We start from the raw sequence: 72089 nt of genomic DNA on the forward strand, positions 1-72089 counted from the left end.
TGATGATTGATATTAACATGAAAAGGATTCCGTACACAGGGAAAGAACCGTGTTGGGTTCGTATCTCTGTCACAGAACTTCACACCATGCACTTCATCATTAAATGCACGCACATTTTGTTACTTCAGAATAGAGGTATATCAGACATATTTCGTGGTTAAGTAACAGGGACGAAAGGGTCTTGACAGAAATCCCGGTTTATTACAAAAATTGTCGTCTTTTACTTTCAAGTTTAGATTTGGTTACTGGTATTGGCAAAAACTACGGTAATTGATGACTCTTCATGGCTAGTCATCAATATGATATGATTAGATTAGATTACATTAGATTAGTTCTTGTTTCATAGATCATGAATACGATACTTCGTAATGATGTGGAACGTTTCATTTTAATGAAAGATTTCTTTACATACCATGATTTAATTTTTTTACAGTTTTTTACTCTCTCTCATTCTTTTTGATTTCTCTCTCTCTCTCTCTCTCTCTCTCTCTCTCTCTCTCTCTCTGTCACTCACACACACACACACACACACACACATTGTTTTTTTTTTTTTTTGGTAGTTGTGCTCGACTATCGGCGAGGCACGAACACGTCTGTGAATGAGTTTCTTAGTTTTGAGTACACTTACGAAAGAAATATAAAAACAACTATGAGAGTTACTAATTTATGACGCTTAGTTTGCAGTCAGTTCTGAGTATTGTTAGTAACTACGCTCCCGTCCCTAAACCTAGTTACAGAAATGCGAATCAGACGCATTACGTATTCCAGGCCGTAGCAGCCGCGACTGGGAGACACCAGCTATGGTCACTTCCCAGCCCGCTGTGAGATCACATCGGTTCGTCTTCTTCCTGCTGGTATTGTAACTGAGGTTTGGCAACAAGACAACGCATGTTTGGCAATTCTGTGATCGACGAGTTACATCCTGGTGTACACGGAAATAAGCCTCAAAGTTCACTTGATTTTACCTGTCATTTCCATCGACTAATCTGAGTTATTATCGCTTGAGGTGTAACAAAAGATTGTAAATTTACGGTTTTCAGCCCAGGAAAGTCGTTGCACGTGCAAATCGCAACTAATCTCGTCTTTTAAGTAGTGGTTGACGAGTTCTAGCCACTAATGGTTCGCCAGCTCTGTGGTAACATGTTGACCTGTGGAAAAGCGTCTGTTATGGTTCGCAGTTCCAGTCTCACTGAGTGTAGCGTTTTTATCCCTTCTGTGAAAGAGCTACAAGCAGTCAGATCAAACATCGCTAAGGAAATCTCAAGAAAATACTTTCGGCTCATGGTGAAAAACTTACAATGCTGCACAACAGGTAACACCTCTTTCCGCTGCAGACAACCAAATTTTGGGCTTCTAGGAATACATAACTTTATTTATGAAATGCCACATTTTCATACCTCTTGAGTATGACACAGCATACCAATTAAACACAGACTCAATCAAAATCTAAGTGAGCAGTATTTTACCAATTCGTGACGATAGAGGAACGCTTGTGTACAGGTACTCAGTTTTATTAAAACAGACTTTCGTCGTAAGGTTATCGTTGGTAGTCTTATTTAATTTTTTATAATACAGTTCACAATTTTCGTAAGGTTTCCTTTAATGTTGTTAAAACAATAGTAAAGATGCGAGAGATATTAATCATCAACGATATATGCGAATTCTCTTATGTTATCTATAACAGTCTGAAAATGCACATGCAGTTTATTGATTACATGCATGTAGAAAACTTGTTCTGAGTTAAAGCTCTCAAACAAGGGTTGAAGAAGTATGAAATGCTACTACCAGACGACAGCTAATGCAGAAAATACTTTTCCGAAGTATTTTGGCACGATGCGCTCTACCCATACATAATACAAAAGTTTCGAGATGCATCTACTGTCTGGCTGTCTGTTAAACCTGAAACGATCAAAATGTCGCAGAAGTTAGCCCTTTTTCCACATACGACTATTTTGGGTGGAGACGTGAAGGGAATTATGTTACAAGTTCCATTAGATTGATAACTTAAGCAGACAGCAGAATTGCGTTTTGAAAAACATAACAGTGAACGTACGCGAACTCGCGACACCTTATCCACCGGGCGCGATACTTACCATCACGCTACTAGCTGACACGTAGCTATAACAGCTCCAGATGTGAACAACAATTCCTCCAGAACTTCTGCATTCCACAGCGCTGTGGGATAATGCATATGGCCAGGTCAATACTTATGACAGACAAACAGTTATACCTTTTCTTCTGCACTGCACGACGTTTTCAATAAGCAGATAGCGGAACAGAGTAGCTCAAGTGGAAAGGAACACTTCCTATTTAAATTTCTGCATCCTACACTGTTGGCAGTTTTGTGCTAGTGGCAGTTAGGTAATTTTATTTTGCTGATTACAAAATAAAGATGAATGTATGCACTGGGTAGCCGAGGCAGCTAGTTCATGGGGATTCGGTCAACCAAGTAAATGAATTTACTGAACATGCTGCAAATTGATACAGGGAGCCTGTGTGTCAGAATTCTCAGCCAGTGTGGCACACCGGCTTTATGATAGAAAAATGAGCCACTGTGAAGAGGATTTGGTGGTTTGTTGGGTTCATATATCTATGGTCTGGATTCGATTCCAATTCGGTCAATGATTTTAGATAGGGAGAGACAGATTCCATTCTCTTCTGGCTACACCAAGTGAAGAAGATATAATGGCATTGTGGTCTGAAATTCACATAAAAAATGATAGTCCTTCTCTACCAAACAGACGTTAGGTTGAGCCACAATAAAGTCTGGAGTGGCGACATGATGAAACTCTATCACCAGTAACCTTTCTTATACTACTTATTTACTTCTAGTGACGAAACAAACGCTATGTAGGCTCTCAGGACACTTATTCCATCTTTTATCTGAGCTTCTGTATGTCGATAAAATTGCTTCAGAACTGGGAATGCAACTCAGACCGCCCTTAACGCGGAATTTGTTCCCTTCGTGACAACACAGCTCGCCTACAATTTGATGTTTGTTCAAAACTGCAGGTTCCTCAACATCTCCACATATTGCGCGTGAATGGGTTCGAATACTGGCCAGGCACTAAAGATTTCATTATGTATTGTCAGGCTCTACCATGAGAACACCTATCTGCTGGTGGATAATAATTTCGATGTTTAATGTATTTTCATTCGTTGTCAACAGTAACGATATTTGACGTTATTGACTCCCAGTGAGACACAGAACTATTTGCGAGATCACTGTAAGTTCAAGATTTTATTCCGAGCTGATGGTAGAGAAAAATTCGGTAGCTGACGTCTCTTTGTGTGTAGTCAACAACGATATGTGTGGAGCTCTATTCCCAGTCAGCACTGAACTCTTCGTCATATTATTTCTAGTTCAAACATGCTCACATGTCGTTGCTGGTGCAACAAACCCATATTTAACGTTCGTTTTCTCTAGAATAAAACAGCGATAGGTACCCGGTTGGAGTCCTGGGAAGGAAATAATTAATGCTTCGTCTCGTCATTTCAGTTAAAACATCTAGCTACTGCCGAGAAAATGCGATATGTCACAGTTGATTGTGCTTCGATATCTATCTTATTAGGTTCTGGGTTCGTATCCCTGTGCAACACAAAGCTTTACCTCACGGCATTTCAAATAAGGTACTCGTTAAGAAGCAATATTTAACATCTCTCGTAGTTCGTTAACAGGGACAATAGGTGCTGGGTAGAATTCGCGTCCGTTAAAAATGTTTGCGTCATGTAATTTAAAGTTGGTATTTGCTAATTGATACTGTCTAAAATCGAGGTATATCACTCTCTGTATGCCTAATCAGGAATGACTGTTAGTTTCCGTCAGTCTCGAAATCTTTGCTTAGTCTGCATGACCTGTGTTTGAATCCATATGCAGAACGAGACGGTTCGTCGTGTCATTTGAAATTCATACATATTCTCAACTAGCTGCTCGTGAAAAACATAAATTTTTAATGTCATTTTGTGTTGAATAATTAGTACGGTAAGTTACTTTGAAGAGGAAATCATGAATACGACGATCTTACTACGTGCATTACCTATCTGACGTAATAATGAGAGTGGTAACATTTCACGTATGTCATTTATTGTAATAAATGTGAGTTTACAAGTCTGAAGGACAGTCCTACCTGTGATAAGGTGTTCCCTGGTATTTGTAGTATCGTAATATTACTTAACATCTTGAGTTATTGCGATACAGAGCAGTGTTTTCTAGTGGTGACTTGTTGGGACCATTTTCAATAGTCAAACGACTGTACCAAGGGGCGATTAGAGGACCTGCTAGACAGATGCGTTATGTGGGTTGCATGCGAATCAGGCGAAATGCAATTCTGGTCGTTCGGATACTTTTGAGCACCACTGTACATCACATGTACGGATTTTGGTCCCATTCGGATAATTCCTTCGTGGTGTGTCACTTTTTTTCTGGGAGTATATATCAAATGCGAATGAACTGAAACAGTCGTTCTCACAAATTTCAGTGTGAGCACTGCTCGTCACACACCAACTTGCGAGGTGAGTTATTGCCAAACCTCGATGAGTTCTTTTAACAACTGTTTAAATCCTATTTCTTAAGGTGGGTAGATGAGCTAGTAGCGGAGGTACATATACATGTTTTTTTATGAACCCCAAATTTAAAAATACGAGTAGGATGGCATCAGATCGGGTGAATGTGGACATCATGCGAAGCAAGCTTTGACGTCTTGACCTTTGCGGCCAGTCCATTGGTTGGGTACAACCAATTGTGTACTAAGTTATGCCAGTGAGGCGGTGGACCATCTTGCTGCCAAACAAAGTTCTATGGTCTTCGTTTTGCAATTGAAGAATGAAATGGTTCAAATGGCTCTGAGCACTATGGGACTTAACATCTGAGGTCATCAGTCCCCTAGAACTTAGAACTACTTAAACATAACTAACCTACGAAGATCACACAAATCCATTCCCGAGGCAGGATTCGAACCTGCGACCGTAGCGGTCGTGCGGTTCCAGTCTGAAGCGCCTAGAACCGCTTGGCCACTCTGGCCGGCTAATTGAAGAATGAGCCATAGCTCTAGCGCATTGAGGTAAGAAACACCCATTACAGTTGCTACACCGATAAGGAAAGGTGCGGAAACTTTCCGCCGGGATATGACACAAAGAATATTCAGTTTAGCGGAGTCTCATTGCAACTGTACCATCTCGTGGGGATTTTCTGACTCCTGGACGAGTACATTATGTGTGTTCATATTTGGTGAAATGTCGATTCATCACTGAAGACGACACAATCCAGAAAAATCTTCATTGTCATACAGCAACATTTCATTTGCAGAGCTGGCATGTAAACCGTAATTTGTAGGCTATAGAGCTCGTAAGAATTGTAGGTGATAAGGACGGAGTCGTATGTGCCTCCTCAAAAGTCTCCGCACGAAGTCACTGGAGCTGCCAATTCACTTCTAACCTTCGGAACTGGTTTCCTGGGGCTGCGCGTGAAAGACTCTCATTCGTCCCTCCCGTTCTTCAGTCATCCTCGGTCGTTCCATACTCTTCCCTTTGCGCACACTGAGATGCACACTGTCTGAGCTGCTCTTCCATTGGCTTATTATTTATAATTGTAAGCTGAATGTAACAAATTCTAAAAAGCCTTAAAACTCGTATATTCATTTTGAACCACCTTGTGTATCGAAAGTAGTGAGGAAAACAACACTGGTACTTTTAGGACATTTGTTTCGAATGCAAGACAGTAAATTAACCAAAAAAGATCTGCAGATATTTGTAGGAAAAGAATACAATAACAAGTTGGATCCATGAAATAAAAAAGGGTGCAGACTGAACACAGGAAGAACGTACATACAGGAACGATTGGTACAACAGTTGTAAATTGTCGTAGCTGTTTTGGGAAAGCACCAAAGCTCCCAGCGCTAATAGAAAGCACTGCTGTTCAAATCGTTATAGGCATGTTGTGGGGAAGGCTAACCAAAGACTGCGTTTTTTTGGCAGGACACTTAGAAAATGCAATAGACCTACTAAACAGACTGCCTACACCACGCTTGTCCGTCCTCTTTTAGAACACTGCTGCGCGGTGTGGAATCCTTACCAGATAGGACTGTCAGAGTAGATCGAAAACGTTCAAAGAAAGGCAGCACGTTTTGTATTATCGCGAAATATTGGAGAGAGTGACACAGAAATGATACAGGATTTGGGCTGTAAATCATTAAAAGAAAGGCGTTTTTCGTTGCGACGGAATCTTCTCAAGAAATTCCAATCACCAACTTTCTCCTCCGAATGCGGAAATATTTTTTTGACACTGACCTACATTTGAAGGAACGATCACCACGATAAAAAAGGGAAGTCAGAGCTCGTACGGAAAGATATAGGTGTTCATTATTTCCGCGCGGTATACGAGGTTGGAATAATAGGGAATTGTGAAGGTGGTTCGATGAACCCTCTGCCAGGCACTTAAATGTGATTTTCATAGTATCCATGTAGATGTAGATGTAGAAAAAGGATCGAGCGAGGTAGCGCAATGGTTAAAACACTGGACTCGCATTCGGGAGGATGGCTGTTCAAACCTCCGTCCGGCCATCCAGGTTTAGGTTTTCCGTGATTTCTCCAAATCGCTTAAGGCAAATGCCCTGAGAAAGGGCACTTCCGGTTTCCTTCCCGATCCTTCCCTGGTTCGAGTTCCTGCTCCATTTCTAATGACCTCGCTGTCGACGGGACGTTAAATACTAACTTCCGTCAAAAAAAGTATAGCAAAAAACTGTTGAACATGGGTGGATTGCATCATAGAAAAATGAAAAAAATGGTACTAAATGGTCAGAATTCAGGGACAAAAATACATAGTGAAAGTACTGTAGTATAGTTAAGGGATCAACGAATAAGGAGTTGAAATTGCCTCGTGGTTCTTTATTGGCCAACCAGAGAAAATCATAATAATTTTACTAAACGGAAGCGTTGTTGTCGTTGTTGTGGTCTTCAGCCCAAAGACTGGTTTGATGCAGCTCTCCATGCTACTCTATCCTGTGCAAGCTTCTTCATCTCCCAGTACCTACTGCAACCTACATCCTTCTGAATCTGCTTAGTGTATTCATCTCTTGGTCTCCCTCTACGATTTTTACCCTCCACGCTGCCCTCCAGTACTAAATTGGTGATCCCTTGATGCCTCAGAACGTGTCCTACCAACCGATCCCTTCTTCTAGTTAAGTTGTGCCACAGACTTCTGCCCAATCCTATTCAATACCTCCTCATTAGTTACATAATCTTCAGCATTCTTCTGCAACACCACATTTCAAAAGATTCTACTTTCTTCTCGTCTACACTGTTTCAAATGTTCAAATGTTTGTGAATACCTAAGGGACCAAACTGCTGAGGTCATCGGTCCCGAGACTTACACACTACTTAAACTAACTTACGCTAAGAACAACACACACACCCGTGCCCGAGGGAGGACTCGAATCTCCGGCGGGAGCGGCCGCGCAATCCGTGACACTGTTCCTCAAACCGCACGGCCACTCCACGCGGCCTACACTGTTTATCGCCGATGTTTCACTTCCACACATGGCTACACTCCATACAAATACATTCAGAAAAGACTGCCTGACACTTAAACCTATACTCGATATTAACAAATTTCTGTTCTTCAGAAACCCTTTTCTAGCCATCGCCAGTCTACATTTTGTATCCTTTCTACTTCGACCATCAATCAGTTATTTTGCTGCCCAAATAGCAAAGCTCATTTACTACTTTAAGTGTCTCATTTGCTAATGGAATTCTCTCAGCATCACCTTGAGCTGGTACGTTTCTAGCGCCAGTTTCCATCGATCGTCATTTTGATCTTGGAGTCGACTTCTGTGCTTATTTGTCTTCAGTTCATCTTTGGCGGCGCGGATCTAACGGCAGCGCGTGCGCTCTGCTGGCGAGGTGTGTCGGGATCGGCGGTGAGCGAGAGTCACGCGGGACTGTGTACGTAGGCAGGGCGGCAAGAGGACGAGTCAGACAACGAAGGAGCGGGGCCAGCGGCTACGGCGTGCTGAGTCGTGAGGGGAGATCCACCGCCCATGGTGATTTGGTTTTCCTAGAGGTCGGAAGGACAAGCTCCTTCGAATCTGTTATAAGCTACGCCCGCCGATTGAATTGGAGTCGCCGAGTTGCTTCTGTGGGTTGCGTGTGGCTTAATTGAATATGCCAGTGTACTAAAAATCCTTTGGAATTGTTTTAGTTGTTTATCACTTACCTCGGTGTCGTGACTAACTATCTTGACGGCAGCTGAGGAAGCGTGGCTACACCCAGCCGACCGACATGAAACTTGGTTAAAGACGTAGCTAGAAGTGCAACGAGTAGCAAGTCCGACTCTGGCGTTTCAAGACACGCCGAGATACGTCCTCTATTCTACCTTGTAGTTAATTTGGTAGTTTGGCGTGTAAATGTGCGCCGAGATAATTCTTGTCATCTTAATTTTAGGGCATGACTTTTAGCGAACTTATTAATCAAAGTTTAAGGGCTGGCACTGGCCAAGTAACTCAAGGAGGCTAATTTGTTTCTATTCAGTTGCATTGATCGCCTGTACTCTAGATAAAATTGTGTAGTTTATGTCTCAGAATACTGCCTGCCGTTCATGTGTGTCGTGTTACAGATAACTGGCAGGGGTCGAAGCGAGCATACTGGGAGCAGAGCACCACGGGGACAGAGAAAGATATTTAAGACCCGGTCCTCTTCCTTACATCTTGGGTTATGTTGTCACTGTTGCGTGATTCCGTCTTTCCGGTGGAGAATTATAGCATCTGAAGTTCAAATAGTTCAAAATGGCTCTGAGCACTATGCGACTTAACTCCTGAGGTCATCAGTCGCCTAGAACTGAAAATTAATTAAACCTAACTAGCCTAAGGACATCACACACATCCATGCCCGAGGCAGGATTCGAACCTGCGACCGTAGCGGTAGCCCGGTTCCAGACTGTAGCGCCTAGAACCGCACCTCCACTCTGGCCGGCATCTGAAGTTCAACTGCAGTGCAAAGTTGAGTACATTTCTATGTCATTTCCTGTCTCGTGGATCTCTCGTGTTGATTAGAACCTTTGGTCTGCTCCCGTGTATCGCTAATTCACACGCAATATTGAAGCAACGTCACTTTAGGGGTATTGTCATATGGTCATGTTCTAGTTGTAATCATTCTAAGAATATTGTTGATTAATCAACTGAGTAAGTAAATTTGAAGATTGGTTTAGTTAAAATTAAAGCACCTCCTTAATTGTTTTAGTCATTTGTATATAGTTTTGATTAGGAAAGTTGGCTAGCCAAACCTTAAAAGATGTGTGTTCTTACCCTTAATCTGTTCTTCAGCTGATTGGAAGTAATGAGAGTTCTGATGGGAATTGTATGGGCTTTTGTACTATTTAAGTAAAGCTTTACCTGAGTATATTTACCTAGTCATATTCAAATTTTAAGTTGTATGGGTCTTGTTCCGGTTAAAGAAATTTTTATTTGTTATTTGTCCAAGTGATCTGGCCTTGTAAGGCAGCCTCCTGTATTATTGTGATTATGATTTTACAATTCTTTTGTTTGTAATAAAATATGTAGCAACTACAATGGCTTACTATTGTGATTTTGATGTGTCACTACCATTACACATAGCAACCTGATTTAATTCGACTGCATTCATTATTCTCGTTTTGCTTTTGTTGATGTTCATCTTATACCCTCTTTCAAGACACTGTCCTTTCCGTTCAACTGCTATTCCAAGCCTTTTGGTGTCTTTCACAGAATTACCTGAAGGTTTTTATTTCTTCTCCCTGGACTTTTATTTCTGCTCCAGTTTTCTCTTTTGTTTCCTTTACTGCTTGCTCAATATATGCAGGGTGGCGCACGAAATGTGTCACTATTTTGTTTTTGAATATAAACTTTATTGTCAATACGATCTGAAAGGAACATATACTACAATGAAGAGCCGTCCATGGAGATTTGTTCAAACTCAGCACATGCTCAATATGTCCACCATTTCGTTTCCTAACTTCCTTCAAACGAACACTGAAGTTAGTGATTACCCTACGGCACATGTCTTCCCTAATTTCACTGCAAGCTTGAAGAATAAGTCTTCTGAGAACGTGGACATTTCGGGAAAATTTTTTCCTTTAGGTACCCCCAAAGAAAAAAGTCACATGCATTGAGGTTTGGACTATTGGAGGGGACCAATTTTGTCCGTCATTGAAGCGACCTGGAAACCTGAGTGAAATGATCCGCATGTCGAAATGCTCGTGTAAAAACTCCAATACAGTGTTTGCAGTATGTGGCCTTGCTCCATCTTGCATGAACCACTGCGTGTTGAAGGGCAAGGCAGTAGCAAGAAGCTGTGGAATGAAGCTATTGCGAAGCATGCTCAACTAACGCTCGCTGTTCACAGTTTCTTCAAAGAAAAAGGGCGCAGTAAGTCCGTGACTGGAAATTTCTGCCCACGCTGTAATCCTCGGAGCATAATGTTATCGTTCATGAAGCACTTGTGGGTTTTCAGTGACCCAAAAGCGTACATTTTGTTTGTTACACACCGTCTAAATGAAAATGCGCCTCGTCTGAAAACCAAACGTTGTTGAAAGTTTCTTCCCTATGCTTCGCCCACTGAGCAAACAGTAGTCTCTGCTGCTTGTGTTCTTCAGTGAGCTTCTATGCACAGGTCATCTTGTATGGGTACATATGGAGGTCACTTTTAAGAATGCGTTGAACGGAGCGGCTGGATATTCCCAGTTGCACTGCTGCCTTTCTACACGATTTCCCGGGACTTCTCTGTACAGCAACTCGTACTTCTTCAGTATTCTCCGGCGAACAAACAGGCTTAGGACGAGGTCGCTTCGCTTCCAATACTGTTTCTTCCTGCAAAAAATTATCGTACAACCAGTGGATGGTCTTCTTGCAAGAGATCCATCGTGTGTTAAACTGTTGTCGAAAACGCCTCTGAGTCACAACAAGGCCTTTCGTTTCATGAAAAAGTAACACAATTGCCGATCATTGCTGTGTCGTCAGTCTTCCATTGTCACCCATTGCTGCTTACTAGTCTCCTAGCGGCAGTATAGTGAATTAAACGTCATTTCGTAACTCATTTGTTTTTCCAAGCTCTGCTGGTACTGCTTTAGAGATCGCAGCGGGATATCTAATGTGCATCGTAAATTGTGAAAGAAACAATTGGTAACACATTTCGTACGCCACCCTGTAGATTTAATAACATTGTGGGTAGGCTACAACCCTGTCTCACTCCCTTCTCATCCATTGCTGCCCTTTCGTGCCCTCGACTCTTGTAACTGCCATCTGGTTTCTGTACAAATTGTAAATAGCTTTTCGCTTCTTGTCTTTTGCCCTGTCGCCTTTAGAATTTGAAAGAGAGTATTTCAACACTGAGAGAGACGGTAGGCAACACTGAGAGAGAGAGTAGGGAACACTGTACGGAATCTTTGCGTGTGATTTTTTCCGCTTGCTCCCTGGGCACTGGCAGGAGCGTACGTGACTTGGGAGGCGCTGCTGCCGGCGCGACGGAATTTTCGAGGCGTTACGCAGCCGCCTCTTCCGGCCGAACGCGCGCCGCTCTGCCCGCGCAGCAGTTCCAGCGCGGCGGCCCGTCCTCTGAAGGCACGTGGGACTCCAGATACGGGGGCCGCTGCGGAGGCAAGGCGAGCCGATGTGAGGCGTAGCGTGCAGTCGCCCGGCCTGCTCACCCCCGTCTTTTGTCTCTGTGACGGCCGCTGCCGCCGCCGCCTCCTCGCTTTCCGAACCTGCGCCCGCACCGTTCGTGAGACCGTATCGCTTCTTGGAAATTCGTTCGGAGGTGCCGCTCGCACAACCGTTTCGTACCGACTGCGATAAAAGAAAGAGGCGTGCAGGAGAGAAATGTGTTCTTCTGCAGAGGGCTGTGTGTCCCACGCATCACTTCTGGGATTTCCATTGCAAGCAGCTGGCCCCACGAGATCGATCGGTGCTGCGATCATACTGTGGGAAAAAGCATAGGGTGTGGACCGGCAGTCTGCTGTCTGGAGGAACAGCCGCCACCTTTTGCCCTCCACTTACCTAAGCTCTGCCCACAACAGGAACCTACCTGCCACTAGCTTCCTATCATGGCTGCGGCTCATCCAGAGTTGAGACTGCTACACCTATATTCAGAACTTTACAGCAGGGGTGGAGCCTACAGCACTAATCAAATAATAGTCGTTTTACACAAAAGAGACACAGTGGGTGGAGGAAAAGGGGAAACACCAAAAACATAACATACTGTAAGGTGGCGTGGTCTCCTGACCTTCATTTCTTACATCTTCCGACCTCACCATCGTATTTTACGTATCAAGACGTTTCATTAGAGCCTAAACTCGATAGGGTAGAGTCAGTTTTACATATTTCCGTTTAATCGATATGCAGATCGAATAAATAAATCGCAATTGCGCATTGAGAGGCTGGCGTACACAAACATTGAAGACACGACGGCCACAGGAATTTTTATTCATTGGAGGCAACCAGCACGCTGGAAAGTCCATAGGACGGTGAGTTAGGACACAGTTGCGCCGGCCGGCCGACCGCCCACGGACAAAACAGTTTTTGCCAGAAAAGAGGGATGATGGCCTGCGTGTTCACCTTAAAAGCAAAACTGGCTGTATTGTTTGGGAGAGCCCCAGCATACGCATTTTTTTGACACACCTAGTGCGCAGTTTCAGAGTTCTCAAAAAAATGGCTCTGAGCACTATGGGACTTAACTACTGAGGTCATCAGTCCCCTAGAACTTAGAACTACTTAAACCTAACTAACCCAAGGACATCACACACGTCCATGCCCGAGGCAGGATTCGAACCTGCGACCGTAGCGGTCACGCGGTTCCAAACTGACGCGCTTAGAACCGCACGGCCACACCGGCCGGCTCAGAGTTCTCACAAGTGGACAGTAAACGCCTAACGCAGATGCTATATATTTCCAGATTGGTCAGCTTAGTCATTCTCCCGTTTGTAAGAGTAACGCTGATTGGTGGACTATTTCAGATGCAATGAGCTGGAGCAGTGAGGGAAAGACAGTGGATGATGTACCCTTTCGCTTTTTGCGTGGAGGGAAGTCGTTCCAGTGACGCTCTTGTAGCGGGAACGAGTGGGAGCGAGTGCGTTCGTGTGTGTACAGAGAAAGCGAGGAACAAAGTCTCTACTCAGTACTGCACTGACAGAGCACCTCTGAAGCTAGCGAATCGGAATGGTACTCTATACTGAGTCGCTTGCGATTAAGTGTTTGTTCACTGTTTGTCTGCGACACTTAATGTGCAGTGTGAACACAGAGTATTAGTTAGCACCTGTGAGCAAACATTGAGTGGCATCGTGGTGGACTGGTTATGCGACCGGTGTACCACGCCAATCGTTAGACAAGGGGAGATAGGAGTCCTTGACTTCATCAAGGCATAGTGAGAGTTCGATTGGCGAAGGTCAATCCAGATAGAAAGAGATAGCCTTGTTATTTTTCAGCGGCGTGCGATGCAGACAGCAGTCGTCGCAGCTCACGGTATTGTGTGCTACAGCGTAGGCGAGCCCCATCTTTCCTCCATTAGAAATAACATACTTCATTCACGTCACTCCGTTACATTTCTGATGCGACAGCCTCGACCGTAATTAGAAAAATTCAATCGGATAATTATTGAAGTTGAGTAGGCGCAGCTCTCAGTCATTCTGCCGAGTAAATAACATTTTTAAAGAAAAGGGACAAAAGAGCTTCCCCACACTTTGTGTATAAATGTCATTATCATGATTCCTATCCATAAGAGGTAACTTCCTATTCCGAAAAGAACCCGGAAATTTGTGTATCAGTGTATAAATAAGTTTCATTTGATTTTTCTTAAATTTTGCAATAAATAATACTTTCCGTTCGTTTAATGTTTTTCTTACACCAACTAGCAGTACTCCAATACCCAAGTCTCCCACTAGTTACGTAAGAAAATAGAATATTTTTGTGTCTTTTCCTTACAGCAGACGACTCCAGAAGATATTTATCGCTGAAAGTTTTTCAGGCATTTCTTTTTGGTGCGTTAGGAGCGTTTGTCTGACTTCTGTAGTAGTGTGGAGTGGAAATTGCTTCTTGCAGGAGGCAAAGGGTACTTGTCAGATCAATCTGTTGTGCAACTCGTCAACATAACACCCACATACTGACAATATTAACGTGTCTAATACGCCATAGGGAAACAGTTGGTATTCAAAAGAGCTTCCAGTCGTATCGGAATTGATAAATACACGTCCCTGTATGTTTTTAAGGGAATCTTATACCGTTCGTCCTGCAAAATAGTGGCAAGTTGAGGTAGCGATGTGGAGGTGGATAGCAATTGTAAACTCATTTCTTCAAAGTAGACCACAAAGGCTCAATAATAATGAGGTCTGGTGACTGTGGTGACCAGGGGAGACGCTACAGTTTATCCCCGCTCTCTCACAAGCGCTGCTGGACGTGTGTGAACGGGCGCCCTGCCGTCCCGAGACGCAGCAAACACTGTACCACAGGATGGACCTCATCAACCAAAATGGTCACATAATCCTTGGCAGTAATATGACCTTGCAGCGTAACCAGGCGACCTGTGGAGTACCACTATATGGCTTCGCGAATCACCACCGAACCCCGGCTATGTTACATTCTTGGGACGTGAACTGAGCCACAAGTTAAAAAGAGTGTGCAACAAGATACAACCGAACAAAGGACTTTCTTCCAGTGCTCCACAGTGCGGGTTTCACGGTTTCGGTACCACGTTTCACCGTTACAGGCATTTGGAATACCAACTCTGCCTGCAATTCCCATGTTAAGGAGCCCACTTCGTGTTATTTTGGTGCTGACGGAGTACGCGACTACGACATTCAGTTAAGCAGCAACTTTTGCTGCAGTCGTCCTTTTGTTTTTCGTCACCGTCCTCTTCAACGTCTGTCCATCACGATGACTAACCCCTCAAATTTCTAAAATTGTCTGGGGCTTCCTTATTAAATTAATAGACATACGTTCTGTAATATTCAATGTTATGTACATATAAGACTGCTCTCTCTCTCTCTCTCTCTCTCTCTCTCTCTCTCTCTCTCTCTCTCTCTCCTCTCTCTCTCCCTCTCTCTCTCCCTCCCTCCCTCCCCCCCCCCTCTCTCTCTCTCTCTCTCTCTCAGGAGTCAGCTGTTTCTGTCAATAACTTACAAATCGACCACGAAACACACCAATGCGAATAAATACTCAAAACTCGTTGACCACCTGGTAAAACAAACTACAAGGCAGAATAAAAGGCGTAGAAAAGTCCGACACATTTGCACAAGAATTAATAGCTAACTTAATCTCAGCCATCTATAAAGCATGAAATAAAATTTGCGAGCTAGTTCTTTCAGCACATTTCTTTTCCAAAAAAGAAAGTATTCAATTAAAATACTTTAACTAGCAATAAGACGTTTTTCGTCACTTTATTATAACCAAATTTACCAATACAAACTCAGTTTTGAAACATTCTCAGTGCGCTGATGTTTTGAAACACAGTTCATCCGTAGGACGTAAGATGAATCAGCTGCTGCTTTAATTCGTCTGCTGCAATGGCTGCCCACCCTTTCCGACTACAGATCATCTCCTAAAACCAGCTTTCAGAGTTTCTAAAAATAAACTTACGTTTTTGAGGCACTTTGGAATATACAGGGTGGTCCACTGATAGTGACAAGGCCAAATATCTCACGAAACAAGCGTCAAACCAAAAAACTACAAAGAACGAAACTTGTCTAGCTTGAAGGGGGAAACAAGATGGCGCTATGGTTGGCCCTCTAGATGGCGCTGCCATAGGTCAAACGGATATCAACCGCGTTTTTTTAAAAATAGGAACCCCAATTTTTATTATATATTCGTGTAGTACGTAAAGAAATATGAATGTTTTAGTTGGTCCACTTTTTTCGCTTTGTTATAGATGGCGCTGTATTAGTCACAAACGTATAAGTACATGGTATCACGTAACATTCCGCCAGTGCGGACGGTATTTGCTTCGTGATACATAACCTGTGTTAAAAAGGACCGTTTACCAATTACGGAAAAGGTCGATATCGTATTGATGTATGGCTATTGTGATCAAAATGCCCAACGGGCGTGTGCTATGTATGCTGCTCAGTATCCTGGACGACATCATCCAAGTGTCCGGACCGTTCGCCGGATAGTTACGTTATTTAAGGAAACAGGAAGTGTTCAGCCACACTTGAAACGTCAACCACGGCCTGCAACAAATGATGATGTCCAAGTAGGTGTTTTAGCTGCTGTCGAGGGTAACCCGCACACCAGTAGCAGACAAATTGCGCGAGAATCGGGAATCTCAAAAACGTCGGTGTTGAGAATGCAACATCGACTGCAACCGTACCATATTTCTATGCACCAGGAATTGCATGGCGATGACTTTGAACGTCGTGTACAGTTCTGCCACTGGGCACAAGAGAAATTACGGGACGATGACAGATTTTTTGAACTCGCTCTATTTAGCGACGAAGCGTCATTCACCAACAGCGGTAAAGGAAACCGGCATAATATGCACTATTGGGCAACGGAAAGTCCACGATGGATGCGACGAGTGGAACATCAACGACCTTTGCGGGTTAATGTATGGTGCGGCATTATGGGAGGAAGGATAATTGGCCTCCATTTTATCGATGGTAATCGAAATGGTGCAAAGTATGCTGATATCCTACGTAATGTTCTACCGATGTTACTACAACATGGTGGATGTCCGGCACATAGCTCGCGTGCGGTTGAAGCGGTATTGAATAGCATATTTCATGACAGGTGGATTGGTTGTCGAAGCACCATATCATGGCCCGCACGTTCACCGGATGTGACGTCCCCGGATTTCTTTCTGTGGGGAAAGTTGAAGGATATTTGCTATCGTGATCCACCGACAACCCCTGACGACATGCGTCAGCGCATTGTCAATGCATGTGCGGACATTACGGAAGGCGAACTACTCACTGTTGACAGGAATGTCGTCACACGTACTGCCAAACGCATTGAGATTGACGGACATCATTTTGAGCATTTATTGCATTAATGTGGTATTTACGGGTAATCACGCTGTAACAGCATGCGTTCTCAGAAATGATAAGTTCACGAAGGTACATGTATCACATTGGAACAACCGAAATAAAATGTTCAAACGTACCTAGTTCTGTATTTTAATTTAAAAAACCTACCTGTTACCAGCTGTCCGTCTAAAATTGTGAGCCATATGTTTGTGACTATTACAGCGCCATCTATCACAAAGCGTAAAAAGTGGTCCAACTAAAACATTCATATTTCTTTACGTACTACACGAATATGTAATAAAAATGGGGGTTCCTATTTCTTAAAAAGCAGTTGATATCCGTTTTACCCATGGCAGCGCGATCTAGTGGGCCAACCATAGCGCCATCTTGTTTCCCCCTTCAAGCTAGACAAGTTCCGTTCTTTGTAGTTTTTTCGTTTGACGCTTATTTCGTGAGATATTTGGCCAGGTCACGAGCAATGGACCACCCTGTATACCTCATGGTATTCAATTCTGATTGGCTATAGCTTGGTTTTTACGCGTAAATCCCCAAGTTTTCTCTTTCGGGGTTGAGGAAGGCGTGTGAAGTAAAATAATTTGTACAAATTTTTCAGTAAGCTTCGGAACGACTCTCTAGTCCAGATGAATGCAGTAATTTACACGTTTGCAAACAGCGTAACTTCGAGGTTAATGTACACTGCAGTAAAGAAAAGCGCAACCTCCAGTTTACCCTATTTTAGCTGAGGTTAATGTTTTTGTTTTGTACGTCATTTTCACCTCACGAACGAGCTACTGAACACTTCGTAACATCAACATCCATTTGTATCTACACACATACTCTGTAAGCCAGCGTACAGCGTGCAGCAGTTTTAGTCATTTTCCTTCCTGTTCCACTTGCACATAGAGCGATCGAAAAACGACTGTCTATATGCCGCCGTATAAGTCTTAATTTTTCGTATCTTATCTTCGTGGTCCTTACGCGAAATGTATGTTTGCGGCTGTATGATCATTCCACATCCAGTTTCAATCTCTAAATTTTCCGCGCGCTGTTCGAGATTGGAACAATACACAATTATTGTGAAGGTGATTCGATGAACCCTCTGCCAGGCACTTAAAATGTTATTTGCAGAGTATCCATGTAGATGTAGATGTAGATCCGTCGCCGAGAGGACATGTGTGGATACATCTCTGACGTCAACACCGTCCCAGCGCTAGTACCCGGGATATCAAGGACCAGTTACGGGAGTTGTGAGACAACTTGCTTCATACTTTGTTGCGACGCCCTTCACAACTAAATCAGTGCGTGCATCCAGACCAGAGGGAGCGCAACCTCATACTGATCAGCGGGCTCATACTGCCGAGTACTTTCAAAATATGACTCGAAATTGTAACAACTGATATTACATTGCGTACCTCTCAAACCATGGAGTTGCATTTCGACTGCCGCTCCCACTCCAGAGTGCTTCGCTTTTCTTGCTGGGCAGTATACAGGGTGTCCCAGCTATCTTGTCCACCCAAAATATCTCTGGAACAATAACAGCTATTGGAAAACGACTTTCACCGGTATCAATGTAGGGCTGGGGCCCATGAATGTACATATTTGGGAAAATTCTAAAACGAAAGCATATGTGTTTTTTAACACAAACTTATGTTTTTTTAAATGGACCTCCTATATTTTTTCTTCAGCAATCCATAGCATGACAAAGCACATACACAATGGCGTTAATTGCACCGCAATATTCCCATTACATCCCGAGATATTGAGACACGAAGTTGTCGCTTGAAACACCCGACATGCGCTCCTAGCGCACGTCCTGAGGCTCAGGCGTGAACCCCATGCTGCCCGTAATCGCGATGTGATTGACATGTGTAATCACACCTCCATACTTATTAAGAGGGACACTTACTTGTCAATCACATCGCGATTACGGGCAGCATGGGGTTCACGCCTGAGCCTCAGGACGTAAGCTAGCAGCGCATGTCGGGTGTTTCAAGCGTCAACTTCGCGTCTTAGTATCTCGGGATGTAATGGGAATATTGCGATGCAATCAACGCCATTGTGTATGTGCTTTGTCATGCTATGAATTGCTGAAGAAAAAATACAGGAGGTTCATTTAAAAAAACATAAGTTTGTGTTAAAAAACACATATGCTTTCGTTTTAGAATGTTTCCAAATATGTACATTCATGGGCCCCAGCCCTACATTCATACCGGTGAAAGTCGTTTTCCAATAGCTGTTATTGTTCCAGAGATATTTTGGGTGGACAAGATAGCTGGGACACCCTGTATATAGAAAACACGAGTCTGAGAATGTGATGGAACGTATCCGATTAAAGCCTTATATTATCGTAATGTGACTAAGCCAATGTGGTATCGTCATAAGACATAAACAAAGGTAGCTCAGTGTCGTCCAACAGGTACACTGGAAACCAGGTCATAGTCCCAGGAGGATCACCGACTCTGCTGTGAACAGCAAAATGGGCTGCCGTTGCGACATAAGAAGACGTTTGTGGCGTAATTCTTAGGCTGTTGCTACACTACACATATTTAACAAATATGTGTAAAATTAAGTAAAAACGTACAATTAGGTACAAAAACTGTTCTGGAAGTAAAATGTGCTGTAAGTCGTTATAGTAATGAAATGAGGTACATCGCCGGCCGCGGTGGTCTCGCGGTTCTAGGCGCGCAGTCCGGAACCGAGTGACTGCTACGGTCGCAGGTTCGAATCCTGTCTCGGGCATGGATGTGTGTGATGTCCTTAGGTTAGTTAGGTTTAAGTAGTTCTAAGTTCTAGGGGACTAATGACCACAGCAGTTGTCCCATAGTGCTCAGAGCCATTTTTGAAATGAGGTACATCGAGGGAGTGAAACGAAAGTTTTTGTAAAGTTTTAGGTAAGAAGTGGGTGAGTGCTGTTATGTGATGCTGCTAACTATAGCGGTAACTTTACATAATAATACAACTACGTATCACATTAAAGCAGCTAACAAAGTTACTTAAAAATTATAAAATAAATGATAAAAAGAAGTAACTACCGTGAAAGAATGGTGACAAATGACGATCTCTCTCAAAGAAGATTGTATATCATGATAGTGGGTTTGATGGCTTCCATTACAAAATATACGCGTCTGAACTTCACAGAGCGAAATACAGTGAAGTGCACTAGAGGAATGTTCTGTGAAGAAGCGTGGCACTGCGTGGCACACTGAAGACGAAAATAACATGTCTTACAGTTTCTCGAACACATATGTTTTATATATTAAAATCTACCGAAAGACGTACGCTATAAATGAACATATTTGTGAAAAATCGACTTTTTTCAAAAAAAATGTTGACTTCCTGTCTCCTAGCGTGGGATGGGGGCAGGAGGGGAGGGGGAGGGGAAGGGGAAGGGCGGTAATACCGTAGACCCGGGGCTGTCAAGTACCAACAATATAGCCGGCCGGTGTGGCCGTGCGGTTCTAGGCGCTTCAGTCTGGAACCGCGTGACCGCTACGGTCGCAGGTTCGAATCCTGCCTCGGCCATGGATGTGTGTGATGTCCTTAGGTTAGTAAGGTTTAAGCAGTTCTAAGTTCTAGGGGACTGATGACCACAGATGTTAAGTCCCACAGTGCTCAGAGCCATTTGAACCATTTTTTGAACCAACAATATAATGAGGTTAGCTATGACAAGAAGCACGTGATGTTCGACTTCGTGTTAAGACAAAACCAGCACTCTTTTTCCCCTCTGTTGTTTACCGAGAATTCCGCTTCCTAGAAGCCTGTAGTCGTTCCTCCCAGAGCGACGCAACGCATTTCGGTCCTGTAACTCCCTCCTCCTCCTCCCCCCCCCCCCCCCGCTCCTCTTCCTCCTACACCTCGTTCCCCTCCTCGCCCTACCTGTACGGAAGCACGGACGTGAGCGTCGAAGCGTGAGCGTCGAGTTCTCGGAACTGATACGCAGTTTTCAGTCCCGCCCACAGGGAACGCGTTCCGCTTATCTACAGTCCTCTCTTCGAACGAATGTGGTTCGAAATGGAGGTGAGAGCGACGGCAAGAGACAGAGTTTCCCAGAACTGATATACGCCGTCAAGACCGCGATACTTGCTGCAGGTGGCTGCTTAAAGTAATGAGAAATGCGACACAAATCGAAAAATGGCGTATTTAATTTATGTCACTGAGAAATACGTGTGAAGTGTCGCAACGAATACGAAAAATGTAATGGAATTTACTGCCAACAATATTTACTTGAATTTCAAAGGAAGCCTATACTAATTTAGTGAAAGTTTTATAGAATTAATTCTGTAAGTCGAGTTTTGTCACGTATTGCATTTCTGTGTGGTGTCACTGTTCTCGCCGGGATGTGAACTGTCAAAGCGAAACCGAGGTGTAACAAAAAGAGTGTGATTGTTTGGTTAAAAGGCAAACACTTTAATTAAATACTGGTGTTGCCTGGTTACCTATTTCCCCGTCCCTTGTCTTTCGCTTTTTTCTAGCTACATTCAAAACCTGTATTTAAAGATGTCGGTAAATGTACGTCCGTACGCTGTCAGACGAATAATTTCTCAGAATATATAGACTTGGGAAAATAGTTTGCAAGTTTAGTTCGGTCAGTACTGTTCGTTGTATTCGACTAAACTGGAGCGTAAAAGGCACCCTCATTGTTAGTAATCGATCTGGCGACCACAAACACTATGAATGCATTTTCGACTGTTTAAACATGTCACCCCCCCCCCCCCCCCTTGTGGTACCCGTCTCTGCTCCTACGGTAGTTATCGGGGTCTTATGTTACCACTCCCAACTATCAATATTTCTTTTCCATTTGAGAACTGAAATCTCTTTGGTGACCGTCACTTTGACTCAAGAAAAGGTAAGAGCATAATAGAGGCAGTTCTAACTTGCGCTTGATAATGGAACCAAGACTTAAGAAAATCCAGTCATGTTCACAGCATTTATTGACAACGCAAGATGATCGAAAGCCTGAGAAAAATAGGAGTAAGCGAACAGGAAATACAAGTAATATACAGAGTATTTCAAAAATACTTTTACATACTTCGGGGACAGGTTTCTTACACCAAAACAAGAAAGAAGGTCTATTAAGCAAAGGCATACCTTAAGAGCTATTATGGTTCATCTTCGCTACTGTGAAACGCATCTCTTTTGTTGAACAAGTGCTCATAGCGTGTAAAGGACGCATTTTAGAACCCATGTTCACTGGTTTTTTTTTCTTGCTTTGGTCTGTGCTACCTCCTCGCAAAACACGGGAAGCAACAGCCTGCAGTAGAAGAGATGTATTTCACAGAATGTAAGGTGAACAAATGCACGAATCTCTTAAGGTATAGATTTTAGAGCCCATCTTTATCAGATATTTTTTTCTCATTTTGGTGTATGGAACCTGCCTCAAAAATTCACGGAAGTATCTTTGGGGCACACAGTATAATGCGTGTAAGAATCTAGAAGGCGTAGTAGGAGTGGAAGACAAAGAAGGAAGTGCTCGAAATCGGAAAGGTCTAAGACACGGATGTAGTCTGTCGCCCCTACCATTCAATTTGTACATCGAGGAAGTAATGGTGGAAATAAAACAGAGATTCAGGAGTGCTGTTAAAACACAGAATAAAAGAATATCAAAGAAAATTTTAGCTGAGGATGTCACTATCCTCTTTGGAAGCCGAATAGGCTGGCCTAACGAGTACAGAGTATGGACTGAGCGCAAGACGAAGAAACACGAAAGTAGTGAGCAGTAGCAGCAGGAATTATATTAGTAATAACGTCAAAATTAGGAAGCAAGAAGCAGAGGAAGAAATGAAATTCTGCTACTTTGGAAGCAAAATAACGTACTAGGCACGAAGCAAGCAGGACAAAAAAGCAGACCAGCTGAGACAAAAAGGGCATTCACGCTCAAAACAATTCCATTAGTATCAAATATACGTAGGCATTAATTTCAGGAAAAAATTTTGATAATGTACGTTCGAAGCACTGCGTTGTGTAGTAACTAATCACGGACTGTGAGGAAACCGGCAAAGAAGAGAATCTAAGCACTTCAGACTTGGTGTTGTTTAAGGATGTTGAAAACACTGACAACAAGAAGGAACAGGACGGTAGCATATGTGTTAGGACATCAATAAATGACCTAGATGATGATAGAGGGAGCTGCAGAGGGTGAAACTGTACGGCATGTACATCTAAAAATACATGAATACTCTGCAAATCACATTTAAGTGCCTGGCAGAGGGTTCACCGAACCACCTTTACAATTCTCTATTATTACAATCTCGTATAGCGCGCGGAAAGAACTAACCCCTACATATTTCCGTACGAGCTCTGATTTCCCTTATTTTATCATGGTGATCGTTTCTCCCTATGTACGTCGGTGTCAACAAAATGTTTTCGCATTCGGAGGAGAATGTTGATGACTGGAATTTCGTGAGAAGATTCCGCCCCAACGAAAAACGCCTTTGTTTTAATGATGTGCTCCCCAAATCCTGTGTCATTTCTGTGTTCGTAATTATAATTCCTAGGTATTTACTTGAATTTACTGCCTTTAGGTTTGACTGATTAATCGTGTAACCGAACTTTAACGGATTCCTTTTAGCACTCATGTGGATGACCTCACACTTTTCGTTATGTAGAGTCAACTGCCACCTTTCGCACTATTCAGATATTTTTTCCAAATCGTTTTGCAGTTTGTTTTGATTTTCTGTTGACTTTATTAGTCGACAGACGACAACATCGTCTGCAAACAACCTAAGAAGGCTGCTCAGATTGTCTCCCAAATCGTTTATATAGAAAAAGAACAGCAAAGGCTCTATAACACTACCTTGGGGAGCGCCAGAAATCACTTCTGTTTTACTCGATGACTTTCCGCCAGTTATTACGAACTGTGACCTCTCTGACAGGGAATCACGAATCCAGTCATATAACTAAGACGGTATTCCATAAGCACACAATTTGACTACAAGCCGCTTGTGTGCTACAGTGTCAAAAAGCTTTTCGGAAATCCAGAAATACGGAATCAAATTGAAATCCCTTGTCAATAGCACTTAACAAGACGGAGATTGTGAAATATCCACTAATAACCTAGAACACTCGGCGAATGTGCTATTCTGTGACGAAGAGGTTAGCCTAACTGAGAAACTCGAAAAAAAAAATCGTTCTATGTACCAAGTATCGCTGAAATTCCTTCAGGAGATCCAGAGCTCTCACGTTTGCCCAATATTCCTTGTGCACTAAATCTGACGGAAACTTTTCCTTCCATTACACTTAAAACTGTACTATTTTCACGTTACATTCTTCCCGCCCAGCTGGAATCTATACTTCGACACTCACCTATATTAAAAACTCGCAGTATTATTCCGATGTGGTTAGCAAGCATTTTTCCCATCGAAATGGTATGTCGTATGTGTATCACGTTTGGTTAAAATTTCTCCGCGCAGTATATACACTGCTGTCCAAAATTAAAGCAACAAACAGCTATTTCCGCCTCCTGTGTTTAATTCACGATATAATCCTACAAACTGTCAACAGATGTCCGTACGATTGTGTTCTGCACTGAAGATGGCTTTCCTGTCAACGGACAACCACACCAACGATGGCGTCAAACGGGGTAGTGTTTGCCGGGTAGTCAAATGGCTCAAATGGCTCTGAGCACTATGGGTTCAAAAAATGGCTTTGAGCACTATGGGACTCAACTGCTGTGGTCATAAGTCCCCTAGAACTTAGAACTACTTAAACCTAACTAACCTAAGGACAGCACACAACACCCAGCCATCACGAGGCAGAGAAAATCCCTGACCCCGCCGGGAATCGAACCCGGGAACCCGGGCGTGGGAAGCGAGAACGCTACCGCACAACCACGAGATGCGGGCTGAGCACTATGGGACTTAACTTCTGAGGTCATCAGTCCCCTAGAACTTAGAACCACTTAAACCTAACTAACCTAAGGACATCACACACACCCATGCCCGAGGCAGGATTCAAACCTGCAATCGTAGCGGTCGCGCGGTTCCAGACTGTAGCGCCTAGAACCGCTCGGCCACCACGGCCGGTGCCGGGTAGTCCTACATCCACAATATCCGTGTACACAGTCACAGACAGTGCAGTATGGCACAGAGAAGACGTATATCAGACTCTGAGACTGATGTGGCCCAGTGGCTTAATGTGAATCACTTTGTTGTTTCTAGGATGTGGTGACAGTTTATAGAGACCGAAACTGTATCTCAAAGACCAAAAGGGCCGACCAATTGCGACACCAGAGAGAGAGAGAGGACCGTTTATGGCAGTAAGGGCGAGAAGGTACCGGCATCTGACCTCCCAGCATCAACTGCATGGGCTGTATCGAAGTAAACGGTAGATGGTGGTGGTGGTGGTGGTTAGTGTTTAACGTCCCGTCGACAACGAGGTCATTAGAGACGGAGCGCAAGCTCGGGTTAGGGAAGGATTGGGAAGGAAATCGGCCGTGCCCTTTCATAGGAACCATCCCGGCATTTGCCTGAAACGATTTAGGGAAATCACGGAAAACCTAAATCAGGATGGCCGGAGACGGGATTGAACCGTCGTCCTCCCGAATGCGAGTCCAGTGTGCTAACCACTGCGCCATCTCGCTCGGTAAACGGTAGACAGAGGGCTTCGATAGAGTGGCCTTTATTGTCGGAGACCTGTTGTATGTGTACCTCTGACGTGTCTTCACATAAGGGAACGTCTAGAGTGGAGTCGTCAATAAGCCACCTGGATGGTTTCAATTTTAATTTATAAACGGTCACTGAACCAAGCAGCAATGTTCAAAACTTTGTAATTTATGAATGATATGATACGAGTTTTGGCAATTTGTCATCTGACTGTCTGCCCGATGGTCGTTTAAAACCCATAATTCTCAGAACGGGTACACGTATCAAGATGAATCTTACGTCACATACCAACGTCTATGGTCCCTTTGGCGGTGTCAAAAATCTGAAATTCTAATTCGGTGCAACTAATAGATACGGACATTTAAAGCACATATTTTGATACTTGCAAACTCACTCATCAAAATGCACAGGGTGCTTCCCGTGGAAATAGAATCACGAAACTAGGTAAGAATCGATGTTTCACTTTACAACGAAAGCAAAAAAATCCGAAAACTATTAATTAGTAATTATATCACACGAAAAATTTTTAGTCATGTGTCATTCGATTGTCTGTGCCGGTCTTTCAAGACCCCTTCCTCTAAGGAACGCGTAGACGTATCAAGTTGAAATTTGTGGCCCACACTAAGGTCTCTGGTCTCTTGGCGGTGTAATAAAAGATAACTTCCAAGTCACATCGAGAAAGTTCAAAGAAGAGCAGAACGTTTTGCATTATCGTGAAACAGGAGGGGGTATGTCGCGGACATGATACAGGATTTGGGATGAACATCATTAAAACAAAGGCGTTTTTCGTCGCGGCGGAATCTTCTTACAAAGTTTCGATCACCAACTTTCACCTCAGAATGCGAAAATATCTTGTTGACGCCGACCTAATTAGGGGGAAACGATCATCATAAGAAAATAAGGCAAATCAGGGCTCGCACGGAAGATATAGGTGTTCGTTTTTTTCCGCGCGTTGTTCTACAGTGGAATAATAGAGAATTATTGTGAATGTGGTTCGATGAACCTTCTGCCAGGCACTTATGTGCAGTTTCAGAGTATCTGTGTAGATGTAGATGTAGTAGTCAATCCACCAAAAGATATTGACGTTTATGTTGCAATTTTCGATATTTGCAAACTCAGTCATCAAAATGTATCGGGTACTTTCTGCTGGCCTAGATCCTGAAATTTTGCAAGAACCAACGTTTCACTTTACACCCAATGAAAAAAGTGCGGAAATTAATTTATAATTATATAACACCAAACAATTTCTTTGTTGTCCTGCCGGGGGTTCGAGTCCTCCCTCGGGCATTGGTGTGTGTGTTTGTCCTTAGGATAATTTCTGTTAAGTAGTGTGTAAGTTTAGGGCCTGATGACCTTAGCAGTTAAGTCCCATAAGATTTCACACACATTTGAACATTTTTTTTTCTTTGTTGTCTCTTGTTATGTGACTCTTTGTCTGTCCCTCGATCTAAGACACCTTCTTTTTTTAAGGAAAAGGTAGACGTATGATGTTGACATTTGTATCACATACTAAGGCAAGTGACGTCTTAGCAGTGCGATATGGGGTAATTTCCAAGACAATGCATTCAAAACATGCGTACATTTATGTCATACATTACGAAACTCGAAAACTCAGTCATCAAAATCCACAGAATGCTTCCCGTTGACCTAGAATCATGAAACTTACCAGAAACCGAAGTTTCGCACTACACCCAAGGAACAAAATTCGAAAACTGTTAATTTGTAAGCGTGTCACAGGAAAATTTGTCATTTTTGATCACAGTGTTGTCTGTCCGTTCGTATGTTAAGAGCACTTTTTCTCAGGACCGGACAGACGTATCGAAATTTATGTCACATACTAAGCTCTAGAGTCACTTGGCAGTGTAATAAATTTAAGTTTCTAAGTCAATGTAAACAAAATATACGGACATTACGGCACATGTTTGATACAAACTGTCATCAAAAGCTACAGGATACTTTCCGTTCACCTCGAATCGCGAAATTCACAAGAGACCAGGTTTGACAGTATGGGTAAAGGGAAAAAATATCTGAAAATCGTGAATCTGTAATTATATCACACGGAGAAAATATTTTTTTGTCTTTCGTTGTCTAACTGTAGGTGTCCGTCCATCTATTAAACTACCTTTTTGTCTGAGTAACGAGTAGAGTATCCAGTGGATATTTATCTCACATACTGAAGCCGTAGGTGCCTTGGCGGCGTAATATACGTTAGCTTCTAAGTCAATGTAATCAACAGATATGTCCATTTATGTCCCATTTTAATATTCGCAAGCTCATTTATTAAAACCTATAGGGTACTTCCGTTTGAGACTTGGCAAGAGAAAAGCATTCATAGAACAAGTAAAGGAGAAAATCAGAAAAATGTTAACTAAATCAGACGAAAAATTTTTTTTTCTCATTTGTTATCCGACTTCGAACTTGGAATCCTTGGGACCGATATCTTGCCAGTATTAACGTCTGTTAACAGGGAAAAAAATCGTCGAAATCCTAGATTCCAGGAACGGATGATCTGTCTATATACACAATTAAGTTTTTATCTAACCGTCTTTGCGCAAATTGTACTCGCAATTGGCCAGGTTTTTAATGTATACTTTTCTTCATGTGATCAGTCTCGATGAATTGCGAACGCATTCTCTTTTCTGTCAGTGTATGTTCACGATGTTATACTTTCTAACTGGGCAGTTTCGCTGTTCCATTCAGCTCGCCAACAGTCGCTTTTGCACTGGCCTCTCAGGGACTCGTTGAACAGATGGTGTAATTCAGTGGCCCCGCATCTCTTGGAAACTCTTCCGCTTGCAAAGTGCTTGTGCGAGAATCGACACGTGACGGTCTAAGTACCGACTGATCGGACGCCATCGTGCGGATGCGGATAGGCCCGCCTCAGCTCACCTCACCTGGCCGTAGCAGGTTTTCGTGTGTTCCCCCCCCCCCCCCCCTTCCCCGCTTCCCTCCTGCTACAGCGCATCCGTTCCCCCCCCCCCCCCCCCTCCTCCTGCGCGACTTCGGCGCTCACCTGTGGAGCTGGCATCGGGAATCCATCATCGCCGTACTTGCGAAGCTGTGGGTCGACCAACTTACTATTGGTTTCACACTTGTAGTTGCTTAATATCCCGCTTGGAATATTTTTATTTTGTGCCACGCATAGTTCAAAACTGCGGAAGACAAGACGAAAGCGGATGACATGATGATCTGGGGAAACAGGAAAGAGGAGATACAGGAACAGCTAGACGCTTGGGAAGAACCTCTGAGACAGTATGGAATGAAATTTAATGTAAACAAATATGAGACACTGGCTACAAATAGAAAGAAAAATAGACCAATCAGCGGAATACAGATTGGTGGTGAACGATGGAATAAGTGGAAAGTGTAATGTACTTGGGAAGTGAGCATGGTAGACAGGCAGAAGCATATATGTGAAGTATTAGGAGCCTGTTAGAAACAAAAACGTCGCACAAAAAAACCAAAAGGTAACATATAGTATTCTCAAAGACTGGGATAGGAGTAACAGGGAAAATAGGATGAGGAATGAAAGACTAAGAGAAATAGTGAAAGAAGAACCATAGCAGAGCAGGATACAAACATCAAGGCTAAGATGGTATGAGGCCTTAAAGAGAGTGGAAAACATATGGTTTCCCAAGAGGATACGTGACATGTAGGTGGGAAGCTAACGACCAAGAGGAAGACGAAACGAGAGATGTCTGAAAGATGTGGAGAAGTGTACCGAAAAATGGGGCTGGGACTGGAGGACAGTGAACGCAGAAAGATGGCGGGAAAACAGGACTAGGTGGCGATGCTTATGTTGTGAACAGAACAAAGATGTATGGTTCATGAGATGGACTGGATATACAGATAGTAGATGATGAAAATACTGACGTCCCGGAAGAAGGGGTAGCCGGCCGGTGTGGCCGTGCGGTTCTAGGCGCTTCAGTCTGGAACCGCGTGACCGCTACTGTCGCAGGTTCGAATCCTGCCTCGGGCATGGATGTGTGTGATGTCCTTAGGTTAGTTAGGTTTAAGTAGTTCTAAGTTCTAGGGGACTGATGACCACAGATGTTAAGTCCCATAGTGCTCAGAGCCATTTGAACCATTTGAAGAAGGGGTGGTTGAGTTTCACTTAAGGAATGAAAAATAGAAAAGCAGATGGTGGTGAGAGTGTTTAAGGAGAAATTATTGGCGATGAAGGCAAATGATTAGAAAAGGAATGTGAAAACTGATTTGCAGAAAATCTGTGCGGAACAGCAATTCCTCCAAGTCGTAACAAGGCCGTAATTAATGAAGGAGACGAAGAAACTGTAAAGTACTGTAGACCTTTCAGCTTTTTCTATGTAATGTACAAGGTACTCACTAAAACTGTCATCAGTCACAAAACGAAACATTGGATTTCAGTCGGGCAAAGGAATGACCTCGCTTTAAATGTGGCTGTTAAGCAACGGAACCGTGACAGTTCGAAAAAGAAATTATACGTCGGGGCAACGTGTAGCAAAAAAAAATGAAGATGGTATCTTTTCTTTCGGACACAGATACCGTCGGTGACCATGCAGCGCTCTAGAATGAAATGATAATTCAATCAAGACCCTATGCTGTCGACAGTGGGCAAAGGGTTCGCCATGGGTCCTGATAGCTTGTTCCATGCGTGTTGGCATCAAAGCGTATAAGGCGCGAATGGCGTCCTGTGGTATAGCCATCCATGCTGGTTCCAAAGTTCATCTGTGGTGTTTGGCATTGGATCACAGCCCTGCATCTGTCGTTTCACTATATCCCACCCATTTTCTATTGGAGACAAGTCTGGTGATCTGGCGGGCCACGTCCTGTCACATCCTGTGACATCAAGAGGGCACGTTTGAGTGCAATTTGTCGACGTGCATTGTCTCGCTGAAAAATGGCATCTGGAGTGTTGTGTAGAAAGTGTATGGCTACAGGCCGCAGGATATCATTCAGGTAGGTCACAATGGCCACAGTGCCCTAGACATGCACCAACTGCGATATGTGATTGTACCCAGTAGCACGCCACACTATAAGGCCTAAGTTGGCGCTGTATGTTTTGTGCGAATGCAGTCACTGTGATGCCGCTCCCCCTATCTGCAGCGAACCAAAATGCTGCCATCATTTTCAAACAGAACATAGATTCGTCCGAGAACACTAAATGATGCCATTCACGGCCCCTGTGACGTTGATCAATACACCATTGCTGTCTAGCATGTTTCTGCATATTCGACAAAGGTAGGCGGAGAAGTGGACGACGCGCACGTAACCCATGCCATAATAAACGGCAGTTGATTGTCACCTCTGATAGTATACGGTGTGTTACATTGTTCCACTTTTGCGCCAGAACGTAGGCGGGCGCAGATCTGACCTGCAGTGCCATTCGGATGAGGTATCGATCTTCTCAGGGGCTGGTCTGGGCAGCACAACCTGACCCGTCTCGTCGTGTTCTATGGCCTTCCGTGAACCATTCTGCTCACATCCGCTGCACTGCCGAAACACTTCGGCCGCACGAGCAGCAATTTCCCTGATGGATGCATCACATTCTCTCATGCCAGTAATGCGCTCTCTTACAAACTCACTGGTTTGACGGCATGGTTCGCGTATATGTCTGCGAGGCATCCTGCACATTTGCTCAGGTCTCTCTGATCCATTACATTCGATTTACAGCTCCAACGAGAGCCGCAGGCACTTTTTACCTGCAGGCGGTGCTACGCCGCTATAGCAGTGGTGACATTTCAAGGTCGGGCTGGCATGGTTCACATGCTAACCGTTCCTGTAGAAAATATTAATGTACATATCCTGCGAATGTGAACGTCCTATCCCTAGCCGTTCTAGGTGATGTGATTTTTCTGAACATGAGTGTATAAGAATCACCTTGTTATTCAAATGGTTCAAATGGCTCTAAGCACTATGAGAATTAACATCTGAGGTCATCAGTCACCTAGACTTAGAACAACTTAAACCTAACTAACCTACGGACATCACACACATCCATGCCCGGGGCAGGATTCGAACCTGCGACCGCAGCGGTCGTGCGGTTCCGGACTGAAGCGCCTAGAACCGCCCGGCCACAGTGGCCGGCTCACCTTGTTATTCCTGAGGACATTCTACTGTTGCATCAAGTGCAGATATCACACAACAACGAATGCAAGAAAGGAATATAAAAAGATTGAAAGTACGACTCGTAATGAATTATAACGAGATAAAAATAATGTGTCACCAACATATCGAAAATTTTAAAAAAATATGTAAATTAAACTGAAGTAATGGAAATAGTCCATGAGAAACTTGTTTAGAGCAGCCGAAAACAAACACTACACGAAAAGGAATAAACACGAGAGTAGCACGGTAGCTTCGGGTCATTTTGTTAAACGGAATAGAGTTCTGAGAAGTAAGCTCCGCGATCTATCTGGAAAGGTATCTGTGAAGGTTGTCGGGGAAGCCCGTTGTGAACGTTCGCAGTTCTATCTTAGTCTTTATATCTAGCACCTAAAGTGTATTTTTTTTTACTTCGAGCAACACTTAAATTCATGCACATCTACTTCCGGATTCTACTCTAAATTGAAGGTTCCTCCAACAGTAATTAAATAACACATCTATTACCATACAACGTGTATTTCATGATAAGTGCTTCAGTTAAGAAAGACTTTTCTTGATGCTGTCACGTAAAGTCTTTGATTGTGACAATGAAAAAGCTGGGAATGAAAGCATTTATAAAAAAAAAAAAAAAAATAGAAGCAAATATCTGGAACAGCGTTTTACATGTCTTGTCTTCGTATCTAAAACCGGTTACAATGTACACATCGTCTGTGCAGGGAATGTTACGAATCAGTTGTCCAAAACGTGCGATTTATTCAACACAACACTTTTCTGGACAGCAGAGTCCCATTATCAAGTTCAAGGAAACCAGATATCCTTGTTTCCCATTACTATGCATACCAACATGCATCTCATCTGTCTACACTGGCATTTAGTATTACGTACTTTAGACCTTAGGCCATTAGGCAGAGTCAACACTTACTGAAGTGTCATATCTGCGATACGCTCAACCATGTGTTATGGTTGTACCATAGGATGTCCGCCCCGATGCCGGCACGGTAGCTCAGAGTGTTCGGTCAGAAGGTTAGCTGCACTCTGTAATAAAAAAAACTGAGTTCACCGATCAACAACGAACTGAAACGGATGTCTTACGGCGTCCGCCCTGAGCCAATGCAACGAACGAAAACGAACAAAATGAGATTAAAAAAAAAAAAGGTCAGCGTGACGGATTGACGTCCTACGGGCCCGGGTTCGATTCTCGGTTGGGTCGGGGATTTTCTCCCGTCAGGGACTGGGTGTTGTGCTGTCTTCATCATCATTTCTTCCCCCATCCGGCGCGCAGGTCGCCCAATGTGGCGTTGAATGTAATAAGACCTGCACCGAGGCGGCCGGACCTGCCCCGCCAGGGGCCTCCCGGCCAATGACGCCAAACGCTCATTTTCATTTACCATAGGATGCCCTCCTGTAATCAGTTAAGCTCTACAGTGAAGGGGAAAAGGACAGACTTAGAGATAACTAGCACGAGACTGGTGGTCGGATATCGATACCATAAAAGCACACGTATTATGTGGGCTGAACTGTTCACAGCCTACAGCTATTCACACTGATGGGCAGTTCTGCACTAACGGTATATAAATATTTTTCTTCCTGATACGCACAGTACATAATATTTGCGTAACACAATGGTTGCGTAAAACCGCCGTGCCGGCCGGTGTGGCCGAGCGGTTCTAGGCGCTTCAGCCTGGAACCGCGCGACCGCTACGTTCGCAGGTTCGAATCCTGCCGCGGGCATGGATGTGTGTGATGTCCTTAGGTTAGTTAGGTTTAAGCAGTTCTAAGTCCTGGGGGACTGATGACCTTGGATGTTAAGTCCCGTAGTGCTCAGAGCCAAAACCGCCGTGACTGGGATGGATGTAGTCTCGACAATACGGTAACGAAGGGGGCATATTCAGCCACTCGTGGAATATTGTCATCTAACGTATACTTTTCCTGCTGCTCTGAACTTTCACACTAATGCGTCAAATCCAGGCGTGCTCACATATCTCGAAAACCGTATCAATATGAGTAATTATTAATTTCAAAGACGTGACACAGTATGTGAGGGTAAGTAATATTTATGAGCCTGTTGACACACTTATTCCAGACGGAGCACATATATCCGATATCTCAGTACGAGGATCTTTATCTTGAGTACGAGAGTTTGGGAGCGATTTTATTGTTCATGACGTACTGGCAGTCAACACGTCCAGTTGCTAGCACGTCTCAACACACGGTAATTTCTAAAGTCGTCATCACACGGGACGAGTCTGCTAACGTTGAGCTGGCGCCCTACGAGTTTTGTGATATCATTTTCTGTTGTTTCACGTTGAAGAGCCATTTCCTCACGTGAAACACTAAATAAGTGCCACGTAAAGTAGAACCAATAAGAAGCAAGAACGTTCTCTACGTCAGAAGCACAACTTTCATAAACGCCGTATTGTATTTGAAGAATGGAACATCCAGGATGGAATGGTGACAGTATTAGGAAAAGGACAGATTACTGCTCACCGTGTAGCGGAGATGCTGAGTAGCAGATAGGCACAACAAAAAGACTGTCAAACAAGTAACCTTTCGCCCAAAGATACCTTCATCGGATTTAGTCAACATATACCTGATCACGCAAACGCAAATCGTACATGCTCACACACAAACACACACACACACATTTGAGGTATTTAGCTTAAGGCCCTATTTGGGGGGTTTTGTGTTGTAACTTACACTCTACGAATATATGGTGTTCCTAAGCATCAACACGTCGAATCTCTTGAGAACGCGTCGTTATTGGTACGAACTGTTGTAATAAAATGACGGGAAACGTTATATTGGGGTTAAAGAATTTTCGAATTGAGTTATTTTCTTATTGTAACACTGCGTATCATGAAACACGCCACTTTAAGTTCAAATGGTTCAAATGACTCTGAGCACTGTGGGACTTAACATCTGAGGTCATCAGTCCCCTAGAACTTAGAACTACTTAAACCTAACTAACCTAAGGACATCACACACATCCATGCCTGAGGCAGGATTCGAACCTGCGACCGTAGCGTTATGCGCAGTTGCAGACTGAAGCGCCTAGAACCGCTCGGCCACAACGACCGGCCCATTGTAAGTCTACGGCACATTGAAGATTCATGAAAAACGTGTCGTCCTTGGCGGGATTTGTTAAAATTAAATGTGAGTTAATAACACATCGGCCTTTAAGGCCCTGATAAGACCGTAACATAAAATACAAGGCCATTCATTTCATAACTTCAGAGAAGCGTATTTGGCAGAGGTAAGATGTTACGGAACAGGTGGTAGCCATTTTGCGTCCCTCTGTGTCCAGATTTATTTATTTTTTTCATCGTTAAGTTTTCCAAAAGGTTGTGGGACTTTCTTATTAAATTAATAGTAATAAATCTCTCCATCAGGAGTGAGTTGGTCCGATTATATGAACTTCTATAAGCTGATGTCCTTCCTGAATGGACATGTGCCTTCCCTCTTTGTCCTATAACACGTTGATGGGGACTGGAGATTTTAATGATGCGTACTACATTTAGAAGGAAGGTATTTGTACATTTTCATAGGACTAACGCAGGAATTTTATGCGCGTCCGTTTTCGTAACCAAACGGTGTGGTGTGTGAGCGAAATAAGGCTGTCTCGTGGCGTTGGATTTTTCGTTCGCGTCTACGTCAACGTCTGCTGTGAAGTTCGGTATCGCTAATGGCGGCAAGCAACGATTTCGCTATATGATTACAACATTCGAAAGTGATGCAAATTTTTTTAGCTGCTCAGATACTGAATCAAACATTTTTTTGATACGACTGTGTGCTCTTCGCGCCATTCGAAAACTCTTGAAAATCAAAACGTAATAGTATGGAGTTTGTTAAAAACTAAACTACGATTTTCGCTTGAACAGGAGGACGATGTACTAAATATAAAAACAGGGCTACAGAGCCAGTACTGTGCACATCAATCGCTTATGCCACGTGAAGGTGGCGAAACGGTAAGAAGTTGTTCTGTGGTGTCTCACTAGCTCTTTTTTTTTCGGAACTGTTGCAGCTGGTAGTTACAAGCGTCATACTGCCGTGCTCCTCTTTTCTTCAGGCTCCTGTACGCTACACGCACACACACGAGAGTACTATACAGGGTGTTACAAAAAGGTACGGCCAAACTTTCAGGAAACATTCCTCACACACAAAGAAAGAAAATATGTTATGTGGACATGTGTCCGGAAACGCTTACTTTCCATGTTAGAGCTCATTTTATTACTTCTCTTCAAATCACATTAATCATGGAATGGAAACACACAGCAACAGAACGTACCAGAGTGACTTCAAACACTTTGTTACAGGAAATGTTCAAAATGTCCTCCGTTAGCGAGGATACATGCATCCACCCTGCGTCGCATGGAATCCCAGATGCGCTGATGCAGCCCTGGAGAACGGCGTATTGTATCACAGCCATCCACAATACGAGCACGAAGAGTCTCTACATTTGGTACCGGGGTTGCGTAGACAAGAGCTTTCAAATGCCCCCATAAATGAAAGTCAAGAGGGTTGAGGTCAGGAGAGCGTGGAGGCCATGGAATTGGTCCGCCTCTACCAATCCATCGGTCACCGAATCTGTTGTTGAGAAGCGTACGAACACTTCGACTGAAATGAGCAGGAGCTCCATCGTGCATGAACCACATGTTGTGTCGTACTTGTAAAGGCACATGTTCTAGCAGCACAGGTAGAGTATCCCGTATGAAATCATGTTAACGTGCTCCATTGAGCGTAGGTGGAAGAACATGGGGCCCAATCAAGACATCACCAACAATGCCTGCCCAAACGTTCACAGAAAATCTGTGTGGATGGCTTGATTGCACAATTGCGTGCGGAATCTCGTCAGCCCACACATGTTGATTGTGAATCGAGGAAGTACAGTACATACTGACGAAACTAAAATGAGCTCTAACATGGAAATTAAGCGTTTCCGGACACATGTCCACATAACATCTTTTCTTTATTTGTGTGTGAGGAATGTTTCCTGAAAGTTTGGCCGTACCTTTTTGTAACACCCTGTATAGCCGCCGCCACGACATTAGGCGTTCTCAAAAGATAGTGCCTCGGTTCCCTTCGCCTCGTCGCGCTTCCTCCTTCGCAAAGCTACAAAGCTGCGCCCTAAAAATGCAACAGCAGCAAGTGTAGGGAGTAATGCCAAGTAGAGTCCTGCATGACCGAGTAAGCGAGCACAAAATATGAGGTGGGGCGAGCACACCCTAACTGGATAGGCTACCCGCACTAGTTCTTGTGACCGAGCATAGAAGCCATGACCGAATACGTGGCACATAACTTCAAACACATTACACGTGTTATTATCCGTGTGAGACTGCAGCCAGTACGGGCTTCTTATTTGTGGTGTGTCTCTCTCTGTAATCATGCAGTGCGAGGAAGCCAGTGTAGTAAGACGTAAGATTGAAACCAATGTTTACACATTAAAGAAACGGGAAGGTCTAAGAAGCCAAGTATGGAGTACAAATGGCTCTGAGTACTATGGGACTCAACTGCTGAGGCCATTAGTCCCCTAGAACTTAGAACTAGTTAAACCTAACTAACCTAAGGACATCACAAACATCCGTGCCCGAGGCAGGATTCGAACCTGCGACCGTAGCGGTCTTGCGGTTCCAGACTGCAGCGCCTTTAACCGCACGGCCACTGCGGCCGGCTATGGAGTACATTTCTGTTTGTTGTAGATGAAAACATTGCGTCTACTGGGTACGTATCGTGCATAAACTGCTCCACTTTTTTGTTTTTCCAGTCGGGAACCACTCATTTAAAGAAACACAGTTGCAAGAAACCTCACAAAGATCGTTTCTTTGGCCGTCCTTCCGTTATCTTAATATGCTTGAAATAAGTGAAAAGCAGGAAATTCTTAACAATGTGCGACAAATGTGTACTACGTACGCAGGTACAACATTCAATCATTAACATAATCGTTTTTGCATAGTTAGTGGAATGTGTATTATAGAGAAACGGGAATGTTGTGACTCGTATAATATTTCATTAACGTAAAACATCTCGTTTTTATGGGAACGGGGGTCGGGTTGTTTGGGGGGGAGAGACCAAACAGCGAGGTCATCGGTCTCTTACGGGAATGTTTCGATGATTTCCGTATCAGTTCTGTATTACTTGTCTCTTTTGTTTCTTATCATAGATCCTTCAAGTACTGTGTCATCACCACCCAGAAAGAGAGCTCGTTTCAAGGAATGGAGGAACAACAGATCATCCGCAGCAGATGAAGTAGATCTGTACATTTCAATGCACCCCGGAGATGATGATGACATCTTAAAGTGGTGGAGCGGACATGAAACAGATCTGCCAGGTTTGGCTGCAGTTGCAAGACGTATTTTATGTATCCCAGCAACAAGCTCACCTAGTGAAAGGTGCTTTAGTAAAGCCGGCATGTTACTAACAAATTGCCGCAGCCAGTTAAATCCGGAACGCGTTAGTGATTTCCTGCTGATCAACAATAACTATAATTTTGTTTATGTTGCAAACGATTGAACGTATGACAAGTTAATGTTCTTTGTATGCTTTCTTTATGAAGATGGTTGTTTCCTAGATTACAGGGAAACCACTTATTTAATGTTTCCTATAAATGAAAGGAAAAATATCTTTTTTGTTTGGAAATGAGACTCGTCTTTTATCCGCGATTGTATTGAAATATCATTTTACTTTCCAGGTGCTTTATGAATTTAGCTGTGTCACGTACCCGTTCTTGGAAATGTTACTTTTGTATTAAAAGAGAGAGAGAGAGAGAGAGAGAGAGAGAGAGAGAGAGAGGCGTTGGATTTGTACAGTAAAGTACAGTGCAGCGAACCGGGGCGAAGCGAGGTGAGACGTCAGCGGTGACCGGTCATGCTCGGTTATCCGCGTGTCCGGAATCCGGACATCAGACATGGGGCGAGTACGTGACCGATCCGAGTTGTATGGGGCCGGACATGAGCGGCTCGGTCCCCCCGTCAACAGGCGAGCCGTGACCGGTCAAACACTGAACGTTGCAGCACTCTAATGCCAAGTTTACGCATTGTGCATATGCTATACAGTAGAAAGTATGCATGATCAAAGCTGCAGGTAATTTGGGAGTAAACGTGACACCGGTGTCTACGCTCGTCCCTAATGGGAGGTTTTGAGTGGGCGAGACCTCTGGAGCACGACTTGACCATACGTACAGCCAACACCCTCTACAGGTTGGTATCGTAAATCAGTTGTCACTAGCAGTCCTGAGACATTGTTTCGTCTTAGTGGTAGTCAGTGGTGAACTTGACTTTACAGCAGAACGTGACTAACCCGTTCCCGAGGGGGCTGAGGGCATGGTCGGAACACAAAAAAGGTCGGATTATCGGAGGAACTTTCATTGGCCCGTAACATCACAACACAATGCGATACAACTTTAACGTTCAACTAGAAACACTAAGATAATGTTCCATGTTACAATACTAACAAAACGAAAAGAAAAAACGTCGACACACTGAAAACGTGTACTGTACGGTACTGGTTATACTGTTAAATACATCTGTATAATACGGCAAGGGACTGGCAGTGTAAGTGAAAGTTTACTGTCTGATGGTACCTTATTACAGTACTGCGCTGACACGCAACTGATTTGCTCTTAACTGTTAGAAACATGAGAAATCACCTGTCTTAAGTAGGATGGAAATAGTCTATAACGTTCATTTGCTTATCAGAGGACAACCTTGATTTTGCCACGACTTTCCCCCGTTTTCTAATTCATAAAATATCTATTGGGGTAGTCATAGAGCTTCGTTCGAGTTATTTAAGGGCTATATCAAATGCATTTTTAGTATCTATATGTGATACTCGAGCCGTAGGTTCATTTTCTTCGTAGTCATCAATTTTCTCTCGTTCTCATCGGTTGTTCGAGTTACAACGTCCAAGACTCAGTCGTCCGTTAATGCTGATTCCGTCGTGCAGACAGCATCAGCTGTACTTATCCACTCATTTACGTCACTGTGCTCAGGGCCCGGTTTAGTTGGTGCCATAATATAATAAGATGGACGCAGTTACTGATTTATCAAACAAGTGCATGCACATTTTTGATCGAGGTAGAAAGTTATTTCACACTAAAAGTTACTGAACTAGCGCACCTAGCAAAGGTCAAGTTGCAACACTGAAAATACAGATAAAATACCTCCTTTACCATCCAAAGTTTTTCGCCGTTTAATATCCGTCGATAACTTCTACTGTACTCTTAATTCTGAATCTAGAGGCTTTGTTACGGTAGCTATATTTAGTATGTAATCGATGTAATAGCGTATTTATTTGTGAATGTATATAATTGATTGTATTTATAACGTAAATATTGTAAATTGCTCGATAATAGCCAAAGGATCTTTATTTTAATGTATCGACAGCAAAATGGTTCAAATGGCTCTGAGCACTATGGGACTTAACATCTGTGGTCATCAGTCCCCTAGAACTTAGAACTACCTAAACCTAACTAACCTAAGGACATCACACACATCCATGCCCGAGGCAGGATTCGAACCTGCGACCGTAGTAGTCGCGCGGTTCCGGACTGAGCGCCGGAAACGCTAGACCACCGCGGCCGGCTTATCGACAGCAACGACGAAATGGCAGCAGCTGTGCCGTTGTTTATCTTTGCAAATGGATAGTCTCTGTCGCGCTGCGAACAGAGAGGACGGAGAGCAACTTGAGTCATGAAAGGGTGCGGAAGTTTGTTGGGCGCTCCCGCAGAAGCGGTGTGCTAAGATCGTGCCAGTGTAGGCGCACCTACTTCGTTAACCCGCGAGTATTAAGAGCACAGTCAGAGTGGACAGGCCGAAGATACTGCAGTTCTAACTGTTGCCCGTCTCATTGCCTGTGGCTCTGAAAACGACTCGTGGTTCGCAAACAGCAGCAACAGTAGCAGTTCAGCATTGTCGTCAACTACATTCTCGGTCGTCCGCACAGCTACAACACCGAACGACTGTTAACTAATTTTGTACAGGCACTATACAGTGACATTTCTTTCACTAACTTTAATAATTTTCATCAATAATAACCTGCAATATTTAAAACTGTAGGGCACCTGTGCTCTCATTGTCCTGAGACATTATTACCAAGCAGGTTCCCTTTCCGTTCCATGCAGTCACTGAGTGTCATAAAAATATGAAAATTGATTTAGTAGTTACCGCCAGTTTTGTTTATTTGCTAATGACCAGTTTCAGTCTAAATTTTGCTGCCTCAGTAATTGTTCATTCCTGTACTGCATAACAAGGGCTTAACTTCTTCTTCTTCCTTAGTGTTTGTTCCTCGTGATGGCGGGGTCCGCTGTTTTGGCTCGTTGTCGCCACTTGTGATCTTGTGGCTGATCAGAGTAAAGGCGTGAGATCTTGAGGTCTTCATGCAGGGTGTCAAGCCATCCTGCTGGGCGTTTCCCATTTACATTTAGGTGGAAACTAGCCTTTGCCACTGTTGTCTCGTCTGCTCTAAGGAATGCCCGTACCAACGCAGGCGGCTTTCTCTCATTTTGTCCACTATTGGTGCAACACCGTATAGCCTGGGAACTTCATTATTTGTGACGTTGTCATGTAATGTTAATGGGCTTAACTAATTTGCAATTTTGAGTATTAGCTTCACCCACTTAAAGTAACGTAAAATTTCACTCGAAAAACTAAAAACTAAAGATACAGCACAAATTAAGACCGCGTCATTTCATTTGTTCTGTAATTAGCTTAGCGAGTGACTCCTGCTGGCTTGGTGCGTACCATATTGTTATGTTAGAGGCCAAACAGTTCCTCATTTGCTTAAAGCAAATTCAATTCAATCTTTCAATAATAATTAAATTTACAAATTTTGCATTAAGTTATGCTGTGGTTACTGAAAGTCGTTTTTTACGAAACAAAGTTTCAGTCACAGTCATTTATTTAACCAGCAACTTCATTTCATTTCACTTTCAAAATTTAGCATTTCAAATTAAGTAACTGCAAACTTGGTGCTTTCTGATTCATTTATTTTCTCGTGAACAGTTGTGTTGTGGAAAAGTGTGACAAACTTCTGTTGCCACGCCAGTGATTATTTGCTTGATTTTCTTTATCGTTATCTTTCTTAGGATTTTGGATATTCATTTCCCCAGTATGCTAGTAACCGTTTAATTTTTAATTTTTTGCTTATCAGTATTCACTTTGTATTAAATATTACGTGGTACCCTTCCGCCCTCCACCCCTCCTCCCATATGGTTCATGAGTGATTACACTGAAACGACCCCTTAGAAAAATTAATCAATTACTGTGCTGATAAACCTCTTACGTTATTTGATTTTCAAACAGCTGAGCAGAACTGAACGTACTCAGACGTTTCTCTCTTTACTTATTCTGATCAACACTAAACTGACACACAATATTTTTAGCGCAACACAATCTGACTTTCAAAAATCCCTACAAAAGAATGGCCCTGACTAACAATAACCTATACCTTTCATGAATCACTTACCTCACAGAAATCTTCGTTACTCGAACTACTGCAATACAGCGAGCGCCACTACTGCCAGCTAAATAAAGGATTCTAACTACTGAAGGCACTAACTACTGATAGGCATAGTTAGCAAATGAAAGATTTTGATAGAAAATAAACAATGTATTTACCTTACTAGCGTTCAAAAGTCATATCAGTTCATGATATCCAGTCTTACAAATTTACTCTCTCTGATGGACACACGTCCAGATCATCCGCTCTCAAAACTCCGCCATCTCACTCCCCACATCCATCACTGCTGGCGGCTCACCTCCAACTGCGCAACGCTACGTGCTGTTCACATCCAACTGCCCAACACTACAATAGCAAACAACAATGCAAACCAGCCACAGCCTGCACACAGCACAGCCAGTGATTTTCATACAGAGCGCTACGTGGCTTTACCAATATAAAAACCTAAACAGCCTACTTACAATACTAAATTTCCACCCATTTCGAATTATCTACTGTATTTAGACTAGGTTTGGAATAGATTCTTCCTTCAGAAGGTTGTGTTGTACGCTTTCCTCCTAGCAACCGGCATTATTTTCCTTCGGTAACGATAGCCTTGTTGTTGTTGTTGTGGTCTTCAGTCCTGAGACTGGTTTGATGCAGCTCTCCATGCTACTCTATCCTGTGCAAGCTTTTTCATCTCCCAGTACCTACTGCAACCTACATCCTTCTGAATCTGCTTAGTGTATTCATCTCTTGGTCTCCCTCTACGATTTTTACCCTCCACGCTGCCCTCCAATACTAAATTGGTGATCCCTTGATGCCTCAGAACATGTCCTACCAACCGATCCCTTCTTCTGGTCAAGTTGTGCCACAAACTTCTCTTCTCCCCAATCCTATTCAATACTTCCTCATTAGTTATGTGATCTACCCATCTAATCTTCAGCATTCTTCTGTAGCACCACATTTCGAAAGCTTCTATTCTCTTCTTGTCCAAACTATTTATCGTCCATGTTTCACTTCCATACATGGCTACACTCCATACGAATACTTTCAGAAATGACTTCCTGACACTTAAATCAATACTGGATGTTAACAAATTTCTCTTCTTCAGAAACGCTTTCCTTGCCATTGCCAGCCTACATTTTATATCCTCTCTACTTCGACCATCATCAGTTATTTTGCTCCCCAAATAGCAAAACTCCTTTACTACTTTAAGTGCCTCATTTCCTAATCTAATTCCCTCAGCATCACCCGACTTAATTAGACTACATTCCATTATCCTTGTTTTGCTTTTGTTGATGTTCATCTTATATCCTCCTTTCAAGACACTGTCCATTCCATTCAACTGCTCTTCCAAGTCCTTTGCTGTCTCTGACAGAATTACAATGTCATCGGCGAACCTCAAAGTTTTTATTTCTTCTCCATGAATTTTAATACCTACCCCGAATTTTTCTTTTGTTTCCTTTACTGCTTGCTCAATATACAGATTGAACAACATCGGGGAGAGGCTACAACCCTGTCTTACTCCCTTCCCAACCACTGCTTCCCTTTCATGTCCCTCGACTCTTATAACTGCCATCTGGTTTCTGTACAAATTGTAAATAGCCTTTCGCTCCCTGTATTTTACCCCTGCCACCTTTAGAATTTGAAAGAGAGTATTCCAGTCAACATTGTCAAAAGCTTTCTCTAAGTCTACAAATGCTAGAAACGTAGGTTTGCCTTTCCTTAATCTTTCTTCTAAGATAAGTCGTAAGGTCAGTATTGCCTCACGTGTTCCAGTGTGTCTACGGAATCCAAACTGATCTTCCCCGAGGTTGGCTTCTACTAGTTTTTCCATTCGTCTGTAAAGAATTCGTGTTAGTATTTTGCAGCTGTGACTTATTAAGCTGATAGTTCGGTAATTTTCACATCTGTCCACACCTGCTTTCTTCGGGATTGGAATTATTATATTCTTCTTGAAGTCTGAGGGTATTTCGCCTGTTTCATACATCTTGCTCACCAGATGGTAGAGTTTTGTCAGGACTGGCTCTCCCACGGCCGTCAGTAGTTCCAATGGAATATTGTCTACTCCGGGGGCCTTGTTTCGACTCAGGTCTTTCAGTGCTCTGTCAAACTCTTCACGCAGTATCGTATCTCCCATTTCATCTTCATCTACATCCTCTTCCATTTCCATAATATTGTCCTCAAGTACATCGCCCTTGTATAGACCCTCTATATACTCCTTCCACCTTTCTGCTTTCCCTTCTTTGCTTAGAACTGGGTTTCCATCTGAGCTCTTGATATTCATACAAGTCGTTCTCTGATCTCCAAAGGTCTCTTTAATTTTCCTGTAGGCGGTATCTATCTTACCCCTAGTGAGATAGGCCTCTACATCCTTACATTTGTCCTCTAGCCATCCCTGCTTAGCCATTTTGCACTTCCTGGCGATCTCATTTTTGAGACGTTTGTATTCCTTTTTGCCTGTTTCACTTACTGCATTTTTATATTTTCTCCTTTCATCAATTAAATTCAATATTTCTTCTGTTACCCAAGGATTTCTACTAGCCCTCGTCTTTTTACCTACTTGATCCTCTGCTGCCTTCACTACTTCATCCCTCAAAGCTACCCATTCTTCTTCTACTGTATTTATTTCCCCCACTCCTGTCAATTGCTCCCTTATGCTCTCCCTGAATCTCTGTACAACCTCTGGTTCTTTCAGTTTATCCAGGTCCCATCTCCTTAAATTCCCACCTTTTTGCAGTTTCTTCAGTTTTAATCTACAGGTCATAACCAATAGATTGTGGTCAGAGTCCACATCTGCCCCTGGAAATGTCTTACAATTTAAAACCTGGTTCCTAAATCTCTGTCTTACCATTATATAATCTATCTGATACCTTTTAGTATCTCCAGGGTTCTTCCATGTATACAACCTTCTTTCATGATTCTTAAACCAAGTGTTAGTTATGATTAAGTTATGCTCTGTGCAAAATTCTACCAGGCGGCTTCCTCTTTCATTTCTGTCCCCCAATCCATATTCACCTACTATGTTTCCTTCTCTCCCTTTTCCTACACTCGAATTCCAGTCACCCATGACTATTAAATTTTCGTCTCCCTTCACAATCTGAATAATTTCTTTTATTTCATCATACATTCCTTCAATTTCTTCGTCATCTGCAGAGCTAGTTGGCATATAAACTTGTACTACTGTAGTAGGTGTGGGCTTCGTATCTATCTTGGCCACAATAATGCGTTCACTATGCTGTTTGTAGTAGCTTACCCGCATTCCTATTTTCCTATTCATTATTAAACCTACTCCTGCATTACCCCTATTTGATTTTGTGTTTATAACCCTGTAGTCACCTGACCAGAAGTCTTGTTCCTCCTGCCACCGAACTTCACTAATTCCCACTATATCTAACTTCAACCTATCCATTTCCCTTTTTAAATTTTCTAACCTACCTGCCCGATTAAGGGATCTGACATTCCACGCTCCGATCCGTAGAACGCCAGTTTTCTTTCTCCTGATAACGACATCCTCTTGAGTAGTCCCCGCCCGGAGATCCGAATGGGGGACTATTTTACCTCCGGAATATTTTACCCAAGAGGACACCATCATCATGTAATCATACAGTAAAGCTGCATGCCCTCGGGAAAAATTACGGCTGTAGTTTCCCCTTGCTTTCAGCCGTTCGCAGTACCAGCACAGCAAGGCCGTTTTGGTTATTGTTACAAGGCCAGATCAGTCAATCATCCAGACTGTTGCCCTTGCAACTACTGAAAAGGCTGCTGCCCCTCTTCAGGAACCACACGTTTGTCTGGCCTCTCAACAGATACCCCTCCGTTGTGGTTGCACCTACGGTACGGCTATCTGTATCGCTGAGGCACGCAAGCCTCCCCACCAACGGCAAGGTCCATGGTTCATGGGGGGACGATAGCCTTACTCACTGTAAAATTTCATTAGACATGCGCGATCACGCTCAATTACATCGCAATCCAGTAGGCCGATTAGGAAGGAGGTTACAAACTGTCTACTGATCCATGTCGCAGACAATGAGTCATAAAGTGTCTAGACCTGAATGTAGCAGCGGTCCGTGTATGCTTATAAACACTGGTATAGCAGTACTTTAGCGAGTTTCTACTGGAGTCCGACTAAAATTACTTGACATTTGATGTCTGTCGCTTGGGGCTACAGTTTGCCACATCTGCTACTGCTCAAATTAAGGCGACAGGTATTCATTGCAGGTCGCTCCACAAGACAGTACTGAAGTGCTATTCATACGAAATGGAGCAATGTTGGAAGCTGGTCCCATCTGGTCTGATGGAAATGGGAGATGCTCTGTCCACATCCGATTTTAAGTGACCAGTTACTGAACTGCGACAGACGACAAGTTTTGTAGCCCTGAAATTTACTCTCATGATGTAGAATGTATGCGAGAAAACGGCAGAAAAATTTAGGTTTCAGCAATAAAAACAAACTATAACTTTTCACTTTCATCAGTTACCTGAAACTATCCTCACACCGGCTACACGCGTTGACACGAGACTATCCGATGAGCTTGGTACTCGTTTCTAGCTTCTAGGCAACGCTGGCAGATTCGAAACGAAAAAGTATGATAGAAAGAAAAACATAAGAGCAAATGAAAAAGTCAATACGCTGACGAAAACTATGTGAGAAAAGATTAACTTAAGAAATTACATTTCAACCAATTAATTGAGGATCGTAATGAAATGAAATGTTGTGTGACGAGGGCCTCCCGTTGGGTAGACGGTTCGCCTGGGGCAATTCTTTCAATTTGACGCCACTTCGGCGACTTGCGAGTCGATGGGGATGAAATGATGATGATCAGGACAACACAACATCCAGTCCCTAACCGGAGAAAATCTCCGACCCAGCCGGGAATCGAACCCGGGCCCTTTGGATTGACAGTCTGTCGCGCTGACCACTTTCTTTTTTTTTCCTTGCTTACTTGCTTAGGTGGCAGACGCTCTGTCCGACTCTTTTTTTTTTCGCGCTGACCATTTTTTTTTTTTTTTTTTTTTTAGGATTGACATTCCGTCACGCTGACCACTTTTTTTTTTCAATCTTTATTATTGAAGAACAAACGGAGAGTATATATATATATATATATATATATATATATATATATATATATATATATATATACACAAAGCAAAAGTTCTTCAAGGTACCAGTTAAACATATACAAATGAGTGTTAGGTAAACAAATTATTAGAATAACATGAAATACAACAAAATAGAACATATCCTGTTTTCCTTTTTTTTTTGTTTAAAAATTTGTATTGAACAAACTAAAAGTACATATATATTCACTATGCAAGAGTTCTTCAAGGTACCATTTAAAAATATACAAATGACAGTTAAACAAAAAAAATATTAAAAAAGAAAAACATTAAATACAACAAATTATAACATATTCTGTCTTCTTCCTTTTTTTTTTTTAAAAAAATTGTGTTTGTTTTTGGTCGATGCATGAGAACGTGGATAAGGGTGTTGCATCATGTGACAGGTAGGCATGGTACACCCCAACTTTGAGGGGGGTCAAGGAAGACGCTGCGGAGATAACCGGCAAAAGTTTGTCGGTAAGATGGTTTTCGGGTGAGGGTGCTATGCGCGGTCACAACTTTGTACCAGAAGTCAAGGACTGTATGCGGACCACTCCGAAAGAGATATTCTAAAGCCTGTCCTCGAAACCAGATTAGGGTATGGTGCTTAGCAAGAGGGTAGTGAAATGTCTGGGGCAACAACAGGAAATCCGGGGTTACCGTCGTTGGCGGGGCACGGAGGTAAAAGCTCACGATTCGTTGGATGAGGAGCCATACGTTTTGTTTCAGGGGGCACGTAAGACGGTGCTCGTCGGTGTCTTCGAGCTGACAGTCAGGGCAGAGTGGGGAGGTGGCCAGTCCTATGCGATAAAGTCGACTATTAGTCGGGAATTTCCCATAGACTAAAACATACCAGAGTGCAGACACAGACGACGGTAAAAAGGGTGCATGCACACACCCCCAAACCGTGCGCCAGTTAATGTCAGGATGCTGTAGCACCATGGGGTCGCAAGGGTTGGACAGCATAAACAAACGATAATAATCTTTTGTACGGGGAGGACGGGTGACTGGAAGATCGGCCCGAACGTAGCTGAGTTCTATGAAGCAATTGGCGACGTAGTACAATAATGGAGAAATAGGTGCCACATTGATCGGTGGATCGAGAGAAGCTGGTTGGAGGATATCTAAGAGACTGCGTGTTAAAGACGGGATCGGCCCCTGCCAGTGCCGCAACAGAGTGTGGACAAGGAGTGCAGAAGAGCGTGCCCGCACGTTGATGAGTCCGAGGCCACCTTTTGCAGGAGACAGTGTTAGAGTGTTGTAGCGGACTTTGAAAAGTGTCCCTGCTGACACGAAATATCCAAAGGCTGATTGGATGCTGCGGCCAAGGAGTAACGGCATTGGGAGGATCTGGGCGACGTGTACCAGTTTAGGGGCGACAGAGATGTTGACATAGGACACACGTTGGAGTTGGTTTAAGTTACGGTGCACTTGACCGCGGACATGGTGCCGAATCGACTGCAAAAGCCGCCGGTAAGCCAGGGCCACTGTGCGGTGTGTGGAGCTCGTAAATTCGATACCCAAGTAACGAAGGGTGGCACTGACAGGGAGTGGGGTCGGCACCATAGCCGGGAGGCCGCGCCCAGTGTGCATCATAGTCGATTTACGGACATTAAGAATGCTACCAGAAAGACGTCCATACTGGTGGATCCATTGGATGGCGTCATTGAGTTCCGTGGAGGATCAGGTGAGAAAGAGGAGATCGTCCGCATAAGCCCTACAGTGAAAGATGTGGTCACGCAAAGTGAGGCCCTGCAGTCTAGAGGTAAGTCCAGTGATGAGGGGCTCAAGTGCAATGGCATATAGTAAAGTAGACATAGGGCATCCTTGACGCACAGAGCGGCGTATAGGAATCGGTCCTACAAGCCTCCCATTGACTTGTACCATCGAGACCGCGGGGAGTAGTAACCGGCGAATGGCATCGACAAAAAGCAATGGGAACCCCATACGTGTCGCCACCATGAGGAGGAATGGGTGTCGAACGCGATCAAAGGCACTCGTGAAATCGACGGATACCAGTGCTGCACGAAGGCGACAAACCGACGCCAGTGCAATGAGGTCACGGCATTCTCCTAGGGCTGTTTGTAAGGTGGCCCCACAACCACGTGCAGTCTGCTCAGGTGAAAGGACCGTAGGTAAGACGGTGCGTATGCGCGCTGCTAAGAGGCGTGCATAGATTTTATAGTCTGCATTCAGTAGTATAAGGGGGCGATATGCAGAGACATGAGACCCTCCCTTCGGTTTAGGCACAGGTAGAAGAATGCCAGTGACGAATTCAGGTGGAATTGGGAAGGACGGAGTAAAGAGTTCCTGAATCATTTCCGTCCAGCGAGGAAGCATTAACGTGGTGAACGCCCGCTAAAACTCCACTGGGAGACCATCTGGTCCGGGTGATTTGTTCTTGGCCCCTTTGTTGATCGCATCTACCACCTCTTCTGCGGTGATTGCAGACATCATGGACGTTGACTCCGCTACGGTGAGGGTGCGATCAGGGGAAGGACGGAGATCATCAGGAATGGGCGTCGCCATCGGTTCATCATCATAAAATTGGCGATAATGTTCAGCAAAGAAGGACACGACTGCCGCCTGTGTTGTGTGGTGAACACCATCGGAGGTCGTGATGTTGGGGACGAAAAGCCGACGTCGACGACTACGGTCGGATGCGGCATGGATTGTGGATGGGGTTTCGTCGTGGAGGAGTCTTGTCGTCGGGAACGCACCACGACACCATGCAGTCGTGCACGTTGAAGAGAGAGGAGACGAGCTTTAGTACGTTGTCGTTCCCTGTGGGTGTCAGGTGATGGAGGGAGCGCATCGAGCTCACGGAGGACGGCGTAGTGAAAATTTGTGGTGTCTCGATGCCATGCTGCTGCTTCCTTGCCACATTGTATGAATGCCTTTCTGATCGCAGGTTTGGCACATTTGAGTCACCAATGGAACGTGGACGTGTACTGCGGAAGGCGTCTTTCGCAAGACGCCCATGTAGTGGCAATACATTGTCGGCAGTGTGGATCATTAAGGAGGGAGGTGTTAAGCTTCCAGTAACCTCTGCTGCGCCACACTGACTGAGGTGGCAGAGCCAGGGAGCAAATGACGGCGCAATGGTCCGAAAATGCAAGGGGCCATCGTTCAGCTTGGGCGACTTCATTGCCGAGGTGAGCAGAGACAAAAAACCGGTCCAGTCTGCTCGCAGAATGTGCTGTATAATGGGTAAAACCGGGGGTATTGCCATGAATTTTCTCCCAAACGTCCACTAGATGAAAATCTTCGATTAAGGTGAGCAGCGCCGGGCATGGCGAATAACCAGGCATTTGGTCCTGCGGATGGAGGACACAGTTGAAATCGCCTCCCATGATAAGGCGATCATAGCGTCCAGAAAACAGGGGCGCCACGTCATGTCCGAAGAAAGTGGACCGCTGCCGACGGTTCGTGGAGCCAGACGGAGCGTAGATATTGATGACGCGCGTATCGCAGATGGTAACAGCCATGCCTCTTCCACAGGGAAGGATTGTCGTGCCCGTGAGTGGGATTCCTTCGCGTATGTAGAAAGCCACTCCACGCCCTGATTGATCACATGTGGACGTGTATGAGTCGTAGCCGTAGACTGGTGGTAGTGTGGCAACGCGTACTTCCTGAAGAAGGGCGACGTCGACGTCAGAGGCCCGAAGCATAGGAGTTGCAGCTTGGGTGCAGTGCCGATCATGTTGATGTTCAGTGTGGCAAACCGGTATGTTTGTTTCAGTGGTGGTGGACGCGCATCTACCATCACCAAGGGAAGTAAGAGGAGGGCACCGACAGGAAGTCCCGTCCCATCAGCTGCAGTGCCTCGCTTTTGAAGTTAACAGGCAGCCTCATCCGGCGGAGGCAACTCATCCGGAGGAGGGGGCGTACCTTCCACAATGTCGTCGGCCCATGCTCCTGTGCCGTGGGTCTGTCCAATGTCCATGGGAATTGCGTCGTGGTGAGAGAGATCTGGAGTTGTCGGCGGGGAGACAGGCGTCTCAACCGGCGCACCGATCGTTACATTGTGCGTGGCGACCTCCATAGTGGTCCCGTCCTGTGAAACGTCTTGTTCATCGTGAAAGTTGTCCGCCGACCTCTGCGTGGAAATGTCGGCTGCTTGGGTGTCGTCTTCGTCGTCGCGGGTGGCAACGCTCTGAGAGCCCGTGGGTGAACGGCGACGGCGTTTACGCCTACGTGGCGAGCGTTGTTTGCGCGCGTGTTCCTCAGTGTCGGACGACGGCAAGGAGGAGCGTCGACCTGGTTCGAAGGCGTCGGTGGGTACAATGAAATTGTCAAACAGGTGTCGTGAAGATGTACTGGTCTCCTCAGCGTCCGGTGCGGGAGCCTGTTCGGCGGCAAGGTTGTCAGGTGGGACGTCTGTACCGTCCGTTGGTGACTGGGACGGTGGGACGTGCCGATCGGAAGGACCGGGCGACGGACTGGACGAAACTGTAGACGTGGCAAGAGCCGCTGCGTAACTGACCGGTAGGGCGGTCATCGTGGGTGTGATGGACGCTTCCGACAACGGGAGCTGCGCGACACGTCGTTGAATGCATTCAGACCGTAGGTGACCTTCTTTCCCGCAACCGGAACAGGTCCGAGGTTGGCCGTCGTACATTATAATGGCACGGCAGCCTCCGATACGTAGATAGGAAGGCACGTGTTTCTGCAACTCGATGCGGACCTGTCTAACACCGGTTAAAACTGGATAGGTCTGAAATTGGACCCATCGTTCGGCAACATGTTCCAGAACGTTGCCATAGGGACGGAGCGCCTCGATGACGACGTCTGCAGGTAGTTCGAACGGCAGTTCGAAGATCCTTATCGTCCGTGTGCCGAGACCTGCGTGATCGACGGTAACGGGTCCGACGTTGCCGTCCCGTCCATGACAGAAGCGCAGTCCACGTTTTGCCTCTTGAAGCACCTTGTCCCACGCCGCATCGTTGATCATTTTGACGTAGACGGTACTGCTAACTATGGACAAGTGGATACCAATTAGATCCGTTGGTGGTATTTTAACTTCATCGCGTATAAATCGTTCTACCTCCAGGGCCTTGGGTCGGGCGAAGTCGGAACAAAAGTTGAAACGTAATGTCTTCTTCCGATAGTTGTGCGCCATGGTGGTCTAGAAGGAAAACGGCACTTACAGCGGCCGAAGTAAACACAAACACACCGTGCGCGCCTCGCCCGCAGCGCTCTGGCGCGTGACCGCCTCGCAGCACTGCCGGCGGCGGACTGACCACTCAGCTACCGGAGCGGACAAGTTCGTAATAATCAGTCAATTTGAAAATGAGTTAGAAATAAAAAAAGTTTATCACCTGATGAGATTCGTACGCATGATCCTCTAGATGTCAAGAATCTACTATGATCAACATGCTGAAACATCACTTTCTCCTCTGGTGTTACTTCTATTCCTCTCCACAACCAATTGCTATGACTATTTGTAGCTTTCGCAAAGTTTGGTATCATGCAATGATGTATAAAGCTTATCTGCTGTAGGTCGATCTCTGTGGTGGTAATAACTGAATATTTGAAGCCGAATCGTGTCTTGTTCTAAAAGATCTAGTACAGTTTGGCTACCACTGTGTACAAAACAAGTGTATTTCGTTAGCATCGTTTTGCATGTGTTGTTTTTGGTGTGGTTATCATACCAGATGAAACAAACACATCAAGAATATAAACCATACAATGAATTAGAACTGAACTGACCATTTATTGTAGCAGTTCGGCAATGGCGAACAGTTCAGGTGGAATGTTGTGCACTCGGATTGGATTAAGGCAGCTCCAATGTGTGTCAACTATCAATTAATTTTAATCAGACTATAGTGCGTAGTACACGTAAGTCAGTTGACTCTGGCAGTTCGAGGTTTGCTGTTTGTTTTTATCTTAGAAACAGTGGATAGAAAGTTAACTACAGAAGACCTTGTATTTGTTTTGCAAACACGGTGGAAACATGACCATAATTGCAGTGGTGTTTGTGATTTGTTTATGGAACATTTCCAAATATCTGACCTCCATCTCGACAAGGTATTCGCAAATGCATTTTACGATTTGAAGAGAACAGTCTGATAGTGGAGCTTCCTACCTCAGGTGGGCTAAAATCTAATACAGGAGAGATTGTTAAAGATTTGGTACAATGTTTCTTGCAACCGCCGACTAAATCTCAAGGAGAAGTATTCAGGAGTATGGAACGGCAAGAACAAGGTTACATTGGATTTGGAAAAAGTAGAAATTGAGTCCATATAGACGTTTACTTCGAGACCCAAACGAAGATGATCCAGAAATCGTATGAAATTCTGCAAGTTGCACACAATCCGCCATGAATATAATCCCACATTTTACAAAAGCTATCGTTGGAGCGACAAAGTGAGTTTCAAGGTGAACAGCAACGAATTAGAACTGTCCACTTTTTAAACATTTACAGCTGGCTAGGGAAAAGTTGACACGACAACAAGATGGAGCATTCCTACATTATGGAGTTTCAGTGTGAAACTTTCTAAACGAAAACTTTGCTGAATGGACTGGCAGATGGAGTACTACTCAATGGCATCCACGATCCCCAGATATCACACCCATGGATTTTTCAGTCCAGGACATCGTAAAATATGAAATTCATTCTGTGAAGACTAGTGATGCGGGACATTTGAAGGAATCAATCATATCAGAATTCGACAACCAACAGTCCCAGAAGGTTTGAAACAAAATCTGTAAATCAGTGTTGAAAAGATGCAGAACAGCACATGCAACATGCAGTCATGCATTATTTTGTTGAAAGATGCCACCATGGAGACATGTAGGTGTATAGAGCATTCAGAATAACATGGCCAGCAGGTGCACAGTCAGCGGAGTATGTATGGAGAGAGCAGTAGTGGAGGGGGTTGCAGCCAGGTGCTGTAGGGGAAATACTGAGTGTTGGAGGGGACGTGCCATACTAAACTGATGCCTATGCTCACATTTGTTGCAAATAGTAACGGAAACCCTCCATGACCACACTTGTACATCGATCATTCAAAAAGATCTACTGTCACCTCTCTTTTCGTTAGTGTCTAAAAACAAATCCACTGAAAATGTATCAGAGGCAGAGATTTGTTTTTGCTTGATTTCCTAACCATTTTCAACTTTCAGAGAAGTGTCATGAGAGGTGAATGTTGAATAAACCTACATTTCTCTTGTTGCTAGTGGTTAATTGAGTTACGAAAACTGAGGACAATAGCTTATGAAAAAATAAATCCTTGATATGAAAATAAATGTGTAATGTTTTCACTTACATTCTTCCAAAGCCAACAGCATTTCTCATTTTACCAGAATGGCCAGAAATTGCAGATTTTTTTATTTCTGTCAATCTAATAATTTTTATTCCTAAAAATCTAATAAAACTTTTTATTTAACTTTTTTAAAAATATATACTAATTTTTTGCTTTTAAAATGTAATACATTTTTCCTTTAAAAATCTACTAAAATTCTTTGTTCTCAATTTTTTTAAATTTATTAAATTCCCCCCCCCCCCCCCATGACCCATGGACCTTGCCGTTGGTGGGGAGGCTTGCGTGCCTCAACGATACAGATAGCCGTACCGTAGGTGCAACCACAACAGAGGGGTATCTGTTGAGAGGCCAGACAAACGTGTGGTTCCTGAAGAGGGACAGCAGCCTTTTCAGTAGTTGCAGGGGCAACAGTCTGGACGATTGACTGATGTGGCCCTGTAACACTAACCAAAACGGCCTTGCTGTTTTGGTACTGAGAACGGCTGAAAGAAAGGGGAAACTACAGCCGTAATTTTTCCTGAGGGCATGCAGCTTTACTGTATGATTAAATGATGATGGCGTCCTCTTGGGTAAAATATTCTGGATGTAAAATAGTCCCCCATTCGGATCTCCGGGCGGGGACTACTCAAGAGGACGTCGATATCAAGAAAGAAAACTGGCGTTCTACGGATCGGAGCGTGGAATGTCAGACCCCTTAATCGGGCAGGTAGGTTAGAAAATTTAAAAAGGGAAATGGATAGGTTAATGTTAGATATAGTGGGAATTAGTGAAGTTTGGTGGCAGGAGGAACAAGACTTTTGGTCAGGCGAATACAGGGCTATAAATACAAAATCAAATAGGGGTAATGCAGGAGTAGGTTTAATAATGAATAAAAAAATAGGAGTGCGGGTAAGCTACTACAAACAGCATAGTGAACGCATTATTGTGGCCAAGATAGACACCAAGCCCATGCCTACTACAGTAGTACAAGTTTATATGCCAACTAGCTCTGCAAATGATGACGAAATTGAGAAAATGTATGATGAGATAAAAGAAATTATTCAGGTAGTGAAGGGGTGACTGGAATTCGACAGTAGGAAAAGGAAGAGAAGGAAACGTAGTAGGTGAATATGGATTGGGGCTAAGAAATGAAAGAGGAAGCCGCCTGGTAGAATTTTGCACAGAGCATAACTTAATCATAGCTAATACTTGGTTCAAGAATCATGAAAGAAGGTTGTATACATGGAAGAACCCTGGAGATTCTAAAAGGTTTCAGATAGATTATATAATGATAAGACAGAGATTTAGGAACCAGATTTTAAATTGTAAGACATTCCCAGGGGCAGATGTGGACTCTGACCACAATCTATTGGTTATGAACTGTAGATTAAAACTGAAGAAATTGCAAAAAGGTGGGAATTTAAGGAGATGGGACCTGGATAAACTGAAAGAACCAGAGGTTGTACAGAGTTTCAGGGAGAGCATAAGGGAACAATTGACAGGAATGGGGGAAAGAAGTACAGTAGAAGAAGAATGGGCAGCTTTGAGGAATAAAATAGTGAAGGCAGCAGAGGATCAAGTAGGTAAAAAGATGAGGGCTAGTAGAAATCCTTGGGTAACAGAAGAGATAATGAATTTACTTGATGAAAGGAGAAAATACAAAAATGCAATAAGTGAAACAAGCAAAAAGGAATACAAACGCCTCAAAAATGAGATCTACAGGAAGTGAAAAATGGCTAAGCAGGGATGGTTAGAGGACAAATGTAAGGATGTAGAGGCTTATCTCACTAGGGGTAAGATAGATATTGCCTACAGGAAAGTTAAAGAGACCTTTGGAGAAAAGAGAACCACTTGCATGAATATCAAGAGCTCAGATGAAACCCACTTCTAAGCAAAGAAGGGAAAGCAGAAAGGTGGAAGGAGTATATAGAGGGTCTATACATGGGCAATGTTCTTGAGAACAATATTATGGAAATGAAAGAGGAGGCAGGTGAAGATGAAATGGGAGATATGATACTGCGTGAAGAGTTTGACAGAGCACTGAAAGACCTAAGTCGAAACAAGGCCTCGGGAGTAGACAACATTCCATTAGAATTACTGACAGCCTTGGGAGAGCCAGGCCTAACAAAACTCTACCATCTGGTGAGTAAGATGTATGAGATAGGCGAAATACCCTCAGACTTCAAGAAGAATGTAGTAATTCCAATCCCAAAGAAAGCAGGTGGCGACAGATGTGAAAGTTACAGAACTATCAGTTTAATAAGTCACAGCTGCAAAATTGTAACGCGAATTCTTTACAGATGAATGGAAAAACTGGTAGAAGCTGGCCTCGGGGAAGATCAGTTTGGATTCCGTAGAAATGTTGGAACACGTGAGGCAATATTGACCCTACGACTTGTCTTACAAGGGAACCTCCCCATCGCACCCCCTCAGATTTGGTTATAAATTGGCACAGTGGATAGGCCTTGAAAAACTGAACACAGATAAATCGAGAAATCAGGAAGAAGTTGTGTGGAACTATGAAAAAATAAGCAAAATATACAAACTGAGTAGTCCATGTCCAAGATATGCAACATCAAGGACAATGAGAGCTGAGGACCGCCGTGGTCCCGTGGTTAGAGTGAGCAGTTGCGGAACGAGAGGTTCTTGGTTCAAGTCTTCCCTCGAGTGAAAATTTTACTTTCGTTATTTTAGCAAAGTTACGATCTGTCCATTCATTCATTGACGTCTCTGTTCACTGTAATAAGTTTAGTGTCTGTGTTTTGCGACCGCACCGCAAAACCGTGCGATTAGTAGACGAAAGTACGTGCCTCTCCAATAGGAACCGAAAATAATTGATCGCAAGGTCATAGGTCAACACAGGAAAACACGTCTGATATATTCTATACGACACAGGTGACGGCATGTGCGTGACATGACAGGAATATGTTGTCTACCCACCTAACTTGCACACCTGGCGAATGGGTTAAAAAATCCTTCTACCTTACCCAATTTAGGTTTTCTTGTGGATGTGATGATCACTGCCAAAAAAGTGATGAAAACATAAGAGTTTGTCACATAAACTGCAACAAATGAATGCAAGAGTTTCACAGTCGCACATTTTTCCCTGTGCTCTGTCAAAACATATGTTTTTTACGTTTTCAAATGTTTCCGTGTGTAGACCGTCAAATCCTGCATATGTCCAAGCAAATCTGAACATGTCTTGGAATTCGGGAGACCGAATTTGATTATGAGTGTGTGTCTGAACTTTGATAACTGTCTGAAAATAAAAAATTAAACTTTTTACTCGAGGGAAGACTAGAACCAAGGACCTCTCGTTCCGCAGCTGCTCACGCTAACCACGGGACCATGGCGCTCATAACCCCACAGTCTCCTTGATGTTGCCTACATTGCGCATGGACTACACAGTTTTTAGATTTTGCTTATTTTTTTCATAGTTCCACACAATTTCTTCCTGTTTTCTCGATTGATCTGTGTTCAGTTTTTCAAGGCCTATCCCTGTGCCAACTTATAACTAAATCTGAGAGGGATGCGATGGGGAGGTTCCCTTGTTAGAAGAAAGATTAAGGAAAGGCAAACCTACGTTTCTAGCATTTGTAGACTTAGAGAAAGCTTTTGACAATGTTGACTGGAATACTCTCTTTCAAATTCTGAAAGTGGCAGGGGTAAGATACAGGTAGCGAAAAGCTATTTACAATTTGTACAGAAACCAGGTGGCAGTTATAAGAGTCGAGGGACATGAAAGGGAAGCAGTGGTTAGGAAGGGAGTGAGACAAGGTTGTAGCCTCTCCCCGACGCTATTCAATCTGTATGTTGAGCAAGCAGTAAAAGAAACAAAAGAAAAGTTCGGAGTAGGTATTAAATCCATGGAGAAGAAATAAAAACTTTGAGGTTTGCCGATGAAATTGTAATTCTGTCGGAGACAGCAAAGGACTTGGAAGAGCAGTTGAACAGAATGGACAGTGTCTTGAAAGGAGGATATAAGATGAACATCAACAAAAGCAAAACAAGGATAATGGAATGTAGTCGAATTAAATCGGATGATACTGAGGGAATTAGATTAGGAAATGAGACACTTAAAGTAGTAAAGGAGTTTTGCTATTTGGGGAGCAAAATAACTGATGACAGTCGAAGTAGAGAGGATATAAAATGTAGACTGGCAATGGCAAGGAAAGTGTTTCTGAAGAAGAGAAATTTGTTAACATCGAGTATTGATTTAAGTGTCACGAAGTCGTTTCTGAAAGTATTTGTATGGAGTGTAGCCATGTATGGAAGTGAAACATGGACAATAAATAGTTTGGACAAGAAGAGAATAGAAGCTTTCGAAATGTGGTGCTACAGAAGAATGCTGAAGATTAGATGGGTAGATCACATAACTAATGAGGAGGTATTGAATAGAATTGGGGAGAAGAGAAGTTTGTGGCACAACTTGACTAGAAGATGGGATCGGTAGGTAGGACATGTTTTGAGGCATCAAGGGATCACCAATTTGGTACTGGAGGGCAGCGTGGAGGGTAAAAATCGTAGAGGGAGACCAAGAGATGAATACACTAAGAAGACTCAGAAGGATGTAGGCTGCAGTAGGTACTGGGAGATGAAGAAACTTGCACAGGATAGAGTAGCATGCATCAAACCAGTCTCAGGATTGAAGACCACAAAAACAACAACAACATTAAATTTTCATATTAAAAAAATCTAATAATTGTTTTTATTTTTTATTTTAAAAAATTGATATTTAATATATCAATGTATTCCATTAGAAATAAATGAGTTACATGTTTTAATTCGAAATCTTTGTACACAACCATCATAATCCTTCTTTAAACCTCAACAAAATGATCATAATTCTCAATATATATTGAGTAAGTGATTATTAGCATTTTTGTAGATTTATCAAATCGCACTTTTGAAGTTTCTTATAAAATATAATTTATGTTATAATTTTCTAACCCTTCAAAAACGTTAAAGACCCATATTTTACAGTATTAAACTTCTTATTTTTGATATATCCTAAAGGATATTGTTTACATTTATTTCAATAATTCTCTTTTGTTTCCATTTTTGTAAGAACAGTTTAAATATGTAAGTTCTTGACAAAATACATGTTTTATTGAATTTCTGTATCCTTCATCACTTTTTATGTTTTCATCATTTGTAATTGATAACAAGATATTCCAATTTTCATTACTTGGAATTCGTCTTAACTGTTCTTTGTAAAAATGTTTAGAAATATAGTCTCCACAGGTACAAAGAACTTGATTTTAAATATATATTTTCCATGATATTCATTATTCAAGGTTTACCCAATGTTCTGTAAATATGTTTCATACATCGGTTTTTTAAATTAACAATTTGGATTGGACACAGTCCAAAAAACTGCTCGAAGACTTCCATGTATACAGAAAAAGGTTATTAGAAAAACAAAACATAAAAATCTCTAATAATTACTGATGAAAAAATAATATTTATATTTTATATTGTAACATTGGTTTCTTAAATCGTAACTATTTAATGTAAGCCTTATCTCCTTCTCTTCCTTAACACATTCTGTAACCTCCCCACAATAATTTAAAAAGACAGAAATATTATTTAGGAATGCCAATGGACATTGCGCTAAGTGTAACCTCTCCACTGAAATTTGAAAGACAGAAATAATAAATGAATAGGAGCCAAACGTAACCTCCCTGCAATGAAATGTACTGACCAAGGCAACAAAAATGTGAAATTCGCAATCTGACTCTGGTGTAAGCTCCCACAAAAATAATGAAAAACAATTCAGTGCTAATGAAATTCAATTAAACCGAAATATCGGTCTTTGGCCCTGTGCAAAAAAAATCAAAATTAAATTCTTACCTCATTGCAACACCTAGTCAAATTTCTGCTCTTGTTGTTGCGCACTGCTTGGAGGAACTGCATTGCAAATAATAATATTCCTTTTTTTTTTTGTAATCTAATTGAAAACTGAAACTTTTGTTTAGGGGAAGTGGAACGAAATAGTTACTTCAATAAAAAATGAAAATTTTTATGTAAAATTGCTTTTGAAATCAAAGTTATTATTGAGGGCACTTGTTGAAAATTAGTTACAATAGTTTAAACTTTGCATTATCCGATGATTATCTTAATTAACAGTATACCTCATTCAGCATCTTGACCAGTGTTGTCGCCAGACCACATCACGCAATCCCACTGGACTACTACCACTGACCGACCGCTCTACATGACGACTACTAGCGTACTGCACGCCACTGAACAGAGCTACTGCTCGCGACGACTACTGACAGACTACTGTCCTCAACTAGACAGAGCTACAGACTCGCAACGACTGACCGACAGACTGAGACCCGCTCGCAACACTCGCGCGGTCAAGCGCATACTCTCTGGTCACAGATGCTACAATGCCTCGCCATCGCTGCTATGTTACATACGTGTTTCATAACCCTCCACTGGGGGGGCAAAAATTTGGCAGCGATGGTGAGTCATTTGGACTTGCCAAGCACGGCAAAATTTTTCTTTAATTAACAAAATTCTACAACTTACAGATTATTTAAATGTTGTGCACATGCACTAAGTACAAAATATATCAGACAAAGACAAAATGTGAGTACAAAACATAGTAGCAAATCAGAGGAATGTATATACAAATTATTTGACAGATAACAAAGTGCACAGGCACTGAAAAAAAAATTCTTTAGCATATTCAGAACAAATAAACAGACTGGCAAAATATTATGTTGACAAGTGACATGAGTGCACATGCACTGCAGTTGAGAACATATCAGTAATTGATGAAATGTATGTACAATTAGTAACAAATGACATAAGTGCATTCGCATTAAAGTATTGAATATACAGAATAGTAGAAATCATATTGAAAAATAAGAAAAGTGTACAGGGACTGAAGTTCAGTAGAAAACATATTAACACCTAACAGAAGTGCACATGCACTGTAGTTCAGAAAATAAAAAATGTATATACAATATAAAAGACAAAAGTGCACATATACTGTACTTCAGAACAAATAAAAAAAATGTCTTTAGCATTTTGGCAATAAATAAACATAATAGCAAAAAAAAATCATGTCGACTAGTGACATAAGTGTACTCGCACTGGAGTTCAGTGAATTGAAAAAATGTATAGCCATGAGCATAAATAATGTTAGCAAAAAAATGATTTTCACTATGTGACAAGAATTAGGATAGGAAAGGGAAGGATTGCATCATGGTTGTAGCACTTTAGATTGCACACAGCTGTTCTGAAAGTCCATATCTTTCCACAGAAGTACAACACCAAGTGACACAACTTGAAGTTCTTTTCCCCTCAGAATTTATCAGCATAGCCAAGACACTGAACTGTCGTAGTAATATTCCATTTTTTTTCATTTTGGCAGTATATTAGGTACACCAAACAGTGGGACCATAATAACGTCTTCATCGCTCACGGTGGTGGACAGCATGTCGTGTCAACACCACGCTCTTACAAGGCACACCAACGTAGAATTAGTGCAAAACCAAATATAGTGCTCCATGATCACTAGGATAAACAGGACAAATGGACATTGCAGTAATTCAGGGTAGTTAGCTTATGTGGTGAAGGACATTAAGTCACATAATATTGTCAATTACAGTAGTAGTTTGCGGCATTCATAGCCCAGTTATTGAACATTTCTGTACCATGTATGTAGTATTACAGAAAAATGTTCATTAATTATTTTACATAGAATCAGTAATCTTCTTTTCCTAGTTACAAAGCATTATTAAATAATTGCATTCTTTTCCAGTTACAAAGCATAGCATAGTTAATTAATCATTTGTCATTCCAATATAGTATTAATCATTAACCTTCTCCTAATTACAAAGCATCATGAAACAATCGCATTCTTTTCCAGTTACAAAGTATGGCATAGTTAATTAATCATTTGTCATTTCAATATAGTAAGAATCATTAGCCTTCTAATTACAAAGCATTATGAAACAATCGCATTCTTTTTCAGTTACAAAGTATGGCATAGTTAATTAATCATTTGTCATTTCACATTATAGTATTAATCATTAACCTTCTCCTAATTACAAAGCATCATGAAACAATCGCATTCTTTTCCAGTTACAAAGTATGGCATAGTTAATTAATCATTTGTCATTTCAATAGTAATAATCATTAGCCTTTTCCTAATTACAAAGCATTATAAACAGTCACATTCCTTTCCAGTTACAAAGTATGGCATCGTTAATTAATTATCTGTCATTCCAATATAGTAAGAATTATTAGCCTTCTCCTAATTACAAAGCATTATTAAACAGTAATTAAGATTCATTAGCCTTCTAATTACAAAGCATAGCATCATTTGTCATTTCAATATAGTAAGAATCATATTCTTTTCCAGTTACAAAGTATGGCATAGTTAATTAATTATTTGTCAGTTAATTAATCATTTGTCATTCCAATTCCTAGTTACAAAGTATAGCATAGTCTTTTCCTAATTATAAAGCATTATGAAACAATCGCGTTCTTTTCCAGTTACAAAGTATCAACATTGAAAACAAGAGCTAATTAATGGCATAATTAATAACAATTCATCGGGTGACATTAATTATTGGCACTCAGTGGCCAGCAAGTATTGAATAGAGTAAAACATTGCTCATCATTCAGTATTACTCAGATCATTACAAAGTCAATATTAAAATCAGTTAATTACAGTCATAGCATTAATAATCATGGGCATTATAAGTAGTCTCATTACAATAAACAGTGGCAGTTATTAGCTAGTGACAAAGCATTATTTTATATATATATTTTTTTTGTCTCATTAAGAAGTCATTACTGAAGTGACATACTATTCAGAGCTAATCAGCATTACTCAGAACTTTCTCAAACTGGTATCACTATTTGGGACTGGTAATACATTTTTTTTTTGTTAGCAATGCATTGCGTTGGGATCGATAATTAATTGCTGAGGCATAACACTTTTTGCTTTTGACCTATTGCTGCAAATGAGGATAGGTAACGTCATTCGTCATGAGTCAGCTGTAGCAAGGTTATGTAACAAGGCAGTATATGTGATTACATTTATAAATGGTAAACACAAATGGGTAAAAAAAATGCAAGTACTAGAACAGGTATAATAAGTAACTGGTTTAGTAAGTATCATGAAAAGCTTCTCCTGGAAAAAATACAAAATGGATTATTGACCTGAAAGAAGAAACGCACACTATGCTGAAAAGTAGTGAACTTCGAATTAACAAGTAGTGAAATGTGTATAAAATGTGTTCCATAGCTGTCCTTTCCAAAACTTTCCGTCATCCTACTATGCAATATAACACCTGCTGTCAAAACAAACTGCAACAAATACTTAAATAACTACATAGCATAAATATAAAACTCCAACATTATCCTCATCTGTAAAGAAAAAACTTCATTATCAATCACTTCATTACCCATATTATCATAACTTCATTATTATCATCACCTGTAAATAAAAACTTCATTATTCATAATACCATATCCTTCATCATTATTCATCAGTATTCATTATCATCTGCAAAAAATCACTTCATTACTCATTATACAACTATTCCTTATCTCTAGCATATTTCATCACTAAAACTAAGATGTGTAGTTCAGTCTGACAGCCTGCATCAATCACCTTGTATTCTGAAAGAAAAAATTAGTTAAGACTGCTATTCTACGATGAGTATAGTATATTCTTGTTAATGCTTGTTAATCCTGATCCATTTACTCTTCCTCATAAAGTTATTGCATCTTGTTTCGTTTATTCCGTAGGTGAAATTCCCATTTCTGTTGAATTTATTTCTTACACGCACCATTTCTTACTGAAATTGATGAACAAAGATTAATGTCTTGCATTTAAATCATATACCCACTAAATAATGACTAGTTTATGGTAACATAATTAACCATACAGCATAACATGACAGAAAACGTAATATGTCAAAGGCATTGACAGTGTTCAGAGGCAAAATGTACAGATAATATCACAATGCAGCAGCAAAAATGTAAAACAGTCACGATGTTGAGATGTCATAAGGCAAAAAATGTCAAAGTCAACAGGTGTGTTATATCTTAACTATTTCACAGTGCATACAAACAAAACTGGAGTACAATCATATACACAAAAAAAGTGGAAAATGTGCACGGTCTGATGTGTAACGACAAGAAAAGTGACCTGCTAACCTTACCTTGCCGGGCACTTGCCAAGAAAAAATACGATAATCATCAGTAATTAGTCAGGTGAAATAATTGCATAAGTAAATGACATCATAGTGTGTTGAATCATAAAGTGTCTTCATTCAATAAACGGTTTAATGTTTGAGATATGGTGATTGCCTTTCGATTTTCTGGTTCTCAAAGTTTCGACGTGTACAACATTGGGGTGAGGGATGCTGCGAATCCGATATGGACCTGCGTATAGAAGTTCAAATTTACTGCACTTACCTTTTAATTTACTGGATAAATAGTGTGTACGTACTAATATCTTCTGTCCAACGTGAAAGTCTCGGCGTCTACAAACCTGTTTTTGCTGTCTTCTCCGGCACTCTGCGGCACGTTTGATGTTGTTCAGCGCAATGTCAATTATTTCGTGGTGTCTTAGTCGACGACATTTAGGGAAGTTTACTAATTCTTTAATTTTGTTTGGTGGTTCAACGTTTTTCAGTATAATAGACGGAGATAGCATAGTGGATTCATTTGGAATGGAATTAATTACGTCTTGAAATGAGAGTATGTGTGTATCCCAATCAATATGTCTTCTGTGGCAGTATACTCTACACAGTTTACCAATTTCTTTCATTAATCTTTCACAGGGGTTCGAAGAAGCGTGGTACTTGGATATATAAATCGGAGAAATGTTTCTAGCTCGTAACATGCGTGTCCATACGCTACTACGAAATTGAGATCCGTTGTCAGAAATTACTTTCATCACATGCCCTACATGAAATAGAAAATGTTTTACAAATGCTTTCGAATTAGTTTTGGCAGTAGCTTTGCGTAATGGAGTGAAAGTAACAAATTTTGAAGTGAGCTCAACAGCGACAAAGATGTAGCAAAAACCTCTGTTAGTTCTCGGAATCGGACCAAAAATATCTACTGCGGCCATATGTCTTAATTTAACAGGTACAATGGGATATAAAGGAGGAATATGTGAAGTGGTGTCTGATTTAGCTTTCTGGCAAATTTTACAAGACGCTAAAACTCGTCGTATACGTTTCTCCATGTTGGTAAAATAACAGTTCTGTCTCAGTATAAGAAAACATTTTCGTGCTCCGTAATGTGCGTAACTTAAATGAGTGTACCAAATTAATTTGTTGACCAGATCGTCAGGAATGCATAATAACCAATTGTTGCTGTCAGGATGAGAGCGGCGAAACAGAATGTCATTGCGTACAGTGTAGTGGTTCCTAATCGTAACATTTTTTCTATCTTGCCAAAGGTGTTTAATTTCTTTCCATACGTTGTCTTTGTTTTGCTCCTTTGCTATGTCCTGTAATGACGATGAAATAAAGTTTTCAAATGCAACTTGCTGAATGTACATGACACTGAAATTTGTTTTGCAGAAGTTGGTTGCTACGTCTTGCTGATTGTTGCTGAGAGAACGCGATAGTGCGTCTGCTATAACATTTTGTGTGCCGGGAATGTGGACAATCGTAAAATTAAATTCTTGTAAATATAGTTTCCATCTACTTAACCTGTCGTGAGTGAATTTAGCCGAAAGCAAAAATTGTATCGCTCTGTGGTCTGTGTAAACGGTGGTATGTCTGCCATAAAGAAAGTGCCGAAATCTCGTAAAAGCCCATACAACACATAATGTTTCAAGTTCTGTAACAGAATAATTTCGTTCAGCAGGTGACAAAATGCGGCTTGCAAATGCGATGTTTTTGATTACTGTAGAACCATCTTCTTCAATTTCCTGGAAAATATGTACGCCTAAAGCGGTATTGGAACTGTCGGTGGCAATGGAAAAATTTCTAGTAATATCTAGGTGCGATAAAAGTGGAGCATTCAACAAAGCATGTTTCAAATAACATTCTCGTGAGCAAAATTCTGCGTGTCAAAAGTAATGTTTGCGTTACTGTAATATGCAACCTGTGCTCTATCTGGTTAAAATTTATCGTACGTGTTATTATTTACGGGAGAATGTTGTGGCATATCCACTATATGAACTGTTCTTTTATTTCTTACTGACGTATTACGCTATCGATGACACCTATTGTCTGTTTCATTCATCATAATATGTTGTTGCTGATGTTGTTGCTGCTCATAAGATCGACTGTTATTAAAATTACGCTGAAAATTGTGCTCATCATTTTTTTTTTTTTTTTTTTTTTTTTTTTTACGTCTGTCCTGATAGTAATTCCTATACGGCGCATTGCGATACGAGTTGAAATAGTGTGTTGTCTGTATGTAGTTATTTCTTTGCTGCCATGCGTTACTATTTGTTGGAGCTGGGACTATACGTGCACGCGACGAAACATTAAAGTTTGCTTGACCTTGTAGACTGCATTGTTGGTTACGTATGCTAAGCGGTTGACTTTCATGCTATTGTGGTGAAAAGCATCTATTGTTACGAAAATATGGTTCCTATTGCTGATAATTTTACACATACTGATGATTACGATTTTATCTGTAATTAAAATTACGGCGGTAGTTGTCATCACGGGAGTGCCTACTGAAAATTGTCACATTCGGTAAAATATTTGTCATATCCGGTTTTCATTACTTGTTTCTTAATACTAGGTAGAGCAATAGTTAAAGAGCAGTTTGGATATAAAGGATAGTAGAAGAAAAGGCAGCAGTGCAGAAAACTAAAGATGAAACAGCACTACTACAGCTCGGGGCCCTATGCTCGCTACGGCACATATTCATTAAAGCGTAATGAATCCCCTGAGGTCAATTACGCACTGCAAATAAATTTTAGCTTTAGCGTTGCAGGCAATGGCGGTAAAATTCCAAAACCAAATTGTTGTAACCATGTTAATTCAAATTTCTGCATAATAGATAATGCTGATGAAAATACAATAGCAAATTGTCGCCTCAGATTGAAAGCTAGTTTCTCCATTACAGATAATAGCGGTGAAAGTACAAAAACAAATTGTCGTATATAGCTCAGAGCGTGTACCTGTGTTCTGTCATTATTAAATTCTTTACATTTTCTTACAAATACAAATTGCTTATTATCAACGCTCTCGTCACTGAATTTGAGAACACGTTCAGGTTTGTGTGTGAATCTGTTCGTCTGTGTCGTTTCGTACTTCAAGTTGCGTAGCTTTTCATATTTTAAGTCGCGTGGCTTTTCGGATTTTACGTCTCGTAGTCGCTGTAAATTGCTCACATTATACGCGCTGCGTGAGTCTGACAAATGTTCGCTAAGTGGCGTCTGCTGTGATGTGTTATTAACTGAGATGCTTTTCATCTCTGTTACTTCTTGTTGTAAACTCGATAACTTCCTACGTAACGTGTTGTTAGATGAATCGATCTTATTAATCGTTTGCTGTAAATTTTGAAATTCAGGTGTTTGGATAAATGAAACCGGTGCAGTATCGTCTGATTTATTGTCATTAGTATTTTCGATGACATCAATACGACTGGCCAATTCATCACATTTTTCAGTCAGTATTTTAACCTGATCATCGGTTTTAGAATCGGACGCATTGATATGTTTTTGCAACTTACGCGTAGTTTTGCAAAGTTTTTTAACATCAGCTTTGATGACATCGCAATCCTGTGCTAGTTCTAATTGTTCGAATCTATCTGTCACTGTTTGAATATTTACTGTGTGTGTATCTGTTTTTGATTTAAGATCAGAAATTTCATCCCTTAATTCCGCGTTCAATTGTTCTATGGTATTAATTCTGTCGGACACTGTAATAATATTATTGTCTACATACGTTTTTGCTTTCGCGAACATTTTACGTTTGTCCTCTTGTCTTTGTGCAGTGATTGTTTCCATGACTTGTCGTTTTACTTTGTTTTGATCTTGAATAAATCTGCGGAAACGCGTATCACTGTTCTGTATATGCTGATTAAAGTGCTCGTTCATCTGAGTGTTCTGTTGTTCGAATTTCGCGTCTATCTTTGCGTCCATTGTGCGCGAAAGTTCTACCGTCATTGCTTTAAACTCATCCCGTAATTGTGTAGCTTTTTCAGAGCATTGTTTAGCGACTCCGCTAATTTCGTCTCTGAGTGTTTCTGTTGCGGCTGTCTGCATTTCCCTTAATTCTTGCGCAACAGACTTAATTTCTTCGCTATTTTTATGTGAACAAGCCTCAATTTCCACACGCAACTGTTCCTTAGTGTCATGGCACTGCGCGGCAACGGCTCTAATTTGTTCACTAAGCTGTCTGGAATTGTCGTCTAATTTTTCATTCTGTTGTCTGACCTGTTCGCTAAGTTGTTTGAGATTTTCGTCATTATTGTCAAGTTTCTCATTAATTTTATTAAATTTTTTATCCTGTTCACTAAATTGTTGTTTGAAATCTTTACTACTGTTGTCTTGTTTTTCAAGAATTTGTAGCAACAATGCCTTAAGTGGATCCGACACAAAATTAGCATTTCTATTCTCTGTGGTGTTTAATGGTGGATCTGGAATTGTCTTGTTTTGCGTGACCATTTGGTCATTCTGTAATTTACAGAAAGGTTTATCAGTCGGATGTACACTGTCAGACATTATTTCGGAATTAAATAGATCCATCGTACTTTGAGTATCCTGTTCATTTTCATTAGACAAATTTGTCTGTACATTACTTGAGTTTCCCGAATCGGGTGTGTTAAGCTGGGCAGCGCTCATTACAATAGAGCGTTCTGCGTCATCAATTGTCGTCAAATTAACAGACGAGACAATTGAATTTGTTTGTTCGTTATCAGGGTAAAAGTCATCACTAGTGGTTGGAATGCATTGATTGTCAGTGAACGCAGGATTGTCATCATTACACTGCGTGTCACAATTACTATTGGTCACGTTGTTTAAGTCGGTAATTTCGTTCATAATACCTCGCGATACACTATTCACAGTCTTTCGCGGCATTTTTACAATAGTCACAATTATTCAAAAACAAATAAGCACAAATGCAAAAGCAACACACAAATACAATACAGCAACGAATTGCCGTTGACCTGTAGAAAGAAAGTCACAAGTTAATAAAAGCGTTGCGCCAAATCCTAATTATATCTAAGCAAATAAGAGCAGATATCTGACTGTCGCTCAAAAGACTCTCAACGAAATACGATCCTGGACTGGGTGTCGCCAAGTGTAACCTCCCCACAAAAATTTAAAAGGAATGTAATGACAATACTTAATAGAAATGGGAGCCAAACGTAACCTCCCTGCAATGAAATGTACTGACCAAGGCAACAAAAATGTGAAATTCGCAATCTGACTCTGGTGTAAGCTCCCACAAAAATAATGAAAAACAATTCAGTGCTAATGAAATTCAATTAAACCGAAATATCGGTCTTTGGCCCTGTGCAAAAAAAATCAAAATTAAATTCTTACCTCATTGCAACACCTAGTCAAATTTCTGACCTTGTTGTTGCGCACTGCTTGCAGGAACTGCATTGCAAATAATAATATTCCTTTTTTTTTTTGTAATCTAATTGAAAACTGAAACTTTTGTTTAGGGGAAGTGGAACGAAATAGTTACTTCAATAAAAAATGAAAATTTTTATGTAAAATTGCTTTTGAAATCAAAGTTATTATTGAGGGCACTTGTTGAAAATTAGTTACAATAGTTTAAACTTTACATTATCCGATGATTATCTTAATTAACAGTATACCTCATTCAGCATCTTGACCAGTGTTGTCGCCAGACCACATCACGCAATCCCACTGGACTGCTACCACTGACCGACCGCTCTGCATGACGACTACTAGCGTACTGCACGCCACTGAACAGAGCTACTGCTCGCGACGACTACTGACAGACTACTGTCCTCAACTAGACAGAGCTACAGACTCGCAACGACTGACCGACAGACTGAGACCCGCTCGCAACACTCGCGCAGTCAAGCGCATACTCTCTGGTCACAGATGCTACAATGCCTTGCCATCGCTGCTATGTTACATACGTGTTTCAATTCTCAACAATATATACATCTGGATAATTAGTTTTTGAAGCTCTTGTTCATAATAATTTAGTTCTTCTCCATTAAAAACTCTTAATTTATATGTGATTGGATAAGAATATATACCTTTCTTAATTTAGAAATTTTTTTTACCACTTAGCAACATAACTTTTTCAAATATTTCTTTTAGTTTACTTATTCTTGATTTATCACCCATTTTACATCATAATGACCTTGTAGAGCAAATTTTTCCCACATTTTTATTTTATTCTTCTACTAAATCATTTAACAACAGATGCTTTCATTTCTGTATAAGTTGAATATAGATTAATTTTGTATTTTTCCACAATTTCTTGAAAATCTTTGTTACAAAATTATTTTCTACCATCTATTAGTAAATATCTTGGATACTTTTAAAATATTTTCAGAATTTTCTGAAATATTTTTCGAGTTTCATATTTGAAAGGAATAGCCCAAGAAAACACAGAAGAACATCAATTATAATTAATAAATATTTACATCCACAATTTATTTTTGAAATTCCTTTTAATTTTACAGAATACAATTCTACTAGATACACTTGCCATAAATATCTATACAAAAATATTGTTCTTTAAGAATTTTTCCTAACTGGTTTAAGTAACTCATAAATAATTTCTTCTAGAATTTTACTTTGTTGTAACCCACTACCACCAATTTTTGTAACAAATTTATTTTCTAGTTTCATAAATTGAACGAATTCTCTCTTTTTTCTATCATTATTCTATTTGCATGGTTTGTACCAGTAATTATTTCATTTTAGACAAAACATGTAACTGTCTGATAGATGATTAATGTTCTTTATTTTTTTAAATTATAATATTTTATGAATGTTTTAAGTAATATGATCGTATCAGTAATTATAATTATTATAATATGATATATATAAATAAATAAAATGATAATTATTATAATTATAATTTATTATATCATATAATTATTTATATAATATTGTAATTAATTTAGTATTAATTAAGAAGGTATTTTATCTCCTACAAAAATTCTTTTGTTGTCATATTGACTCAATAACTTTTTATTAACTTCTACTGATTAAATTAAATATTTCTCAATTAGTATTAAATTCCTAGTTTTATAGTTAAATAAACAATCCTAATAATCCTGTAAACTTATTTTAGTTTCAGTAATACATTTCTGTACCCATTTTGATTTTTCCTTCCTGAACAATGTTTTTAAAAACATAGATTTTCGCTCTTAAACCACAAAATTCTTCCATTATTTTCCATTACATCGATCTTTCATTTTTCTGAATTTTTTATAAGGGCATATTATAAACATTATTTTCTGTATAATCACTAGTATTAAATTTATGCATCATTTTCTTCATACCTCCATAAAATTCTTCAGTATTTATATTGTTTGTGTAACTATCAGGTTATTGTTAACTAAGATATTTTCTATGTATGTTGGATTAGTGAAAATTATACATTAATTCTTTCGATAAGTCGAGTGTAATCATATTAACACAAATAGGGTTATTAAAAAAAAATTTTGTTTGTTTACATGTCGAGAGCTATT

The sequence above is a fragment of the Schistocerca serialis genome, chromosome 6, assembly GCF_023864345.2.
Source record: "Schistocerca serialis cubense isolate TAMUIC-IGC-003099 chromosome 6, iqSchSeri2.2, whole genome shotgun sequence".
Lineage (NCBI taxonomy): Eukaryota > Metazoa > Arthropoda > Insecta > Orthoptera > Acrididae > Schistocerca > Schistocerca serialis.